This window comes from Pseudorca crassidens, chromosome 7, assembly GCF_039906515.1.
Source record: "Pseudorca crassidens isolate mPseCra1 chromosome 7, mPseCra1.hap1, whole genome shotgun sequence".
NCBI lineage: Eukaryota > Metazoa > Chordata > Mammalia > Artiodactyla > Delphinidae > Pseudorca > Pseudorca crassidens.
The window spans coordinates 91447748-91519836 of record NC_090302.1 but is presented as its reverse complement, the minus strand read 5'-3'; the positions used below and the strand labels follow the sequence as shown (position 1 = coordinate 91519836).

Genomic DNA, 72089 nt, shown 5'->3' with positions numbered 1-72089 from the left:
TGAGGAAAAATAAATAAACAAGATAACACTACACACCCACCAGGTCGCTACAATTAACAGGATTGACAATAAAATATATCACTGACGGAACTACAATGTGGCAGGTAAAAATGGAAAACTGGCACTATCTATTGTTGACACCCATGCACCAACAATTTTATCCAATTATATGTACCAAATAGAAATGCAGAATATCAATATTTTCATCAAGAGACAAAACAAAAATACACATGGGAGCTTTATCTGTACTTGTTCTAAACTGGAAGCAAATCAAATATCTATCAACAATGTAATGAATAAATCAATTGTAATATATTCCTGTAACATGAAATTATAAATCAAAGTAAATTAATGAACTGTTGCTATAAGCAACATCCCTAATGAATCTCATCAACCCATAAGTGGGCTAAAGGAGACCCTCACATACTTGCATGCACATACATACATACACAGCAACCCCCACCATGCACAATGCATACACACACACACAACCAGACAAAACTATCTAAGCTATTAGAAATAAAGGTAATGGTTATTTAGAAGGAGAGGCGGGAGAACATTTTTGAAGTACTGTTCTATGACCTGTGTAGGTGTTACTTAAGTGTTCTCCCTATGTGCAAATTAATTGAACTATATACTTATAATTTGTGCATTTTTGTATATACATTATATTTCGATTAACACATTTTAAGATAGTGCTATATGGAAGACGTATACATTGTACATGGGTACATTTTTTTCTAATTTAGAATGATATTATACATCCCCCAGAGGCAAAGATAAAGCTAGCCAAGAATCTCTGCACACATAAAAGGAAAGGCTTGGTGCAGATGGATCTAGGAATATCTATTGTTTATCTAATGGAGTTGGTATAAAATCATTTTCACACTGAAAAATCATTACTAGATTCTTTAAAATTCAATTTGAGCAGGAAATTTTCAAAGAAAACTTTGAAATACAAAATTGTCATTTTAAAAAGAATTTAATCATATAATATTTCAAACATGCATAAAAGTACATAAAATATAGAGCACCATTTATCTAGATTTGTCAGGTGTAAATACTTCACAATAGTTGCTGCAAGTGTCGTTTTTGTTTAGAAATAAATGTGGAAGGTGTAACAGGCTCATACGACAAGCCCTTCCTTTCTTTATATAGCCAGTGAAAAACTATTGTTCTAATTTTGATATTTATCTTTTCTTTGTTAAGTCAACATTCATTTTTACTTTTGTTCATTTTCATTTAAGTAACTCTCATTGTTTCTAGTGTATGACTGCATCAAAATGTAATAGTGCATTCCCTTACTGATGGACAGTAAACTTATTTTTAGTGCTATATATCACATACATACAACTTTAAAAATCACCTAGTACCTAACCAATTAAAATGATAGGTAACAAAAATGCTGTGAAATTAAGGCAAACAATTTGTTCTTTTTAAAAATATCAAAGACAATAGAATGATTGATATGAAATTATCACCTGATTTCTATTTATCTGAAATCAGAATGCTGTGATAAGCAATGTATTCATATATGTTTTTAATCATCGTAGATTCTATGGCCATCTACCTTATGGTAATGGATTTTTAAGATATAAACTATCAAGGAATATACATATCTACCTTTCTGTTTTATTTCTTGCTTATTTCACATATATCTGAGAGAATATTGGATCTATTTACTCTTTATCATCATTCGCAATCTTATACTATAAGATAACTTCCCAGTAAAATGAAATGTTTTTATTTCTCACAGAAAGTAGCAGGGCTTTGAAAGTGACTAATGTCAACCTCAAAAAGTAACATAGCCAGTTACTTTACCAGCAAAATGGGTGTAATCTGGAAAGCAGGGAATTGCAGTTCTGGGGCAGGCAAGCTATAGTGAATCATTGGCAAGTGTGAAGAGACAAAAGAAAGGTCAATTTCTACTAGGTTTTAGGAGGAAATTGGGGAAGGTTGTTTTGAATAAAATTTCACTGGAGAAGAACAGGAGTTCGAGGTTGTGGCAGTTTCTTACTGGTGGTTAGCGCATTGTTGCTAGGGCAGGGAGGGATCTTCCTTTTCTGCTTCTTTTTTTAATAGATCTTTATTAGAATATAATTGATTCACAATAGTGTGTTAGCTTCTGTTGGACAACAAAGTGAATCAGCCATATGCATACATATATCCCCATAGCCCCTCCCTCTTGAGCCTCCCTCCCACCCTCCCTATCCCACCCCTCTAGGTCACAAAGCACAATCTCCCTGTGCTATGCAGCTGCTTCCCACTAGCTATTTTACATTTGGTAGTGTATATATATCAATGCTACTCTCACTTTGCCCCAGCTTCCCCACTCACCCTGTGTCCTCAAGTCCATTCTTTATGTCTACATCTTTATTCCTGCCCTGCCACTAAATTCATCAGTACCATTTTTCTTTTTAGATTCCATATATATGCGTTAGCATACGGTGTTTGTTTTTCTCTTTCTGACTTACTTCACTCTGTATGACAGACTCTAGGTCCATCCACCTCACTATAAATAACTCAATTTCGTTTCTTTTTATGGCTGAGTAATATTCCTCGTATATATGTGCCACATCTTCTTTATCCATCCATCTGTTGGTGGACATTTAGGTTGCTTCCATGTCCTGGTTATTGTAAATAGAGCTGCAATGAACATTGTGGTACATGTCTCTTTTTGAATTATGGTTTTCTCAGGGTATATGCCCAGTAGTGGGATTGCTGGTCATATGGTAGTTCTATTTTTAGTTTTTTAAGGAACCTCCATACTGTTCTCCATAGTGGCTGTATCAATTTCCATTCCCACCACCAATACAGGAGTGTACCCTTTTCACCACACCCTTTGCAGCATTTATTGTTTCTAGAGTTTTTGATAATAGCCATTCTGACTGGTGTGAGGTAATACCTCATTGTAGTTTTGACTTGCATTTCTGTAATAATTAGTGATTTTTAGCATCTTTTCATGTGTCTCTTGGCCATTTGTATGTCTTCTTTTGTGAAATATCTATTTAGGTCTTCCGCTTGCAGGATACAAAATTAATGCACAGAAATTTCTGGCATTCCTATACACTAACAACAAAAAATCAGAAAGAGAAATTAAGGAAACAATCCCATTTACCATCGCAACAAAAAGAATAAAATACCTAGGAATAAACCTACCTAAGGAGGCAAAAGACTTGTACTCAAACTATAAAACATTGATGAAAGAAATCAAAGATGACATAAACAGATGGAGAAATATACCATGTTCTTGGATTGGAAGAATCAATATTGTGAAAATGACTATATTACCCAAAGCAAGCTACAGATTCAATGCAATCCCTATCAAACTACCACTGGCATTCTTCACAGAATTAGAACAAAAAATTTTACAATTCGTATGGAAACACAAAAGACACTGAATAGTCAAAGTAATCTTGAGAAAGAAAAGCAGGCCAGAGGAATAAGGCTTCCCAACTTCAAACTATACTACAAAGCTACAGTAATCAAGACAGTATGGTACTGGCACAAAAACAGAAATATAGATCAATAGTACAGGATAGAAAGCCCAGAGACAAACCCATGCACATATGGTCACATAATTTATGACAAAGGAGGCAAGAACATACAGTGGAGACAAGACAGCCTCTTCAATAAGTGGTGCTGGGGAAACTGGACAGCTACATATAAGAGAATGAAATGAGAACACTCCCTAACACCATACACAAAAATACACTCCAAATGGATTAAAGACCTAAATGGAAGATCAGACACTATAAAACTCTTAGAGGAAAACACAGGAAAAACACTCTTTGACATAAACTACAGCAAGATCTTTTTTGACCCACCTCCTAGAGTAATGAAAATAAAAACAAAAATAAACAAATGGGACCTATTGAAACTTAAAAGCTTTTGCACAGCAAAGGAAACCATAAACAAGATGAAAAGACAACCTTCAGGATGGGAGAAAATATTTGCAAATGAAACAATGGACAAAGGATTAATCTCCAATATCTACAAAGAGCTCATGGAGCTCAATACCATAAAAACAATCAATCCAGTTAAAAAATGGCCAGAAGACCTAAATAGACATTCCTTCCTTTTCTTAAAAGCAGGAGATGAAATTCCCATGTAAAAAATGTCCTCCCTCATACCAGAAGAAAAACAACATTCTTGACATCATGGATAAAAAGTTGAAACCCAGAGAATGTTACACAAAGAATTCTATACAAAAAGACCCTTTAAAAATCGCTTCTCTTCCTTCTGATTATTCAGGCTGGTATGTGCATGAGAGCTCTCCCTTCTAAACTTCCTGATAATGTTTTAAATGAAGTTGTCTTTTATTTATTTTCACACCTTATAAAATTTAGTGTAGTATAGTATAGAGTAGATTAAAATATTAGAATAAAGGAATGTAAAATAAATAATTCTTTTCCCTGTTTTTTTCACAATGTCTATTTTAGACTGTTCCTAGTCTAGTCTTGCTTTTATTCAAGACAGAGTCAGCTTTAGATAATTCCACTGACATACCACATATTTGTTTACTTCTTGAACGTAAGCTCTCCCATGTTTCTGCTTTTTTGGGGTATTCACTTTTCTTCTGTAATGCTCTTGTGCATGTGATATTAAAAATTAATAAACTTATGTATCTTTTCCCCTGTTAGTCTGCCTCTTATCAGTTTATTTCATAGAGACAGCTGTTGAACCTAGGAGGGTAGAAAGAAAGTCTTTCTTCCCCTACATCAGCTAGGGCTGCCATAACAAAATACCACAGAATGGTAGCTTAAACAACAGGAATTTATTTTCTCAGAGTTCAGAAAGCTGAAAGACCACAGTCAAGGTGCTGGCAGCATTGGTGTCTCTCCTTGGCGTGAAGACAGCCACCTCCTTGCTGTGTCCTCACATAGCCTTTTCTTTGTGTGCCTGTACCCCTGGAGTCTCTTCCTCTTCTAATAAGGACATAGTATTATTAGATTAGGGCCCCACCCTTATGATCTCTTTTAACCTTAATTACCTCTTTAAAGACAATATTCCAAATAGTCTCACATTCTAAGGTACTAGGAATTAGGGTTTCAACATATGAATTTGGGAGGGGGGGGGACATAATTCAGATCATAACAATACATTATAAAGAAATGGACAAAGAAGGATAGTAATGAACTTGGAAAGTTAGGGAGTGATAATTCATATAAAATGGGAAAGATGTATAGGAATATAAGAATGATATTATTTTACACAGTTTGGTTATAATGTTTTCTGTTTTGCCAAGGTGTGTATGTGCGTGTAAACATCTTCCAATGAAAATATATTTATCAAGAGGAGATTTAAGAAGGGAGAAAACCATCCTTTACCTCTAAAGTGATACAATGCAGGTGTTTTAAGGAAAAATAGATTTTCCTTATCCATACATATATGCAGAGAAGCTTGATTCTCAATCTAAGTTTTAATCCTCATTACAACTCACAACTAATATTTTGTTTATTAAGATGCTATCATAAGCTGTACTAGCAGCCCTTCTCGAAAACAACACTTACATCATCACCAGTGGTGGTATCTTATTTTTTAATGTCACTGGTAGATTACAGACTAGGAATTAGATGTGTTTTTTTATAACCATTTACTTAGTGCCAAGTATTCATATGTTCATGCAGTCTGAGCTTGAGAATGTTGGGAATGACAGTTTCTATTTTCAGGCTAATCTTTTCTCTCTGTTGACCAAGTAACCTTTCCAGTCTTCACTTCCTCTTTATTCAGAATAAGTCCCCATCCCCCATTCCTGACAAAAGAGAGCCTCGATATTCTGGAATAATCTTCCTCACCCTAATTTAGATGTGTCAAACCATGTCTGAATACTAGAGTGAGCGTGATTCAGCCACAAGCTGGTAACTCCACTAAGACTAGTGAAGTCAATATTAGACCCCTAAGAAATAAAGCACTTAGGGCTAGCAAAGAAGAGATTTTTAAAAAAGAAAAATACTAATATCTATTGCTGACTAGTGAATTTTTATTCATTTTATTTATAATAAACAACTTAGATCTTATTATGCCAATTGATCTTATTAAGCCAATTAATAACGCTGGTACAATATTTATAGGTGTTTCTAACAGAATTCATTTTATGTATAAATGGCCAGTCACTATTCTTGTTCTCATTATTGCTACTGTTATGCCCATCCTCACTGAACACAAATAACTTACAGTAATCTGTGATCTCTCTAGAAAAGGAAATGGCATTAAGGGAAATGGCATTAAGGAAATGGCATTAAGGGAAATCACAGATCGGCAGAGAGGAAATTAATTAAATATTAAATTAAATCTTGACAGCAAGCTTTCAGAGGCAGCAAAAAATCTCCATTGATGATACAAAGCAAATACACTTAACATCTTTCCTCATCTGTAGTATCTCAATAGATACTCTACAGATCTAATACAGACCTAGATAACAGATCTAATGATCTGTCACATGAAACACCTGCTCCAAAGTTTCTTTTCTCCCAACTCCTAAAAACATGAGTTCTACAACCCAAGCTAGTAGGTAGATTTTTGCCCCTTTTTTCTTCTCTCACATTGCTTAAGAGGCTTTCTACGTCAGTTGTCTGTAACTCCAGAGTAGTTTAAGTTATTCAACTTTTTCTGAATTTCATTTTAGTGCATCTCAAGAGGCTGACATTGATCAGACTCAGAGAATCTATCTTTTAATTCAAAGACTGGGTAAAAATCTGTAAATGCCTGTGCGTGAATGCATAGTTAGGGTCAATATTACTTTTTCAGTACCCGTACCTTTACACTGCACCTGACGTGTTGCACTGATTAAACACTATCAGGTATTCTAGTTTGCAAAAACTGTAAGGACCACTTCAAGTGCATCTCTGGGAAACTAGCTATTGGAACTGTCCTCAAATTTATCCTGCTGAGGCTAAAGTTTTCTTATCTATAAAATACTCTTCAGGGACTTACTTGGGGATCCAGTGGTGAAGACTCCATGCTTCTACTTCAGGGAGCACAGGTTCAATCCTTGGTCAGGGAGAAAAGATCATGTATGCCATGCCATGCAGCCAAAAATAATAATAATAATAAAATACTATTCATTACTTAATTAAAAAAAATAATGGGGGAAACAGTAAAAGCCCTCAATTCCAGAGGGTGAGAAAGCTTGGGGATAGAGAGCTGTGAAGTTCTTTTAATTAGTCCAGCACAGAAAGACTGATTTACCTAGAAATACCATTTGCTTAGTTTTCATGAAGTGCTTACTTCTGCGTCTATGACCCTTTCTTCCAACCCCAGGCCCTCTTTGCCCCGCTTTGACAGCTGAGTCCTCTTCACTTGGTTCTGGATTCCAAGGCCAGGCCAATCTAGATGGGATCTCTCTCACCTGAATATGAAAGTGATGATGATTCATATTGGACCTAACTCAGTATACATGAAGACACCGCTGGTAGAATCTATGTTTGGCCATAGTTTGGCACTTCCGGTAGAACAATACTCAGTAGCTATCCAGATTGCACTGGCCATTGTGCAGGATTTTTGTTCCAGAAAGTTGGAAAACTTACAGCAACAGTAGGCTGCTGGCCATCTTCTTCAGATTTACCAGTCAAAGTAACTATGTGCAAATCAACTGGGACAGAGTTGAAAAAAGATATAAAGAAAGCAGGAAGACCTGATTCAGAAATGAGCAAATAAAGCAGCACCTGAAATCAGCAATATAATTGAAGCAGCAACAGAATTTATCAAACAGGACATTGTGATGTTCAGTGGATTTGTGAGAGGCTATTTGCTAGGCCTTGCCTCTTAAGGACATGAGTGTTCTGTCACAGTGGATTCAACCTGAGAGGAGAAGGGGTGGTAACATGATGATGTCTCTACAGTTCCAGACACCAGATCCTCCAGGGTGTGAAGAAAAAAGTAGTTGGGCAAAATGGAACTCACAACTTACTGTTTGTCTTCTGACAAATCCTGCAGCGCAGACAAAAAATAAATAAAGTGAATCCACTTAAAAAAATATATATGTTTGCAATAAACTAAAAGGATTGTAATGCCCTTTTGTGGAAGGTCTTAGAAATAATAGAATTATTGAATATATTAAATAGATTCTACTGATATAAAATAATAATAATGGGGGGAAAATCACTGCTGTTCTAGTCTCTGTGACATAATTAATGCAGCTTGTATCTCCCAAATCTTACCATTCTGTTTCTCTTGCAGGACCAGAATATGGTGCTGCCCTTTGCATTCTCTGCTTCCCAGCACAGAAAACACTGGCAAAGAACAGGCAAGGAAGCTGGACATTTAAGCCACTCTAAACTACAGATTATTCTTGAAGGAGAATCTTTTAAGGAACTGAGTTTTTGGTTTTACATGTATAGTAATGAATATATACAACTGAATTTTACAGTTATTTTTAAACAGTTGTATAAATGTTTTCTTAACTGAGAGATGACTGATTTTACTTTTTCTGTTTTCACTTGTATTCATTATGACGTTTTTAAAATTATAAGCCTGGAATCAATATACTTATGTGAGTGTTGATAAGAGTAATCATTTCTAAGCTTGTTTGTCTCATGCCATAATATATACACATATTTCAAGATATTGAATTTATAAAAACTATATAGAAAAATATATGGAAGTGAATATTTAGAGAAAAAATCACTACTGATCACACCTCGTCAAATTATAAGATATGACAATTTCCCCTAACTATTGTCAATACAAATGCTATTAATGCATTTGTATATGCAATGAAACTTTTGAAAATTCATGTGGGAAAATTATATCAGACAGCTCACAGATTAGATTGTACAAATATTGAGTACATTAACGATTATTCATTAAAAACAATCCTAAGTAAAAACAGTAATAAGATGTCGGTATTAAGCCAATCCTTTGAAGTAAAAAGTAATGGCATATAGGGTGTTAATAGATATTAGAGACATAAATTAAAGTGATTGGGCTAACTAAGGCTACAATGCCACACTAGCAATTCAGATTATTATGAGTGTTTTGTAGTGTCAGCCTGGGAATGCTCAAGGAAGTATATTCCAAACTTCCTTAATGATAAATGTCACCAGACGAGATAGCTAAACGTAATGATTATCAGACCTCTGCCCCAAGAGATTCTCATTCAGTAGATTGTATTGTGACATTGTTATCTATAGTGTACCTGTAGTCCTCCTGGGGACTCTTCAGGCAAGCTTGAAAATCACCAAGGCTAAGAGGTCTGTGACCTTAGCACACTCTGAGCCTTTTAATCTTCCTCATTTGTACTTAAAGTTTGTGAAGTAGGTTATAATTGTCAGATTATATAAACTATTTGTTTTATTTTACAGCATTTGCTCACCTGGTCTTATTTGTGACTAACAACTCTGTGAACTACTTGATATATATTTCATATATTCTTTACTTGGATTTAAGGATGCACATGCGTTCTCAAACTTAATGTGCATGAGGATCACTTGGACAAATCATTAAAATGCAAATGCATGCTCTGCCACCTAGATTTTGATTCATTTGGTCTCTGATGGGACCTAGGAATTCACATTTGAAATAAGCACACCTGCTGATTCTGATGAAAGTGCTGTACAGATTATATATTCAGAAATCCCACTGTAGAGGACTGATGAATTAAAATCACAGTAACTGTTGGAAATCCACCTAAATCTAAACAAACCCTGTGGAAATACTTCTGTGTTTGGAGCTTCCTACCAGCTGCCAACGTATTACCTGAATTTTACTATAAATGGTGCACTTGAATGTCATAAGACATTATCTTTATTCATTGGAATTATTTTGAGATTCATTCTATTTAAAGGACACTACAAGGAGGGCTTCCCTGGTGGCGCAGTGGTTGAGAGTCCGCTTGCCAATGCAGGCGACACGAGCTCGTGCCCCGGTCCGGGAAGATCCCACATGCCGCGGGGCGGCTAGGCCCGTGAGCCATGGCCGCTGCGCCTGCGTGTCCGGAGCCTGTGACCCGCAACAGGAGAGGCCACAACAGTGAGAGGCCTGCGTACCACAAAAAAAAAAAAAAAAAAAGACACTACAAGGACAGAACTTCTAGGTGATTTAATTAAGACAAAACTCTTATTATTTGCTATTTAGGTAAACTATTTTATTTTTAATGTCCAAGCAAAATAATTGTTTGCAGTTATACTCTTTACCAATGTATCAAAAACTCCACAGAGAAACTGGTATTATATTTTCCTACAGGAAATCTTGCAATTTTGCAGTTCACATTCTTAGTTAGGTAAAATACAACTTTCATTACTATGCACAATGAGAATTTAAATGTTTCTGATCCTTTCTGCAATAAAATGTTATGTACATGCTTTAAGACAGTTGAATTACTATGCTTCTCACTAATGATGGAGTAAAATTTTACGTGAATGTGTTATAATATTTCTGAATCTCATTAAATATTACATTCATAGAATTTTATTTTAGAACAATAGCTATCATCTCTTAATTGTTATGATCCTGAAACACACCAAATGCATTTCACTTGGTCAAATTTGCATTGTAACTTATTTTAAATGTTTAATCTTAGACATCTGAGTTATTAGAAGGGTTGATTCAAAAATCGAATGTGTCTGGCTTGCAGAAGAATGAAACTGTCAATGCTATAATGATTAAAATAATGGATTAACAAATGTGCTAACCATATAAACAGTGGCTTTTTATATTGGTGTATCAGTGTTTTAAATTAGGTAAAATTTGTCAATGTGATCAGCTTTGTCTTTTTTACTTTCAGATGATATAGTCCAATTTAATGAGGAATAATAACACTGGCTTTCTCACAGAGTTATTACCACAATGCAATCAGCAAAGTATGTTAACAATTTGGATAAACAGTCCTTGTGTGTGTGTGTGTGTGTGTGTGTGTGTGTGTATGAAAGTGCACATATGCCTGTGTGCACACAGAGTACATGTTTAATTATAATATTGATATTTTAAAATACAGTTATATTTATCTGTGTGAACACATTTTATTTCTATTTTGAACAGAGTGTTATTAATTCAACCATGCTATTGACCATCTATTTCTGATTTCCTAAATAATTATTTTAAACAGAAGTCATGTTCCTTTATCCAGGTTGGTTTTCCTCATCGAAATTGTGTGTAGAAGAATAATATCTTGATGAGAAAAAGAAGAAAGACTGCACAGTCTAACCCTAATTTTAGAGGGATAGCTTTTTATCTTCATCCCTGACATCATAACATTTTAAAGCTTGAGCATTTTATTTGACCAAGATTAGAAAATAAGGAACTCTGGATTTTGTACTTGTTTACCTGAAAACATCAAATTTAATACAACTCAAAAGATATATTATATTCTAGTTTACTTTTCGTATGTCATTGTTATAGTCAAATGTTCTCTTTTTTCCAAGAAGATAAAGTTTTCCTTTGTGAATAAATTTTTTTTAACTTTTCATTTTATATTGGAGTATAGTTGTTTTGTTTTGTTTTGTTTTGTTGCCACACCATGCGGCTTGTGGGATTTTAGTTCCCTGACAAGGGATCGAACCCAGGCCCTAGTCAGTGAAAGTGCAGAGCCCTAACCACTGGACCATGAGGGAATTCCCTGGAGTATAGTTGATTAAAAATGTTGTGTTAGTTGCAGGTGTACAGCAAAGTGGTTCAGTTATACATATACATGTATCTATTCTTTTTCAAATTCTTTTCCCTTTTAGGTTGTTACATAATATTGAGCAGATTTTCCTGTGCTATACAGTAGGTCCTTGTTGGTTATCCATTTTAAATACAGCAGTGTGTACATGTCAATCCCACACTCCCTAACCATTCCTTCTCCCCACCCTTCCCCCCTGGTAACCATAAGTTTGCTCTCTAAGTCTGTGAGTCTGTTTCTATTTTGTAAATAAGTTCATTTGTCTCATTTGTTTTTAGATTTCGCATATAAGGTATATAATACATATTTCTCTTTCTCTGTCTGACTTACTTCACTCAGTATGACAATCTCTAGGTCCATCCATGTTGTTGCAAATGGCATGATTTCATTCTTTTTAATGGCTGAGTAATATTCCATTGTATATACGTACAACATCTTCTTTATCCATTCCTCTGTCGATGGACATTTAGGTTGTTTCCATGTCTTGGCTATTGCAAACAGTGCTGCAATGAACATTAGGGTGCATATATCTTTTCAGACCATGTTCTTCTCTGCATATATGCCCAGGAGTGAGATTGCAGGATCATATGGTAGCTTTATTTTTAGTTTTTTAAGGAAACTTCATACTGTTTTCCATAGTGGCTGTACCAATTCATATTCCCACCAAAAGTGTAGGAGGGTTCCCTTCTCTCCACACCCTCTCCAGCATTTATTGTTTGTGGATTTTAAAATTTGTATGGAGACACAAAAGACCCTGAATAGCCAAAGCAATCTAGAGAAAGAAAAACGGTGTTGGAGGAATCAGGCTCCCTGACTTCAGATTATACTACAAATCTATAGTCATCAAAACAGTATGGTACTGGCACAAAAATAGAAATATAGGACAATGGAATAGGATAGAAAGCCCAGAAATAAACCCACACACCTATGGTCAATTAATCTATGACAAAGGAGGCAAGACTATACAATGGGGGAAAGACAGTGTCTTCAATAAATGGTGCTAGGAAAACTGGACAGCTACATGTAAAAAAATGAAATTAGAACATTCTTTAATGCCATACACAAAAATAAGGTCAAAATAGATTAAAGACCTAAATGTGAGACCATAAACTGTAAAACTCTTAAAGGAAAACATAGGCAGAACACTCTCTGACATAAATTGCAACAATATCTTTTTCGATCCGTCTCCCAGAGTAATGGAAATAAAAACAAAAATAAAGAAATGGGACCTAATTAAATTCAAACGTTTTTGCACAGCAAAGGAAACCATAAACAAAATGAAAAGACAACCCACAGAATGGGAGAAAATATTTGCAAATGATGTGACCAACAAGGGATTAGTCTGCAAAATTTACAAACAGCTCATGTGGTTTAATATCATCAAAACAAACAACCCAAACAAAAAATGCACAGAAGACCTAAATAGATATTTATCCAAAGAAGATATACAGATGGCCAAGAGGCACATGAAAAGATATTCAACATTGCTAATTATTAGAGAAATGCAGATCAAAACTATCGATACAATGAGATATTACCTCACACCAGTCAAAATAGCTATCATCAAAAAATCCACAAACAATAAATACTGGTAAATATTATTTTTAGTTTATATTATAAGTAATTGTTTTTAATAGCTAAGAATTAATACATTTATAACAATGTCTTAAAAACAGAGAAAATCACAATTTGTGAGAATTTAAAGCCAAAATAGATCTATTTATTTCTAAAACATAAAGTTGAAAAATGATTATTATTACAAGTATTCAAGTGCGGCATGAGCAGTGTTTAAAAAGATTTATAGACTTGTATTTCATCTAATATAGGAAATCATTCTAGATACTTATTTGTCCAGGGGATTAGTTAAACAAATGTCCCTAACCTATTTAAATTTGTCATCTCAATTGAAGACAGGTCTCAAGAAGTGAATTGGTGGACTCTGAAACACATGGACACACTTTGTGACCGTCCTATTATTAGAAGCTAAAAGGTAATTACAAATCACAGAGGTGGCAGCGGCTCGAAGGGGTCAGGTTAGAAAGACGAGGAGAAAAATTATGGTCTAATTTTTTTAAAAAAGGATGTGTGTTTAAACCCAATTGAGTTATTTAATGAGTAGATTTAGAGAAAGGATGGTACCCTGTCACACCACTTTAGCATACTGAATAGCTCAAGGGGAAAACGTTGCTAGGAAGCTTTAATTAATTTCCTTCATCTAATCCTCTGTTAACACTAAACAAGCCACTGTCACATGCATCATATGAATTCCAAGGACAAAGTAAAAGCCATTTAAAAGTATTCATATCCCAATAAGGTTATTAAGAGACCATTTCTAAGTTCCTCATTGAAGTTAATGCATTTAACACTAATACTGTTCAAAATCCATATTACAGTCCAGCAATTTCATAAAATATTGATTGCTTTGGTATGTCCTTATATACTAATGTATTATATTTTTAAGTAACTTAGTGAGGCAAAAGTCCAGGTTATTTAGTTTCAGCTTGTTGTGAGAGATTGCAACTCCTGTAATAGCTTTAAATTGCAATAGCTCAAGCCTTTGGGTATATCAGTTTCTGTCTCTAAAATTGAGTGCCAGCATCACAGCCTCTGTATTTTGTCTAGAGCTTTTCTCTCTCAGGGTTATACAAAACAACAGGAGATTAATGGGGTAACATATTTAAAAGTTTTATGAATGATAAATATTATCCCTATTTTTCTGTAGGAGAAATGGAGTCATATGTAGGTTAAGTAACCATTAAAAGTGTTATAGAAAAGGATCCATTTATGCTGCATTTAACTGCATTCCAAGCACTTATTCTTTGCTAATCTCCTTAACTGTCACTTTGAGTGCCAAAGGTGAGGTACCTATCCTGTATAAACATATGCAAATTTTGAATCATTTAAGCTGTCTTTTCAAATATTGATCAATATATCAAGTTTGATGATCAAAAACCAGAATTTTCCTTACTCTTTGCCAAAAAGCCCCTTTTAGTGAGATTTTCTTTAATGTAATGAGGCGGGGCTGGGGGGAGGCATAGGTTTGCATATAAATGTATTTCCCATCAGTAAACTTACTTCCCCAAACATCTAGTACTATCTAGTACTGAAAAGCTGGTGTAGAAAGAATGTCAAAGTCCATGCTGGAGAATAAAATCCTTCCCCACTGAAAACTGTAGAGCAGGTCTGAAGGGAATGACATCTCTCACTATCTTAAGGAAATTCTTTTTCTTTTATTTTTTCCTGTCAAAATGCAGCTTAATTCAGTATGAAGACTACGTATAGTGGCTTGTTGCTTAAGGTCCTACAATGTTTTTTGCATAATGGTAATAAAGTGTTTTATGATACATTTTTCCATTAAGACTTTGGAAGAATATATTGTTGGCATAATGGGTAGAATGAGAGAGTATCTTACAGTGTACGGCAAGAGGAGGTGGGAAAGTTAAAGTAAAAGAAATAAAAATATCATTCTATGTTATTTTACATGAAATAAAATTTAATTAATAACAATAATTTGTAAAGTGATGAGCATAGCCAAACATAAACGTGAGTGAAATGAAACTAATATCAGAGACTAAAGAGAACTCTTCATAGATTCACTCTTCTGTAGAAATTGAAGACAGATAAAGGGAAAAGGGCATGGAGAGAATCAAGTTTTTAATTTTCATACAAAACATTAAAAATCCATTGATATCAGATAAGTTCTTTGTATTTAGACCTCCAATGTGCGTGGTGGGGGCTATTTCAATGTCCCTAAATTCTTTCTCAATGAATTTCAGATTTCCTCTACATATATTGAAGAGAAATGTCATGAATTTTTTAAAGAAATTAGTTCAAATGGAAAATAAGAAGAAATGGAGAAGAAAGAGAAGACAGAGGAGGTGAAGGATGAAGAGAAGAAGAACAAGGGAAAGCACATCATTAACATCTATGAAAACATATGGTCAAGAGAAAAATACACTCCCCCTACAAAGAACTGGGGAGATCAGTGTTCGGCCCTCTTTCTGCCAGTTTACTTTGTAATTGTTTTGTCCAATTTACCTTAGGCTAGCCATGTATTTCCTCCCTACTTTACATACACATGGAAATTGCACATTTTCTAGGACTGGGCTGAAACAAGTTGTGTCTTGAACATGTGGCAAATTTCCTACTCTCTTCTAAGCAAAGTCAAAACATGCCAAGAAAATATACCACATGGAGGTATAACACAACACAGGGTAAGGTGCATTTGGAAGCAAGCAAAGACATTCCTAACAGATGAAAAACTTTCTAGAGCCCAGGCCTCCTGAAAAAGAAAGTTCAACATGAATATAAAGAGAGGAAGAGGCTGCTATGGAATGAGCTTAAAAGAGTAGGAAGGGATCATATCAAGAAAAAAAAAAAAACCTGAAATTATTCTTAGTTTGCAGTTTTATTAAGTAGAAAAGAGAAACTGTGGAAATACCTTACATGTGATAACAGTAGGATGAATTCGTGTTTCTGTAAACTGTTTCCTTTGCAGTCTGAATACTGGATTGGAAAGCAAGGAAAAAAAAAAAGGAATTCAGATCAACAAGTCAAGGGTCATTTCAGCAGTTAACAGAAAGATAGTGGCAGCTGGAAAGAGGTGACAGTAGAAATGGAGAAAATAAATAATGTAGGAGGGAGAATAAAGAATTTTTGGTGCTTTGTGACAGGTGGGCAAAGGTGTCTTGCGTGATAACTGTATTAATGGAATGTCAATCCATTTACTAAGAAAGAGATTCAGGAATAGGAGAGATTTTGATGGAATAATATCACAAGTTAAGTTTGGGACAAGTAAAATTTGAGTGGAGCTGTCCAATTGTCTGCAAGATATTACCAAGTAGAAAAAATAAGATTTCTGGGCTATAAAGAAAGTATGTGAGTACAATGGGCTTATAGACAAGCAGAGGTACTGGATAAATTGGGTTTAAAAGCTTGACCATTTACAAACAATTTTCCTAATCAAAGGATTATACCTCAGTTTCTTCACCTGCAAAAGTGGGATTGCAGTGGCACCTCTTGATTTTAGAGGATTATTGTGGAAATTCAATGAGATATTATATGCAAGACACTTGTCATACGTCTAGAGTTTTATACATATTCACGAATGTTAGCTATTATTGCCGTCACTATCATCACCATTTAAACATCTGGGAATGTATGACTTTCTTAAGAAGAAGAGACGTCTCGAGATTAAATGAGCAACCTCAGCATTGGAATACAGTTAGGGGAGGAGAATCCAGAACACAAAACTGAGTAATATGGGCAGCATTGGAAGTACATGTATAACTATGAAAATGTTATGGAATAGATATGAAATATTTTCAGAGTCCAAAGAAAATGAGGGTTGAAAAATGTCCACTTTATTTAACAATAAGGACATATTGAATACACTTGCAAAGCAAATTAAAAAAATATATAAATGTATCATTGGCATGGCTTAGGCATGAAATTTTTGGAGAGTAGCTATGCATAAGTAGCCACCAGTAGTAGATAGCTAATATGAGCAAAATTTTTTGTGCATAGCAGATGGCACAGTTTTGGGAATTGAAGAGAACAAAAGGAGAAGAAAAAGAGAGAAGCTGACAAATTTATCAATTAGTTAACTGGAGAAATAATCTTGCCATTTTTTGGAAGAGAGCAAGCTTAGGGTTATAAGAGAGGCATATGGTCACATAATCCTTTAGATATGCAAATATTGGCAATGGCTTTCTTCAGTGGAGTAGAGATGAGTAATATGATCTCTATGAACTGGTAGGACTAAGAAAAATTTCTGTTTAAAGTTGGAACAACTTATTTGGTCAATGATCCATACTGTTCCATACATGGAAATGTTGTAAAATATCAGTCAGATATCAATCATATAGATCCAACATCATTCCTTAAAGAGAGACATTTTACAATGACTCAATCTTGGAATATTTATTCCTCCATATTTCAGAAATTCCTCCATATTTCTCCTTCAAAAAAAATCGTCCTCATCAGCAGTTGTTCATGTTTGTCTCATCAAATTAACCAAAATCCTGCTTATTAGCAAACCTCACATGAATTATCATACTATTTCTCGCCTTTTCTTCATTAACAAACATCTTGAGAAAACTTCCTACTTTAAATTTCTTCTACTCTTTCTTTTTCACCTTTGTTAATTTTTCTCCATTTGCCTCTTAAATGTGAACATTCCAGTAGATTTTTTTTTTCTAGCTTATAGTCTCTCCTCATTCTACATATTCTCATGCAGCAATTTGATCTTCAGACATGTTTTCAGTCTGGATGATATGCAGACACGTTCAGCTCAGACTCAAATCCAACTGCTAACATTTTTACTTCCAAACCAGGAGGTAGGAGGCTGACAGTGAAAATAAGTGGAAAGTCAGACAAGTAAACTGCCCCTGAAACCAAGGCTTCCCTGAAGGCCTATGATGGTATATTTATCCCAGATCCCAAGGTTGAATAGCCTTAGAGGGAATAGGAGACAGTATTTTGTACTGACACAAGATGGTCAGCTGGAATCGATATTTTGGATGAAACTGGGACTTTGAAAGTGTTATACCTTTATGGAAAAATCAGCAGGAAATAAAAAGTACACGTGTTTACATGACAGAAATCTTCGCAAATGGCCTGAATGCTAGATGGAGAATGCAAGGCAAGCTCTCGTGAAAAATCATATACGGTAATTCTGCTCTTTTGTAGGATTTGGGTTTTAAATTTACGTTACTCATAGAGTCAAGGAAATACAAACTCAAAAAGTTAAAGATATGACTAATTGGTATCACTCCAGAAACTTAATAGAAACAAAAGAAAATATTTTCCAGATTAGCCATTCTGATTGGTATAAAGTGTTATTTTGCCTTTTCCCCAACATCTAGGGAAGTTAAGCACCTTTTCATATATGTATTGGTTATTTGGATATCTTTGTTTGTAAAAGCCCTGTTCAAGTGTTTTGTTCATTTTTTCTATGATTTATTCATAGAAATTTATTTGAATAAATTCAAATTTATTCAATTTCTTAGTAAATATTTATGTGTATCTTACAAATATATGAATTGCAAATATAGTTTCCCATGCTGAAGCTTGCCTTTTTAGACTCTTAAAGGTGTCTCTTGATAAGTAGAACATCTTTATTTTATGTAGGTAAACTTGTATTTTTTTTTCCTCTATGCTTAGTGGTTTCTGAATTTAAGAAATCTTTCACACTCAACAGAATAGGTAAAATGAAAAGAAAAACAGTATCAAGTGTTGGCAATTTTATGGAACAACTGAACATCTAGTGTTCATTGACCCAACTATTTTGGAAAACTGTCAGTATTGTACTAAAACTGAACAATATTATTCCATATTACCCAACAATTCCACTGTTAGATAAGTAACCTATTTATAGAAATTGCTATACATATTTACCTAAAACTTTGAACAAAACTATGGTATCAACACTACATATAATGTAGCCAAAAAATGGAAACAACCCTAATGTCCATCAGTAATAGAATGAATACACAGATTTTGCTACAGTCACACAATGGAATGATAAGGAATAACCTGGGTACACACACATAGTAGTTCAATAAATTATTATTATTTTGTCTTGAGTATGCTAAGACTCTTTCTTTATTCAAAAGGTCTAATAATTTCACTTTGGATATATCTTGGCATTGATTATGACTACATTTACTAGGCAGCTTTAGATATTTCTTTATTTCAATAAATAGTTAAAGGAGTACACAGGTTTGAGAATATTTTTGTTGTTGTTGTTGATTTATTTTTTAACCACTATGGGAAATACTTAAGTATTTTTATACCTACAGAGAAAAGAGCAACTGATAAGAGAACTAAAAATGTAGAAGAGAGAAAGTCCTAAATATAGGGCAATATTTCAGTACTGAAACAGATGGAAGAAGATAGAATCCAATGCAGAGACAGTTGATATAACCTTGCAAAAGAAATGAGCACCCAGCCTTTGGAACTGAGGAAAAGGAAGCAGTAGTTGAGTTTCTGAATAAAAAATACTATGTGGTTGACAAAGAAAATACCTATCTTATGTCTTCTGACCCTAATAATTCTAGTGAAGGCAAGGTCAAGAGCTGAGAAAGAGGATAGAAGTGACATAGAGATTACTCTATATTAATGACATCTTTCAATAGCTAATTCATGGGAAGCTTTAAGGTATGAGCAATTTGAACAGAAGGGTAGTTCAAATGATTGGTGAGGGTTTAATAGAGAGCTGTGATCAAAAAACAAGTATCGAATCAGAATGAATGGGTTTGAAACCCACTTCTACCACTTCCGTATTTTGTGACTTTGAGTGTCAGCTTATTCATCTGTAAAATGAGAGTAAAAAAAATGATATTCCTATAGGATTACTATGAAGATACAAAGAAATAATAAGAGGTAAAATGATAGACACACTATCTTAATTAGTTACTTGCATGTTTTTTTTTTTTTTTTGGTTGGTCAGTGGATCTATAGTGACAGGATAAGAAAGTAGAGAGATTAATAGAGTAAGAAAATGGCAATGGGTCAAGCCTCATGATATATTCACTTTTATTTTTTTAGATCAAAAGTCAGTGAAGTAAGGAGTGAAGGAGATAAAAGGGTAAATGGTTTTAGTAAAACAAAAAAGAAGTAGATTAGCAGTCATCATTTAAGATATGGCAAAATTATGCTTGATGGCAATGTAAAAACAAATTGCTAGAAAATGGAAAATTGTTTGTAAAGATTCTTAGTGGATTCAGGATGCCTTCACCTCCATACCTACTCACTTTTTAACCAACCTCTATGTGTGCTTTGCACCTAACACTCAAATGACTTCGCTTTGCTAAGATCTGATATCTAATTTTATTTGATCTAGCAACAACATTCAATACAGTTGAACTCTTTTTCCTTTTTAAAATACTCACATTTCTTGACTGGCCTCCAAGTTTGTACATTTTTTTCACAGTCCTCCTACATCCTTGTCTGCTCCATCACTATCTTCTATGAAAATACGGCCACCTTTCCAATGATCCCAAATACTGAATTTGGGGGTCTTCAGTGTATAGGTGGTATAGTTTACTTAGTTCTTGGAAAAAAGCGTGAATTGAGGACAGGAGAGCCCAAATCTATATCCAGAGCAAATTTAATATTCAGAATTGCTTAGAATGGAAGATTCTATCTTTCTCTACTATAATGCTGGCTGCTTGAATCAGTAAGAATAGCCATCCATCTCCATGGCTTCCTCTTTCCCATGGTAGGGAGAATAATCATGATTTACTCTTTCTGTAGTCTCCAACCCAGCCCTTACTAAAGTGTTCTAAATAATCCATATGTATTTTCCCTAGAAGTCCTTAGCCCTAAGCTTCTTGCATTATTCTTTTCAGGCCATTGACCTCATGGCAGAGTTCTCTACCACAGCACAGAATTTAGAGTATTTCCACACATCAGACATACATGTTGGATAACTAAGTGTATTGCTTGTATCTTTGCCTATTAGGAGTATTTCCCATCACCAAAACCCTGGTCATCCCAGGGAGAGAGGGGGCACTGCAATGAGATAGTAGTTAATTTTCCATAGTGGCGCTAGACCATGCCAAACTTTCAACCAGGCCTTTGTCTTTTCCACCTCTATCTATACAACTTCTGGTTGTAGAGAATCCCTTAAAACTCTGCCTAGCATCCTTACCTACCTCAGATATATTTATTACCATCAGATCTGCTGGATTATATACCTAAGTGGTAGGCTGCAATATCATGTAGCACCCTCTCTATGCTTCACTCAAATCAAGTTATCTTCTAAAATACCACATAAAAACACCAGAACAGTAACCACAAGCCCTCTAAAATTCAAGTGGTCCACTAAAAACCACACCTCATTTTTTATAGGCTGGAAGTTCAAAGTATAACAAGTATTATAAATTAGGAGAATTTCCTCTAATGTCACAGAGCACTAGACTCACAAAAACATCACAAATAACTGCAGATGGATGAATCTTTGAAATTTTCTCTCTCACCCTCTGGTTTGCCTGTGTCTTAGTAGATAAGACTACATGCTACTTACTGCTTCCCTGGTCTAATGAGTATATCACTAATATAGTGAATCAGCATGTTGTTTTCTGGAACATCAAAATGGTCTAGGTCCTAGTGAACTACAGAGCAAGAGACTTAACAGGGTCTGGTGAAAGTTAAAGGTTTGAAAACTGAGTGGAAGAAGTAGGAAAATTCTTATCAACAGTCTTATGCCTCAAGAGATGAAATTCTCATCACTCCATCAGACAAATGAGTGAGAATAAAAATGTTGTCCAAAGGTGACTGAAATCTAGATTGAATGGTAAAGGAAGTATAAGATAAATGTCAACTTTGATTCTAGGATCACCTGTAACATCAAGGAATATATTGAAGGATATTGACATTGACCTCTACTCTGAGGGATTGTAGTTGCTCCTTCTTTCTTGAGATAGAATTCAGGGCTTCTTTTACTAATAACAGATTTGTATATCATAAGAGTATATGCTATTTAATTGGCATGAAGGGTAAACTGTTACAGACCGAGTCAATACACCACTCATAGTTACTTGGGTCTCATTCATTTCCCTCACTTCCAGAGTGAAGGCAATGATTTTAAAATCCTGGCTCCAGTGACTGCCTCTCATCTCTGAACACCGTAAGTTGTCCCAGGGTGCCAAAGGACCAGGGATGGATATTAGACATGACCACCTGTGTGCCCTCCAAGGCATGAGCTACAGCAGCTCCAGCATCCAGTCCACCTGAGCTGGACTCATGTCCAACTGAAAATTCCTGCCTTCCTAGTGGCCCAGTTTAGGTGAATTAATGCCTCACAAAGATTTTGATTACAAGAGACAGGAGGTGGAAAGCAACTAACAGAAATGTCTTTCCTTTCTTCCTTCAAGGAACTGCTCTATGTGGTGCTGTGTAATCTCATGGAGATGTTCCATAACTGAGCAATCGTACTTGTTTTTTTGAAACTATGTTCAGTTTGATAAAACATGACATTTTGTTTCCTATCCCTCTTTTTCTACACTTTTGCTTTCAGTTGATTACCACTCCTCCAACAATAATTGAATATGTAAGATTTTCCTCATGTTCTGATTTCTAGGAAACCAAGGCTAAGACATGATGCTTATCAGACAGGTAGGTAAGATAAAATTGAGGGCAAAGTAGAAACTATTTAAGCATTTTATATTCCTATGATTATCTGAGGCACAGAATTTGTGCCTTTAGTTACACTTGCATTCCAAGCCCCACAATAGTATTGAGACTATAGGCTATACCTAAAACAGCAGAACTATGAGTCTTTACTACAGGATAGACTTTTACAATTATGTTTTCCAAAAACAGTTTTTCTAGTGTGAACAGATGCAACAAATTAATTTTTCTTCTTGTAAGTCTATAAAAATATTGCAAATAACCTGTCAGTTATGACCTTTAGAATGATATTGACCTTTTAATCTCATAATGGTGAAAAAGTGATAAAGTATAGCTGCACATAAATGGTATTTCAACCCTACCCACCCGTGAGAATTGATAAAACAATAAGCAGAAGAATACAGAGTTGTTCAGTACAATCACATACCAGGAGTAATGGACACTGAGAGTGTTTAACAGACAATTAATTATTTTTCACATCCAGAAAAGAAACATGTGTGTGAGAATCTTGCTGCTCTCGTCTGTATATAAACTAGGTTTTTACACAATGTTCGGCAACATGCAGACCTAAGTTCAAGAGGCCTGTACTACTGTTAGAATGAATGCGAAGAAGACAGTGTTATAATGAAAAATATATGAAACAGTGAAAAGTTCATGCCTACTTAAAGGCAACCTTATATTACATTGAAGTTTATGTACCAGTACTAATGAAAAGGGGTAATAAAAGAGGTTCTTTTATGCTAAGTTAAAGAATAGATGTATATCAGAGACTCCTTCTTGTTAATGCTTTAGCAGAGGATCACCAAAATGATCTCTCTTTCAAGAGAATACCTGCATTACACAGAGTCAGCAACTGGATACCTGTATATCTATGCTAAAACTCCAGACATGTTTCCCTCAAGTTCTCTGACAAGGATAGAGGCTCCAAAGCCACCTGTTTGAGCTACTAAACCTCCTTTATGTCGCACCAGCTTCAAGGCTCTTGATCAAGTAGCCAGTTACTTCTGGAAGGTAAAGGAATTCTGCAACGATGTAAAGGGTGCTTATACCTTTCTGCTCCCAGCCTCTTAAACTTCAGAATTTGTTTTTTTTTTTGCCACACCGCGTAGCATATGGGATCTTCCCCAACCAGGAATCAAACTCGTGCCCCCTGTAGTAGAAGTGTGGCGTCTCAACCACTAGACAACCAGGGAAGTCCCCAATTTCAGAATTAAAATCTTGTTCCAACCCACAGTCCTGTCTCTAGCATAGTTGACTCAATTCATAGATATTTTAACCAGTGAGTCAGGGACTTTTTAAGAAATAGCCTTATAGACTTTGGGGTAAAAGACTTGGAATCAATGAGATATGTGGTGTTAAGTCTTTTCTGGTTGGAAAGGTAGGTAGGGGTGACTCAGTTTGAAGTCTTGGCCATGTTAGAGTGTGATACGGAAATAGATGAGCCAGACAACATTCAGGGGTTACCAACTAGTAAGGAGCCCTGTAATATAAATAAAATAATCAAATGTGATATCAGTGAACTGCTTTACTCTTATAAAAATGACAAACTGTAACTTAGGCCCACTCTAACCTAAACAGAGCACGTCATTAAAGACAATTAATGTTCTTTGCTAACTCCTATTTCTTCTGTTGGCCTTTCACATTTCCCAGTCTCAATCTGCATAGTCATGCAGAGCCTGATTCCTACACCAGCCACTAACAGAAAAGAGGAGCCAATGGGCACAGTCATTTTTAATTCCCAAACATGTTTAACAAGAATGAATGGTATATTTAATTATTTACATTTAAACCATTACTATGTTTTTTGAGAAAAATGTATCAAATAAAATGCAAAGAAAAATTAAGAGAATATGGAAACTGCAGTCAAGTTTAAAACATTTTCCTACTGAGGTAAGTCCAATTACAATTACAAAAGAAAAGAAAAATGGCAAAAGCAAAGTTTCAAACTTACCAGTAGAATAAAATTTGGAACCCTGCCTATGTACGTTACCTCTAACTTTAATGAGTATGGGTGTTTTCTAACTCATGCGTTCCATGTATTAATAATGGATAAATGCAAAATTATAAGCAGTACCAAATAAGCAAAATGCTAGGATACACTTAAATCTCTTAAGTATTTATAAAGGAATTGTTATAGTAATTTCATTAATTGAAAGTCAATTTATCCATACTCCCACCAAATGAATTTTCAACACTATCAAAAGACTATGAGTTTGAATTAGGATTTTTAAACTATTGTGCTATGACAAAGTTAACTCATAGTATGTAATCCAGGAAGCTCATTGTTTCTATGAAATACTTCTTGCCTATAGCTCCCACATTATAATGAGAACTACAATTGCAATATTCCTCTTACTTATCCCTTTTCATCTATACATGCTTATTTTTTCCCTACGAAAGTGATGACTTCTTCTGCTGGCCTAAACTTTTAGTTTGTTTAATTTGATATGAATGTATCTTTCCTTATTAGATTGCTCTAAAAGACGATATTTTATGTTACATTTCCAAATTGTGTGTGTGTGTGTGTATGTCCTCAATTATCCACATAATTTCTAAGGCCAGCAAACAAACCCTTGAGTCATCATCTGACCCAAATTCTAGAAACACCTCATTGTCATTTGATGGATCCTAATATTTTATACCAATGACTATAGGTTGTTTTGTTGTATATGTTTTATTTGTTATATACATCATGTGAAGTATGATAATGATTATAAGAAGGCATGATAATTTTTTTATTAAATGGACTTTTCCAAATGTCATCATTAATAAATCAATCTATAGATTTAACACAATCTAAATTAATACTGCAGAAAAATATTTATTATTTTTGTAGCAATTGACAAGTGATTTTAAATATTTTATGAAAATGCAGAGGGCACGGAAAAGCCCAAATGACTTTCAAAGAGAAAAAAAAGTTGGAACACATGTACTACCTGATTCCGAGATTTACTCTAAACATACTTTATCACATTGGTATGGTATTGGTGTAAGTATAGAAATATAGATTAATGTAACAGAATATCAAGAAATAGATACACTCATACATGGTTAATTAATTTTCAACAAAAATGCCAGTGGAGAAAGGGATGCTTTTAGAACAAATCCTTTTGGAACAAGTAGATATCCATATGAAACAATAGGTAAATAACCTCAACTTTTACCTTAATCAAACAGAAAATTAGTTCAGAATGGATCATAGACCTAAACAGTAAACACTAGGAATAACAAGTAACTTTCTAAACTGGACAAGCTACTGCTAATATTTTATGTAATGGTGAAATTATAAAATTTACTCTTATGTTTGGGCACAAGAAGGTTTTTCCACTCTCACTAATTCTATTCAAAAATAAACTAGAAATACTAGTTGGTGGAATTAGGCAAGGGAAAGAAAGAAAGACTGTGTAGATTGGATAGAAAGAAATACAACTCTCTTCATTCACAGCTGACCTGTTTGTGTACATTGACTATCTTAAGGAATCTATTTAAAAAGCTACTAGAGCTTGCAAATTTGTTTAGCAAGGAAACAGAGTACAATATTAATATACAAAAGTCAATTGTTTTTCTATATACTAGCAAGGAAAAATGGGAAATTGAACATTTTAAAAATACCATTTAGAGTAGCATCAGCAAACATGAATACTTTGTGATACATTTGATAAAATATATGTAAGTGCTGAGGACTAGAAATTATAAAACATTGCTGAGATAAACTAGAGAAAACTAAAATAAATGGAGAAACAATATTATGAAGTTATCTCCAAGTTGCTCTATAGACTTAATGTAGTCTTTTTACAAAGAAATAATCAAACTGATTCTAAAATGTATATATAAATACAAAAGATCTAAGTTAGCTAAAACCATTTTGGAAGAGAACATATCCTACATAATTTCAAGATTTATTATAAAGCTACTATAATTAAAATAGTGTAGTATTAGCATAAGGATAAACAAACAGAATAGGGAGTCTAGATATAAACTCATACATATATGGTCAAAAATGCTGAGATTGTTCAGGGAGCAAAAGATGATGCTCTAGCACATGTGATGATGGAAGATAGGAAAATGCAAAACACACATAAAATAGGAACTACTTTGAAGCTGGTAAGATATTAACATACATTTTCGGGAGTGAGCTTTCCAGATCTTTATGTAGGTGTCAATGCGGCAGGCTGGAGGGATTTGTAGGAGGAGAAGCACATGAAGGACATGGAGTAACAGAAGAGTTAGAATAAGCTGCCTTTCAAAAAGGAACAATACTCTGTGTCAGACCAAAGGCACTAAAGGCATGGTTTGATTATTTCACAACTTTGCGTAGGATTGATACTCTGTAAAGGTTAAAATCTTTAGGAAGAAATCAGATAAGCAGCGTTGCAAATACCACACCAATCTACAATTTACTGACTACAAGCTCTGTGTTTGTGGAAGCGTGTGTGTGTGTGTGTGTGTGTGTGTGTGTGTGATTGAGAGAGAGAGGCTATCTCTGATATTCCCTTCTAGCTACTTAGAAGACATCTTAGAAACTTTGGGTTATCTCTTAGGAGTATATATACCGTGGCATTGGCAGCTAGAGGGTAATGTGAAAAAGAGGTCTGAAAGATGAAGCTTTCTCCTGAGAGCTAACATTTTCAGAACAAATTGGGCAGCTGAGAAATATTCACTCTCCAGACCTCAGAAGATAGTTAAAATCAGTGATCTCAGGGTGGTCAAAGAAAACAAATACCAAAGGCTGACTCAGAACCCAAACATTTGTGTGACTCTCTTCAAAGAACTCTTGGGTGATATTTTTATTTAAATCAATGTTTACAGATTTTGTCAAGTTTTCTGAATTTGTCTGCCAAGTACACTCATGTACTTTTTCAATAAATAATTGGAAAATTATTTATTTTCAATGTAAATGAACAAAAATAGTCCAAGATAAAAATAGAAAGAATAAAGCATGATTTGAATCAAATCCATATATTCTTTAGTCCCTGGCATGTATAGTATATATAGTTCAGATTGTTTATTCTTATTCATATATTTTGTTTTATTTTATTTCACTGAATTCTTGCAACATCCACTCTGCTCTTTATCAATAATTATTTTCCATTTAATAGGAGAAAGAATGATGAATTTCTAAATATAATCTTATTTATCTGCATGTTCCCTACTCTTCAAAGAAAGGAGTTTGTCATTTTTCCACTCATGTTACATATTCAGGTTTAAGAACACAACAGAGAGGGTACTGAGAATAAATATTTAAGAATATTTATAAGATTTCTAGTAAGTATGATACTCTTGGAAAAATAAATTTTTACACCAAATGGCATAGCTTGAATTCATAAGTGGAAGAACAATGAGAATTTGAAGTGTTGTTATATTTGTTCAAGGACATTGCTCTTAAAAATTTGAGAAAGAGTATTTAGTGTAATTGTTAAGAGCACAGATTTGAGGTCAGATTATTTGGGTAAAATAAATACATCTGCCTTTTATTGGCTGTGTTTACTTGAGCAAGCTATTTAATGTCTCTGGGTCTTTGTTCCTCATCTGTAAAATGGAGATAATATATTCATATCTGTTGTCAAGAATAAATAAATACACGAGAAACACTTCGAATGCAGCCTTATCTACATTAAAGTACTGTGTGTTAGTGATTATAGTCTATTTTCCTATCCAGTGATAAAAATTTTCATTTCACATTTAATTTCCTAGGGGCATTTTATAACAACTAGAAATCACAATAAAAACAAAAAAGTTCTCAACACAATTATTTTCACTTCTGCAACATGCTTTCCGTATGTATGTGTTTCCCCCTTGATTGATCTACATTCTATAGTTGTTTAACCTACTTTACTGAAATTTCTCCCTGATGATATTGTCCTCTCAAATTTCATTTCAGACATTCCCTCCTTCATCTTAAAGCCCAACTAAATCCCCTGATATAAATGATCATCTCTCCATCTTAAGTCCCATAATAATTATCACCTCGGTTGTAGCAAAGATTGCATTCTGCTTTGACTTTTTTTCATCCTCATCCAGATCTTAAATAACTTATCTATGAGCTTTGAATTGAATCATTCTCCATCACATGTATAACTTGAGCTTTTTCTTTGTTATTTCATAAGTAATTTTTAAGTTATAAAACTAATGACTTTAGAATATTCAATGTAACTTAATACTTTATATGTATATGTAATACCTTATGTAATGTATAGTTAGAATTAAGATTCAATTATTTTCCAAATATTTTTATTTGTGGGTATCTATATAAACATTTGCCTTTGCTCTGTTTTCTAATTTTAACTTTAAGAAAAGGTAGTACTTTTCCTCTGTATTTACTAGTGGTTTTACAATATTTTAAAATGTATTTTTCTCACATAGTGCTCATCCATAATATTACAAACATTGGGTATTGCATTAATACGACTAAGTTGCTGTAACTTAGTTTGTTAACAAGAATGTATTTCAAGAAGTATATTGTCCAATTAGTTTTCTATTTGAATAATTTACAAACCTTCTGAAAATGGATAATAGTGAATAATAAAAATGTCATACAAATTAGTAAGACCTCTCTAATTATATAACTATATGATATATTCTAAATCTTTGGGCCTTAAACACAAGATAAATCTAAAAAACCTTATAATTTAGATAAAATACGTAATAACAAAAACAATAGCAAAGACAAACATTCCTATAGTTCCTACGATTTATCACACAATTTAAGAACTTTACTAATGCATCTATTTGACGGCAAACAAAAGCTTAACACTGACTCTTTCTAGTGTTATTACATGTGATTATTTCTCCTTATACTTTTTTGTTTTGTGCAATAATTTTGTTAACAAATATGTTACTTTGGGGCTGAAAATTTTTGCCTTTTATGCCTTTTTTCTTTATTTTATTTTTAAGAAGTTACTTTCTGTTTTTCCAAATAATTGTACCAGAGTGGGTTTTTCATACATTCTGATATTCAGTGGAGGAGATTCTCATAGACAAATGTTTTTTAATGATTTTATCTTAAAAAATCTTATAGGATTTTTTAAAATTTGAAATATAGTTATTTATTTCTAAGTTAATCTCAAGAGAAAGTCAAAATAACTGCAACTATAAGATGTAAGAAATAGGTATACATGAAATGAAAGAGAAAAAGAAATTCTTAAAATCAGCAACTATCAAAAAATCTTATATATTTACTTATACCATTTTCAACATACATATAATCATATGCCTCATTTTATGGAAAAAGTTGGCAAATTATATATAGTAAAAATGTAAAAGCAGCAGCAAGTTCAATGTGAGCCTTCTTTATTTATAGAAAAATTTCAATGAAATGATTTCAATCTCATGATCTATCCCTTTAAAGAGGTTCTCTGGTACCACCTTATCCCCACCCGCATCTGTATATGTGTGTGTATTTGAAAAAGTTTTAGATTTTTATTTGGAAAAAATTAAAATGGTGTGATGTGTCTCTCTAATATGGGTCTCGTTTTTCAGACTTTTGTATACTTCAGTCTGAATGCAAGAATTAAGGTCACTGGTGTTATACTTTAAGGGTTTGGGGGCTTATTTTTGGATAACTGTGAGACTGGGCCCATTTTCACATTAGCAGTGACTTGAAAATTATTCCACTGGGTAACAGACATATTCAAAAACCACAATCAATAAAATTAATATTTTAGATACGATCATAATAAAATCTTATTAATAAGTGATTAGGTGTGGGGGGAAATATTTTATGTGCATTTTGTTAATAAACAAAATATAACATGCATTCACTTTTAAGTGAATAGCCGATAGCTCAAAGTACTGCCAGTATTGCAGTTTTGAAAGAAGAATTTCCCTTCACCAAATAAATGTTAGTCCTGATATATTTCCTGAAACAATCTAACTTTTTATTTTCCAAGTTAGGTTTTTAGCCTATGAACTTCAGCATATTTTTGAATGTTTCTTTCTTTTTTTAAAAAAAATTTATTTATTTAATTTATTTATTTTTGGCTGCATTGGGTCTTCGTTACTGTGCGCGGGCTTTCTCCAGTTGTGAGGAGCGGGGACTACTCTTCCTTGTGGTGCGAGGGCTTCTCATCGTGATGGCTTCTCTTGTTGCGGAGCATGGGCTCTAGGCACGCGAGCTTCAGTAGTTGTGGCTCGCGGTCTCTAGAGCGCAGGCTCAGTAGTTGTGGTCACGGGCTTAGTTCCTCCACGGCATGTGGGATCTTCCCGGACCAGGGCATGAACCCGTGTCCCCTGCATTGGCAGGAAGATTCTTAACCACTGCGCCACCAGGGAAGCCCAAATGTTTCTAATAATGGTGTACCGTGAACTAATTCAACACCAATCATTTTCACATCCTGGATTTTGTTGTTTCAAGCAATGAAAGCCACTTAACCACAAGGACATCCTTTATTGAGAAACAGGATACCACTTAGAAATGCATCACAATAGTTGCAGAATATATATTACCTAATATTCACTGGGCTCACTGTGAAACAGACTTGAGCTAGCAATAAAACAACCTATTTTATTAATTTTCATTTACTTAAGGGTCATTTAGTCCAAACTAAATATAAATTATCATTAATTCATTCAACAATATTTATGGAGCACTGATTTAGGGGCAGGTCCTTCTCCAAGCTATGGAATTTCTGTAAGTTTCCAAAAGACATGAGTCCTAAACTCATGGAGCTCAGTCCTATAAATCTTAATTACATTAAAAAGTCTTTTGTAAAGAACTTTTGTTGTTGTTTCTAAAACAGACTCAATTCAAAGAATTAAAGATAAATTATATACTCATATAAAATTTCAGGTTGATTTAAGTTAAGAAAAAAAACAAGAGAGAGAAAGTATATCTTTCAAATTTCAAAAACAAAATTATCCATTTCTCATCAAAGCATTTACCTTGTGTAAAATAAGGATGCTTCAGCTTTTTCTCTCACTTCCATAGGAAGGGATATTTCTTCTTTTAAGAGAGAATTTCCTGGCATTTTCCTTTTTTTACTAAAAAGAAACTATTCTTATATGTTTTACCGGATTTTCACAGCACCAGGACCCGGGGTAATCAAAGTCATTCACCAGAATGACCGTGCATTGTAACAAGGCCTTCTACTGCTGCCGTCTGTCAAGAATGGAATCTTTTTTTTAATGTAGAGAAGCCAGGAAGAAATAAAATGAAATGTCTGCCCTTTAACATTTCAGAACTGGGAAACTGATTCACTCTGCCCTATTCCAGTTAACTGTAATAGATGTACTTGTTCAAACCACAGAGCTTCTGATGGGCATTCTTTTAAAATACTCCTATAGAGAGAATATATTCTTCCTCTCTGTTTATTTTCTTTGGAATGGCAGCTGCCTCAACTTAATGAGATTGAGACCATTGCTCTGAGGATCAGGTGCTAGTTCAGTGAGATTAATGAACAGTATGAAAGCTTAGTTTGATATTTGAAAAACTTATTTGTTTACTTATTTATGACCACTACTCATGGAATTCTGCTCCATAACCAGTGAATTCTAGTTCCTCAGGCCTGATTCAGGGTAACGTGTAGACTTTAAAATATGACCGATACTATCCTGATGATATTTTGACATCCTTGACTCTCTAGTAGAATCAGTAGATTTTTAGCAACATTTATTATTTGTTCAGAGGTTTAGAGTTCATTCATTTGCATTATCTGTCTTATCACAGTGCCTGAGTGAAGAATGATGGTGATGGTTTCTATAAATACACATTCTCAGTTGAAGGAAACATTTTTCTAATCCTTTCCTATGGTCATTAAAAATATTTTGAAAGTAAATATTAAATATTTCCAATACCAGTTAAAATTAAAGTATTATATCTCTGTGTATCTATTAATATTGTAATTGCATCGTAGTAAGCTGAAAAATGTCTTCCCCCAAAATATTCACAACCTAATCCCTGGAACCTGTGAATGTTACCTTATATTGCAAAAAAACAGGGGTATTTGCAGATGTGATTAAATTGAGATCTTAAGATAGAAAATTATGTTGGATTATCCTAAATGCCATCACATGTATCCCTATAAAAGGGACTCAGATTTTACACAGATGGGGGAGAAGGCAACGTGAAGATGGAGCAGAGAGATACTTAAAGACACTGGAATGATGGGGCCACATTTGACGGGATGCCTGCAGCCACCAGAAACTGGAAAAGTCAAGGAAAAAATTCTCCTATAGAGCCTCTAGGGGGCCATGGCCCTGCCGCCACTATGACTCAGATTAAGTAATACTGACAGAATTGTGAGAGAATAAATGGAACACATTTTGCTTGTTTTAAGCCAAGTATCTGCTGAATTGTTACAGAAACTTTTTATGACTTGGAAAAATTATTCTTATGTTATCTTCTTGATTGAGGGCTTAGCTAATTTATTTCTTGGTTTTTAGTTAATTCTTGAAACATCAATGTCTTTCTGAGAACTATTTTTATCATATTATATATTCATCAGCCCATAATCCATATGGTTGCCATTTAAGCAAATTTAGTGAGATTTTTCTTAGTGCCCATATTCTATGTCTGTAAAACATTATAGATGTTTGAATCGATTGAATGTTATTCATATCGTAGACACATATATTATAGGTTAATATATAGAGGGGTATGATAGATACTTTTTAATATCAAGTAAAACCAAGTTTTATTATGATATAATTCCTTCTTTGTTTTCTCCTCTTAGTTTTTTGCTTGCTTTGCTATATTTGAACAAAACTGTTTTCTATTGACTTATTACTTACACATGTCATACAGTTTGTAATGATTTCCTGTGAATTTAAAATATACATTGTTATATCTTTAATTAATAGACCTTTAGTTAACCAGTTTCTACCCATAGGTGATATGTTGTTTCACCTGTCATATAAGGTCTTTAAAACTGGCCTTAAAATGCCCTAAGGCCAACATTGTCACTGTTTTTTTAGCTAAAGACTTTTGTCTTGTGGTGGAAATAAAGGGGAAGCATCAGGATGCATATACTTGTCCCACCCACATGGCTGTGTTCCCCTCTCCAGTCTGCATCACTAATAAGCATTCCTAGTTGATCTTTCAGACCTTTACTGCGAGAGACCAATGGATTTAAGGAAGAAAGAGTCCTCCAGGGCGAGCAGACTCCCCCAGTTTCTTCAGTGCAGGGTTGTTTCACATGGCATTCCCAGCCTGCAATTAACCTTCCTCAAATGTCTGTCCTTCTAACTAAATTCTTCTTACCAGCTTCCTGCTGTGTCTACCAATTTTGTTTACTTTTGTGTTGTTTTAAGAACTTGTTCTATCTGTATGTAACAGTACTATTGTAACAGTGAAGAGCTAAATTGGACTCCAGGTTAGATCTGTTTCTTTGAATTTAACCTTTGCTTTTCGTTGCTTTTCTTATTATATCATACATAATGGCCTGCCTCAAGGAACACTGCCCCTCTGCCTGAATGTTAAACTAAACTGCCTTTGTTCAGCTCCCAGGGAGCCGATCTGACCCTGCCCGCTTGTGAATGGCTGCAGTTAAGAAGAAATTAACACATCTCCTCCTATTTTGCAAGATAAATGGCCTTTTTTACTTTACTTCTTCACCTTCTCTCCCTCTCTGTTCTGTAAAAGAAACTGGCATCCAGACCCCGATAAGTTGTTTTTTTGGGAACCCCAATCCGACATTTTCTCGGTCTGCCGGCTTTCTGAATGAAATCGCTCTTCCTTGCCTCACCACTTCCTGTCCCGATTTATTGGCCTGCCGTGCGGCGAGCCGAGCGAGCTTGGACCCGGCAACACTATTGCATTATTTGGAACATTAGTTACCTCTTAGATGTCATTTTCTAAGAAAGACAGCGTCACATCTGACTCTAACAAATTGTAAATTCTTAAGTATGTCTTAACTGCTAGAATTTTCTATTTCTTATTCCACTTTTTAGAGTATTTCCCTCATTCACATGCGTGTTATATTGTGCAAGTTTTACACACTTATGATGTTTCTCTGTTCTTGTTTATCATAATTTTTACTGATATAAAGCAAACCCCTTGATTTTTAAAGCATTTTTACTGTAAATTCTATTTTGACTGAGATTTACATTGAAAATCTTGTTTTAATCTTGCTTAAAATTTCCAGGTCTATAAATGGAGATACTTTTAAATGTCTTAAATTTTGCTTTTGATTTGTCTACTATAAATAATATAGTGATAGAATTTTAAGGAGTCAGTCTAGGAAAATTTGTCTTTTAATGCAAGCTTTATATCAATTCACAATTATTATGATCCATAATATACTTCATCTTATATCTGGTTTTCATTGAAATTCTTTTGCTTTTTCCCTTGTTTCTGCATTTTCTTGTATTCCAATTTAAAAACTTTTCTAGAAATAGTTTGTATTTTATATTTATGGTTCTTATTTTTCTCTAATACTTAAAAATGTCTATCCTCTCTTTATAAATGGTACATGTGAAACCGAGCAGGGCCCTTTTGAGGCTCCCGGGCACGGAGGTCTCTTTTTTGTCCCCTATTTCTTGTCGGCGAGACTCCAGCCTCCTTGACCTTCCCTGAGTTCCAAAGGGCAGATTCAAACAGTTGCTAATCAAGGGAGGAGGAGCCAAAAAACCACTTGAGGCAAGATTAAAGGGAGCAGAGAAGCTCATCTAGATTAGGAGACCCGCCACTGAGACCCTGCACACACCCTAATCTTGTCAGCAACCCCACCCTTGGGAAGCATTGTTATAAAACTCCTTATCAAATCCTCCTGGGTGGGGACACACAGTTTTTTGAGGCAGAAGCCCCCTGTGTCCCCCTTTGCCTGGCAAAGTTATAAGCTATCCTCTTCTATCTCATCCAAAGCTCTGTCTCTGAGGTTCGATTCAGCACTGGTGTACGGAGAAGCTGAGCTTTCGACATCACAGGTAACTGAAATGACCGTACCTAAATGTAAAACAACTTTAACTGCAGCATAAACATCTATGTATATATCCCTGGTAAAACAAACAAATAACAAAAATATCACTATGCATAACTTCTCCTATAACATAGCAATACATTTTGCATGGAATTTCTTGATCCTTCTCTCCTCCCTACCTCTAAACCCAAGGGTTGGTCCTGCCATCTAAAATATCTCTTCTTGTTTATAAGTTTTTATATATACAAACAAAAACAGTAAACAACATGAACGTTCTTAAATGGTAAAAATGCTGAATAAATGATAGTACATATAAATACAGAAATATTACCATTTTTATATGTGACTTTATGTCCGTCCTCACATGATATCTTGATTGATGTTTAAGTGGGAAATGCGGGTTTCAGAGTACTGTCCATAGTTTGCTTCCATTCTTTATAGAAGTAAACAGCAAACACATCTACATACGTGTTTGTGTGTATGTATGTTTTTGTATGGGTGCGTGGTATTGAAGCCGGATCCAGCCTCTGTACCCTGACACCGAATTGAATCTCAGAGACAGAGTTTTGGGTGAAGTAGAAAAGAATAGCTTTATTACTTTGCCAGGCAAAGGGGGACACAGCGGTATAATGTCCTCAAAACTGTGTGTCCAAAAAGGGAGGGGGGGTTGTGAAGAGCCTTATAGTCAAGGGGGCAGGGTTGCTGATAAGGATCGGGCTGTGCATTCCTTCAATCCAAATATCATCTGGCATCAGGTGGTGATGGGCAAACTGTTACCTTATCTGGAATGAAGAGTGCTTCATCAAGTAGTTAACATCTTCCATTTGGTGAGGGGTTTAGTTCTGCAGAAGAGCTCAAAGATATTGTTATGAATATCCTTTGCGGGGGGTGGGGGTGGGGGGGGGGACCAGGACCCTGCCCTCAAGGCTGTACTATTGTTTCTAGACTGCTCCTCCCTTGTCTCTGCATCCCCCCGTCTCCTGATTAGCAACTGTTTGAACCTGGCCTTTGGAACTCAGAGAAGGGGATACAGAAAGGCTTTTGTGCCCAGGAGCCCCATAGGGTCCTGCTGGGTTTCAGTATCTTTTTAAATTCATGAGGAAAGATGTAATAAGTTATACATTAAAAAAAAAAAACTCATTGCTTGAAGGAGCTAGAAAATGTTTTATTTCTGTGATTGCATTGAACTTGTATTATTTTGCAATACAAATATTTAGTACTTAAATTGCATTACATTCCAAAGTAGTGTTGTCAAAAAGTATTTATGTTTTAGTCAGTTTTCTCCAGAAAAACAGAGCCTGCAGCAGATATAAAGATATGCAGAGAGAATTTTTTTATGAAGGTGACGTGATTATGGAGGCTGAGAAGTTCTGCGATCTGCAGTTGGCTTGCTGGAGGCCCGGAACACTGGTGACACAGTTCTTCTTCAAACCCAAAGGCTAAGTGGAGGGGAGCCAGTGGCGTAGGTCCCAGTCTGAGTCTGAAGGCCTGAGAACCGAAATCATTGATATCTAAGGGCAGAAGAGGGACCTCCTGGCTCCAACAGAGAGTAAATTCACCCTTTCTCTGCCTTCTTGTTCTATTCAGGCCCTCAGTGGATTGCGTGATGCCCCCCTCCATTGGTGAGGGCCATCTTCTTGACTCAGTCTACTGATTCAGATGCTAATCTCTTCCAGAAACACCCTCACAGACATACCCAGAAATAATGTTTCACAAGGTATCTGGGCATCCCTCAGCCCAGTCAAGCAAGTTGATGCATAAAATTATCTATCACAATTTAGCATAAGCTGTGTTTTGCTATTTACATATATATGTACATACATATATAGTTTTTTATATATAAATTTATTATCAGTTTTACTGACCTTTTCTATGTGATTAATTTTCTTTTTCTGAAAAAAATATGTATGTACTTTATTTTTTAATTTTTATATTTCTTCAATATATTTGTTTTTTTATACTTGGATAATTAGTTACAGAGTTGTTTTTGCAATATCTTTTTTTTTGACCACACTTGCACATGTCGCTATATTGTTTTGGAGAATGGGGTCATCTCTCAATACATGTTTTATTACCTCATCAGATAATAAAGAAAATGTGACTGTTTTAAAGTGTAAATATTCCTTTTCTCTAGGAGTTTGTAGCAATTTATTATTATTTTGTTTGTTCATTAATTTTGTCTGAATGTTTCAGATGAAAGCATCATCAATCTTAACAGGGTTTTGGGGGGTTGTTTTTAATTCAGTGATATGTTGTACTATTTATTTATCTAAATACCTTTTTCTCTTATATTCTCTCTATCCCTTAGTAGGATATATGTTACTGAGGTTGCATATGCATTTATTTTAAATTCCTAAGCTCCCTTAAAGAAAAGTTTCATATTCATATTTTACAGGAATGCTATCTTCTCAAACATTACTAAGCATATTTATGAAGTTATTTGTCTTTATTTTTCCATTAATTTCTTTCCTTAATAGATAGTTCTTTCATTAGCTCCAGCCAGTGTTCCTCTTCTATGTTCCACTCAGATATTTGGTCATTATGGATTTTTCTGTGTAAATTTATAACAGTAGTTAGCATTGATCAATAGTAGTTGTTTAAGTGGCTTCTTTTTATTCACTCAGCACAACACTAAATATTTTTCTTTTCCAAACAGCAGATGCACTTTTACTTTATGTGATTTCTAGCTGTGATTGTAATTATGAACTTGAGTCTGGTCTGGTTTTTCTGCTGAACAGGAAGAAATAGCCTTTTCTATGGTGATGACCAGAAGTTTTCCTCAGCACACCTCTCAGCTTCTCCTTCCAGCTTCAACACTCTGGGAACCTGCCATACTTGATCTCTTTGGAGAGGTATTCTGGGACAAATCCTCTAGATACAGAAAATGTTAAGAGGTAACTGGCACAGAATTAACAGCTTTCATACTTGGCTACAAGACAGTCTTCTCTAGTTTCCCATATATTTCTTGACCTGATGCATTTAAGGACGTTTGAAATCACATTATTTTGAAGTGTCTTAATTTTGCTTATATTGGGTTGTGGAAGTTTCAGATTAGGTTTATCCTCTCAAGGCAATCTGATCTTATTGGCTCTGTATCCTTCAGAAATAACTGAATAATTGATTTACTAGGGACTTCTCTTGGTTTTTTAGGACCTCCAAGTCTTTAACTGTTTATTTACTATATTTTGTGATTTCTATAATCTCAATGGGATTTTTGAAGGAAGAAGAGATTAAAACATGCCCTTAGTCAGCCATTTTGAAACCCCAAGTCTCTTTTTTTTAGGTAATATTATCACAGTGAGGGAGCAGAAAAAACAGTTAATACCAATCAGAGTTTAATACAGAGTACGGTTCTATGAGTTATACATGGACATATAAACAGCAGTTGAAATCTAAGCCCTATTAGAAGGAAATGCACATTCTTAAATGTGATTATTTTAACTTCATTATGATTAATTTTAATAAAATTACATACAGTTTTCTGGAATCCAGTTTATCATTAATTAAAATGAAAGGTACGATTAATACATCCACATTAAAAGTGTTTTTAAAAATTAAGCAAGAAAAAAATACACTAATAAAGTAAATGTGAATTTTATTACTAACTAAGGAAAGTTAATTGGTTTGAAATAATTAGAAATAGACATATCCTAGATTTAAATTGGGTGTAGAATAGAATGTATCCCACAGAGAATGTAACTTTAATTCAAAAGGTAATACAGTGAATTTTACAAATCATAACTTGAGTGTGGGTGGAAAATCACTTCAGTTTCTTTTTTTGTTTTTGTTCTTTTTTTGCGGTACACGGGCCTCTTACTGTTGTGGCCTCTCCCGTTGCGGAGCACAGGCTCTGGACGCGCAGGCTCGGCGGCCATGGCTCACGGGCCCAGCCGCTCCGCGGCATGTGGGATCTTCCTGGACCGGGGCACGAACCTGTGTCCCCTGCATCGGCAGGCGGGCTCTCAACCACTGCGCCACCAGGGAAGCTCTCGGTTTCTTTTTAAAGTGTGCATTCCTGGTCCTCATTTCCAAATATCCTAATGAGATTCACAAGAAACTAAATTCCTAACAAGAATCCCCAGGTAATTCTAATGAGAGACACTGTTCCAAGAGAGTACGTACTCATTTTACCACTCAATAAAAGAGCTCAACAGAAATAGTTAATCAGATTTGATAATGCTGCAGCAATGCTAACTATGAGAGTAATAGTAATAATTACAATTACAAGAGCAAACAAATTAATAGCTTTATAGTTGTCAGTCTGCTATGAACTTTCTTTTAATGGTTTCTACCAATCCTTATAAAAATCTGAGTTCCTACAAATTAAGTTTATACTTCTGATAAAGAATTTAGTCTAAGAAAAGAGAAGCTATTTGTCTATGTCCTGTAAGTAGCAAGCATCAGCACTCTCTCACAGCAGAGACTTCTCCCATACTCCTCCCTGCTAGGCACTTCTATTTAAAATCATAATTTTAATAGTGCAAGTTGAAAACAACATGTATTTATATAATTACTATGTACCATGTTAATGTATCACATGACTAATAGAAAGACACCTTTCTGATGTTGATTCTTCCCATACAAGAACAAGGTATTTACTTCCATTAGTCATATCTTTTTTGAAGACTCTCCATAATGCTTCACTATTTTATCTGTTGAATTTCTAAAATGTATTGAATGAGTTATTTCTAAATATGTAAATTTTTGTTCTATTGCAACAGAGTTTTTTTTTTCTTTCTATGATGTTTCTTATCAATTTTTATTAGGAGAAGTAATTTTGGTATATGATTAGATCACCAATTTAACACATTGCTTATTTTAATTTTTTGTTACATTACTAAAATTTTCTAGGTAATGTATCTGTAAATTGTTAAAATTTTATACCACTTATGCCTCTCATATAATCATATGATAATTGAAAAAATGCTTATTAATCAAGAACTGTGTCAAGCACTGCATTGAGTGTTGGAGTGAAAAAAACAAAAAGCAAAACCTTGCCTCATTAAACTTACAATTTACTGGTAATCTCAGGCATTTGCCAAATAATCATACAGAAATATAATTCCAAATTGGATAGGTTCCATTAAGAAAATACAGAAAGTTTTTTTTTCAATAAATTTATTATTTTATTTATTTAGTTTTGGCTGCATTGGGTATTCGTTGCTGCACACAGGCTTTCTCTAGTTGCACGCAGGCTTTCTGTAGTTGTGGCGAGCGGGGACTACTCTTTGTTGCGGTGCAAGGGCTTCTCATTGCAGCGGCTTCTCTTGTTGTGGAGCACTGGCTCTAGGAACGCGGGCTTCAGTAGTTGTGGCTTGCGGGCTCTAGAACGCAGGCTCAGTAGTTGTGGTCCACAGGTTTATTTGCTCCGCATGTGGGATCTTCCCGAACCAGGGCTCAAACCTATGTCCCCTGTATTGGCAGGCAGACTCTTAACCACTGCGCCACCAGGGAAGCCCAAGAAAATACAGAAAGCTTTTAATGTATGCCACGGGGCATGTGATTAGCAGTTCAGATTTTAGAGAAATGCTGCAGTTAACTAGAAGTGTTATACGGAATATTATTTTACATGGGTGGCACTATTTGAAAGGTCCAGACATGAGGGAAAACAGGGCACAATGGAGAGCCTAGGGCCTGGTGACTGAGGCAGAGACCACAAAGGGGAATGAGATAGGAGAGTGTATTATCTACTGCTGTGTAAGAAATTACCTAATTTTAATGGTTTCTAACAATAAAAATGTATTTTCTAACAGTTTTTGGGAGTCAGGGATCAGAGTGTGACTTAGTTAAGTGCCTTTGTCTAACATCAATACTGAAATTATAGTCTGTAGGCCACCTGGGGCTCTGGTCACACCTATAGACTCAAAGTGAGGAGGGATAAATCCAGTTACAAGTCCATTCATGTGGTTGTTGGCAAGTCTCTGTCCCTCGACACATGAGCCTCCTACAGGGCTGCTCGACAAGGTGGCCTAACATGGTGATCAAATCCAAGAAAGCATGAGAGAAAGCAGCCAAGATGGAAGCCAGTCTTTTTACAGCCTAATCTTGGAAATGACAAGTCACCCCTTCTGCTATTCTATGTTACAAAGGACTCCATAAGTCCAGCCTCCACCACCCACAGCCCCTCCCTCCGTGACCCATACCACCACACACACACATGCACACTCCATCCTTCCAATCTTCTCCATCTCACTGTCTATTGTTTCTGTTCCCAGGGTGACCATAAGCTGTGGCTGAACCATAAAAATCTTCACGTACGCACAAGCTGACAGTGCTTTGCAAAACGCCCATACTGTGCCCCTCTTACTCCCTGTCTGACGACTTCTTTGTTTGAGCCATTACAGGACCTCTTTTGGCACGTTCCTTTGCACAACCTGAAAGTATGTGGGAGTTAATCTCCCAAGGGATAAACTTTGAACAGTAGGATTCAGTAATTTGTTGGTAAATTCAGTCCTATTTATCCCTTGCAATAGAAGGACCCCAAATGAAGCTAGTATGGATTTTTGAGAGTAATCATGGTATTCTGTAATTTGTCTTACTTAGTGGTAGGCAGTTCAATAATCTATACTTGTGTCATCTCTCCCTTCCTCCTTGCCACTTTGTCTTTCACTTCTCCCTAGAAATGAACATAACTCCTCTGCCTCAGGCTCAGCTTTCTGGAAAGACTAAGCTACCAGTTTGTACTTAGAATGCTAATCTTCAAGGTGGAATTTCGGAACTGAATTTTACCCTCAACTGAAAGCAATAAGAACACCATGTAACAGCACAATCACTAAAGATTTTATGTGTCATTTGGATGAGGTATAGGTGGAAGGTGAAGAGTTCAGATTTATAATGGCTAAGGCACTTGAGCAGTATGACAGCAAAAAATAATGATAAGAACTGTGAAGTGGGTTGGCTTTTTATAAACTGCTAACCATAAGAATGTACTGTAAACCGTTGTTATTTTTAACCCAAATTTTAGTATAAAAATATGTGACTTTCAAAAATTAGAAGTTTGCATTCCTATATCCCTTACCTAGAGTTTCCAGGTTTCATTATTTGCTATATATCTTTTATCTCTCACCCTCGGTCTACCTAAACATACACTCACAACAATACACATTTTGATTACATATTTATCAATTATTTAAAACTAAGTTTCTGATACTTCACACAAATATTTTAGCTTGTATTTCATTTTTTTTAAAAGATATTTTATCTAATTGTAATTATCACATCCAGAAAATTTAAGCCTGATATACAAAATGTTCTTTAATATTTATGTCATGTGTTCAATATAACAATTTTCCCCAAATATGCCACTGAATATTTTTCTAGTTGTTTTTATTTCTTAGTTCTGATCCAAGATCTAATAAAAGATCACATATTGAATTTTCTGGTCATCTAGAACAACCCATATTCCTTTTATTTTTATAACGACGTTTTCACAGTTGTGACTGAGAATTTTCTTCACTTACTTCCAAATACCAGGAATGAACTTGACTAAGGGCTCCAAATCCACCACTCTGAAATCCAACTCTGTGATAACACTGAGGTCACAGGCTATGTACGGGACTCCTCTTAGAACCGATGTTGCCAGTAACAATGTCCCTTTATTTTCCATTCTTGATATTGAAATTTTTCATTCTTATAGGAAGCTCTTCTCCCTTTTTTCTTGGTCACTGTAACTAGAAGTTTGTCAATTTTATTGAACTTTTCAAAGAATATGCTTTTATTTGCATTGATTTTTTTTTATTTTTCTATTTTCAATTTCATTAATTTCTTCTCCATTCTTTATTACTTCTTTCTACTTGCTTTGGGTTTAGTTTGCTCTATTTTTCTTTAAAAATTTCTTAAGATGGGGCTTCCCTCGTGGCGCAGTGGTTGAGAGTCTGCCTGCCGATGCAGGGGACACGGGTTCGTGCCCTGGTCCGGGAAGATCCCACATGCTGCGGAGCGGCTGGTCCCGTGACCCATGGCCACTGAGCCTGCGTGTCCAGAGCCTGTGCTCCGCAACGGGAGAGGCCACAACAGTGAGAGGGCCGCGTACCACAAAAAAAAAAAAAAAAAAAAAATTTCTTAAGATGAAAAATTAAATTATTGATCTGAGTCATTTCTTCTTTCCTAATATAAGTATTCAATACTATAAATGACCCTGAAAGCACTGCTATAGCTGTATCCCTCATATTTTGATGTGTTGTATTTTTATCTGTATTTCATACAGACTATTTTTTCATTGGTTTTAGACTTCCCCTTTAACCCTGGGTTATTTAGAAATGGGATGTTTAATATCTAAAGATTTGAGAATTTTTTAGATTTATTCCTGTTTGACTTATAGCTAAATTCTATTATGCTATTAAAATGTAGCTATGATTTCTACTCTTTTAAATTGTTTGAGATATTTTTATTGGCTTATTATATGGTCTATCTTGTTGAATATTCATATGTCTTTGAAAATAATGTGTATTCTACTGTTGGGTGAATTGTTCTATATGTCAATTAGGACTATTTGGTTGATAGTGTTCAAATCTTCTATACTCTTACTGTCTTTCTGCCTATTTGTTCTATCAATTACTGTTAAAGGATTTTTGATGTCTCAATTATAATTTTAGAACTGCCAACTTGTTTTACTAACTTCCATTTTTGTCTCATTTATTTTGATGCTCTGTTATCAGTAATATATATATATATATATATGTATTTATGGTCATTATGTCTTATTGGAGAATTGACCCTTAATGATGATATACTGTCCCATTTTATTCTGGATAGTATTCCTTGTTCCGAAGCTGGCTTTTTCTGATATTAACATAGCTATTCAAGGTTTTGGGGGATATTTTCATGGCATATCTTTCTCCATCTTTTTACTTTTAACTTATCTTTATCAGTATATATTAACTGCATTTCTAATAGACACAGTAGAATTGGATCTTGCTGTCTGATCCAATCTGACAATTGCATTCTTAAGAAAGTTATATTTAAGCCATTCATAAGTAACGTGATTATGGATGTCGTTGGATAAAAACTTTACTAAATTGCTAGCTGTTTTGTATTTATTTATTATATACTCTTGCTCTGCCTTCTTTTGCATTAAATAAACATTATATAGTATATCATTTTACCTCCACTATTGACTTATTACTTATACATCTCTTATAAAGTTTGTAGTAATTTCCTGCTAATTTAAAATATACATTGTTATATTTTTAATGAATATACCTTTAATCAGGTTCTACCCTCAAATGATTGTTTCACCTATCATATAAGCTTGTTAAAACTGGCCTTAATATACCCTAAGGCCAGTAGTGTCACTGTTCTTTCTGATTAAAGCTTTTGTCTTGTGGTGGAAATAAAGAGGAAGCATCAGGATGCATATACTTGTCCCACCCACATGACTGTGTTCCCCTCTCCAGTCTGTATCACCATAGGCACTTCGTAGTTGATTTTTCAGACCCTTTGCTGTGAGAGGCCAATGGGGTTCATGAAGAAAGAGTCCTTCAGGGCATGCAGACTCCTCCAGTTTCTTCAGTGCAGTGTTGTTTCACATGGCATTGCCAGCCTGCAATCATCCTTCTTCAAGTATCTGCTCTTCTAGCATCCTACCAATTTTGTTTTGTTGTGTGTTGTTTTAAGCACGTGGTTTTTTCTGTATATAGCAGTACTATTGTATTATTTGGAACATTAGTCTTCTCTTAGATGTCACTTTCTAAGAAAGACAACTTCACATCTGACTCTGACAAACTGTAAATTCTTAAGTATGTATTGCCTGCTTGAATTGTCACATAATAGTAAATGTTACACTGAAAATATTTTATGATGAAAGACCTTTGGAATAAAATACCCTTGGAATATTGTAAACACAGTTTTAACATATTAAACAGGGAACTTTTTAAACAGAAGTACTTAGTAAGTTTCTCACAACTTGACATAACCTTAAATACATACCTTCCTTAGAATGATTGCTTCTATCATAGAACAGTCCTATGCTGAGATCTATACCATTATTGAAATAGCTGAAAATCAATGTGTTATTGGGAGATATATAGCCAGGTGTATATTCACATTGTCAGTATGCTTTATAATAAATGCTCAAGGACTTAAAATTATTATAGCTAAGTGATTTGCCCTTGAAATTCAGGGATTACTGTTATGTATTTTGATTCTTGCATTTTATATAGTAGTAAGTTCATTTGGTTCAGAGCCCTAAATGTTTCCAAATGACTACAATTTTTTCAATGCCAGCAGTTTGGAAAATAATTGCTTTGAATCTCATTTTTTTTTTATTACCCATCATCTACACTATGCCACCCAGACAAGAGAACAGTGAAGTAAAAAAACATTGTTGATTTTTTTGTTACATTACAAAGTCTTCCCATTAACGTATATTGATATGGAGTTTTTTTAAGTGCAAGGACTAAGATCACTGAAAGTACAAAATAACATGCCTTAAATTTTGTTGTTTCTGGTAGATAGGCTCTGCTATAGAAATGCTGATTTGAAGGATAGTCACAAAAAGTCACAAAACCAGATATGTAAATTTTACATGGATTAGAATATATTAGCTCAAATTTAACTTAATCCTAATTTTAGAAAAGCTACAGAACTTAACAGATAGTCAAGTTAAAAGCTTATTTATTATAATTTGTGATAAGACAAAAGATCATATATTCATACCATTCCGCACTTCACAATATATAGGGCATGGAATTTCTAACACTCTTGATATCTTTGGCTTAATCCCATAAAGTTAACATTAAAAACTTCAATATTTTTTGAGAAAGATTAACAATTTAAACAAATATTACATATGGTTTAGGATTTACTAAATGAAAATTGAAATTCCATTCTGAAATTTAGTGATTATTGATTTCTTCAATCCACATAAAATTAATTTCAGGACACCAAGGCACAGTTCAGTCAGATGAGCACAAATTTCCTTATTTTCTCTGTTCAATGTTAGACAAGAAATATTCAAATATAAACCATGCTATCTTCTGTCTGATGATAGTGTGTCAGATACAGTGGTGTTCATCAACCCAATCTATTCAGCCCCACTGTTTTCCTAGTCTTCTTTCATCTAAGGAAAGCAATGTAGCATGGTTCCAACAATTAGATGGAAACAAGTCACTGAGTTGAGCTTTTGGGAATGTTTTGAAGAATGGTGAGGCTCCATAGGCTGGCAGTTATGCTTTTGCCCTTAGGCACTATGTTTTTTCAACCCTTTCTTCTTATTTATGCTTGGAATAATGGCAGGTTGTTAGAAGATTATCAACCATACTATGAATGGGAGAATGGAATCCACATGCTAAAAATGGCGAAGCAGGAAGATAGAATGTACCTGGGCCTTCAATGGCATTGGTCAGAAGCTGCATGTTTAAGAAAAACTTATAACAGCAACAAAACAACTAAGAGAGAAGAGGAGGTTGAGAGAGAATGAGAGAGAGAGAGAGACTTAGAATGAAGAATGTTCTTTTATGTTTTTCTCCCTTGTTTGTACTCTTTCTTTGAAAAAGAAAACCATCATAGGATAAAGTGCTAAAAAAATGCTCAATATTTACTTAGTTAACTTATTCAATATGCTTTCCAGAAGAAAAAAAAAATCATTACATGAAGTGGTTGACAGAATTGTAAAAATATCTCCCCAAGATTTTTTGTTTCCTAGCTGTTCAGTAAAGCACTGATACGGGTACTGCTGAGAAGAGTCTTTCACATGGAATTAAATTAAGGTTACTAATCAATTGCTTTATATTAGGAAGGTTATCCTGGATTACCTGAGTGAACCTAATGTAATCATATGAGCCCTTAAAAGCTAAAGAGGAAGACAGAATCATCAGTCAAAGAGATGAAGCTTAAGGGACTTGACCCACTCTTGTTGGTTTGAAGATGGAGGAATGGGGCCAGGAGCCAAGGAAGGCTAGCAGCCTCTAGAAGCTGAGAAAGATCCCTGATGTCTAGCCAACTGGTAATACCAGCAAGAAAACAGGGACCTTAGCCCTACAACCACAAGGAAGTGAATCCTTCCAATCACTCACACAAGCCAGGATGTGGATTCTGCCTTAAAGCATCAAGAAAGGAACACAGCCATGTAGACACCTTGATTTTAGCCTTCTGAGACCCAAGAAAGCTAGACTTCAGACTGTGAAGGCACTGTGAGATAATGCCTGTGTTAAGTCTCTGAATTTGTGGCAATTTGTTATGGCAACATAATGAAACTAATAATCATAGTAATACAAGAGAACCTGTTTAGGACATTTGCAAAAAATGTCCTGACATATTAACCTTTCAAAAATTACTTTCATCAAATTATAAGGCACAGATCAGAGATCAAAACCCTGAAAAATTACTACTAAGAACTCAGTGTTTGAGTGGAGGCAGGGAAGTAAGGATCATGAGATGCAATCAGGGTAGATAGTGTGTGGCTCTGTGGATGGGCCTTTGTGATTGAGTTTCCAATTGGAAGTTTGAAAAATAAATGCCAAAAAACTACACTACTTCAGAGTTTTCACTAGTGTCAGTTTCTAAAAAATCTTACATGAATTACTATAATTTCAACAAAACTTTGATTTTACTAACATTTTATATTGTTGTAACTCTAAGGTTTGAACAATAATGTTTACTGTGAAATATAGGAAATTTATAATTATGTGTTTTTAAATTTTTTGCATGTAAAACGTAGGTTGATTGAGACTATGCAATCCCATCTATTCACTCTTTGTGATTATACTGAAGTGCCATTCTCTTCAAAAAAGAAGAAAATATAGAGAGCTCAACTGAAATGAAAGGATTATAGTAGTATGAATTACTCATTCATATTAGTGATATATTCAATCAATCCAAAATATTAATTGAATAACCATTATATCCAATGATTTTTATACATAAATTTACCTATATTCCCACAACACCATGCATATTTTGAATGCATTTAAATTATTTTACACACATATACAAAATAAGACTGCTGATGATTAAATTTCACCTCGAAGTATCTTATTAGGTGATTAAATAGTAGGTGGCACAGAGTACAGTGAATAGTACCAACTATTATTTCATCACTCACTTATAATAAGAAAACATTGAATAAAGAGTCAGTGTTGTATTTATCTGAGTTTCCCAAGCAAACAACAAAATACCTAATACGTAGGAACATAAAAATGCTGTTGGAGTGAACTGTATGTTAATAGTTACACGATTTAAGCAAGGACATGACCAAGGATAAATGTATAACTGAATAGTTATGTTCTGTCATTTTGATAAAAAATTTCAAAATAACACTAAAAAGTCAAGTTTTGTTCTCAATTATTTGCTATCTTTCATTCTCTAAACAAATATTACATGAGTACTTGCCATGTAGCAAGTATCCAAGACATTTAGGGAATGGAAACGAACAAAGAGAGTCTCCGGCTTTAAGAATTTCCTGGACATGTTAGAATGTCTGCCACATGCAATACCTGAAGATGTTTATTAGAGCTTTATTCGGCATGCAGCAAAGGGCAGAGGAGGAAGTGTTTAACTCAAGGTAAGTTGTTTATCTGCTGGGGGAAAATCAGTGAAATCAGCTGAGAAAAACTGTCATGTGATATTATGGTTTAGTTATTCTGAAATGGGAAATAAAAGAATATTTTATACAGAAATATTAAATTATTTTATGGTGTGCAAATTAAATTTTTTGCATTGAGGTTTTTTAAAATGGCAATGTTAATCATGAACTTAAGAAAAAATATAGGTGAAAAAAGAGAAATGAGTTATATTTTTCAGGATTGGGCTGAGGGGAATATACTCCAGGCAGTGGCAACGGAAGATGCAACTTGCAGGGCTGTGAAAACTCATGGAACTTTTGAATGATGACAGGGAGTTCAGAGCCAGAGCAGAGAGGTTTTGTAGGCAGACAGGGATGAGTCTGAGAAGCAAGCAGGAGTAAGATCAAAAAAGTTCTCAAATATATTGCCAACAAGTATTTGACTTCAAGCTAGGCTCTGGGAACTCAATGACAGATGTGAATTGCAGAGGAATGACCATATTTCCATTTCAGAACAATCACACTAGCAACAATGTGGAGAGTCAGAAGGGAGGCGAGAATGTGAGCACTCAAATGAAGAAAAAATGAGCATGAGCCCAATGCCAGCAGAAATAGGGTGGAGGAGAGGGCTTCAAGAAAGGTTTAGGACATAGAGTGTGTAAGACTTTCTGATTGATTTGAAATGAAGGGGAGGAACTGCCAAAGGAAGATTCAAGGACCACCCCAATTTACTGGTTAGCAAAACTTAACTTATCACACATACTTGTGATAACTATAAACTGAGATTTAAAAAAATCTTATTTATACTTGAATTTCAGAGTTAACCTAAACATTTCCTAATAAAACTTGCCTATAATTATGATTCCTTCTATTTTTTCCCTAATACTCAAAAGCAGTGATTTTACATTTCATGTAATCATGGTATAAGTGGCATGAGAAATACTAATTGCAGAATATTTACTTCAATAAGCCTTTTTTCTCATGTGTTTGAATATTTCAAAACATAGTTTGTGACATTAAAGAAAAAATAAAAAAGATATAGTTAATTCTAAAAGGCACCATGAAATGCAAAAGTGCAACCTATACTTAAAAAAACATTAAAACATTGAGTATTTGTCCACATACATTGCCCGCTGATTTGCAGCAGCAGTAATTCATGTAAAAGCTATCATGTAATATACATGAGATTGCTTTTCTACAATCTTGCAGAAAGGATACTTGGAAGTATCCTTTTGTACCAAAACTGGAATCATTTTTCTGATGATAGGGTAAAGTAAGGTGAAGCTTTGCATTTCATGAGTAGTCAGTAAACGTAGGTGGGTGAAATCATTTATTCCTTTCAAACAGATCACAAAATGTGTTATTCTTGATGATTTCCAACAATATTATAAGTCCTTGAAGTAGCACATGTATTTGCAGAAAAAAAAAAAATACACATAAGCAAAGCAGGGTGAAAGAAACAAAAATTTACCCATGATCCCAATAGCGATTATATATATATATTTGAAAGAGAGAGAGAGAGAGGATGCTAGCTAACTGACTAGGTAATCAGACTCCCTAAGCAAAGTCTACCATTACAGGGATTCTAGGAATCTAGGGGTGGGCAGGAATATAGTGATTCTAGTACGTCATAGTGCTTAGTCACTGGGGAAGCAGTCTGGCAAGAACACATTGGCCAATCTTGGGGCAGCTGGAGGCTGTCAACCAGCTATCCTTCCTGCAGAAGTCTTCCTTGAATAGAGATGTAAGCAAGACACCTCCCATCCATCCCTTGCTTCATACAGATTCTCTTCTCTGTGCATGAGGTTTGGAAAACAGCTCCTTCATCATTTTTTTTTTTTAAGCTTTGTATATGCATTTTTCTTTTGAACCAGAATCATTTTTTTAATTTAATTTTTTAAAAAATTTTTGGCCGTGTCCAGTCTTTGTTGCTGTGTGCAGGCTTTCTCTAGATGCGGCGAGTGGGGGCTGCTCTTCATTGTGATGAGCGGGCTTCTCATTGCAGTGGCTTCTCTTGTTGTGGAGCACAGATTCTAGGCACGCGGGCTTCAGTAGTTGAGGCATGAGGGCTCAGTAGCTGTCGCTCACGGGCTCTAGAGTGCAGGCTCAGTAGTTGTGGCACACGGGCTTAGTTGCTCCGCGGCATGTGGGATCTTTCCGGACCAGGGCTCAAACTCGTGTACCCTGCATTGGTTGGCGGATTCTTAACCACTGTGCCACCAGGGAAGTCCCTCCTCCGTAGTTCTTGTCCGTGTTTCTGAGGGGAAACTTATGAGAGGTTAGTGGGAAGAGGTACAGACACCATTGCTGCAGGTAGGTTCAGGATACCATTAATACTCATCCTCTCCCTCCTCAAACACCTATACTAATTTCCTCCTACCCTTAATTATTACCACAGGATTTGGTAGCTTACCTGGCTTTATGACCCAGGATTAGCTATATAATTTTCTGTGTTCAGTGCAAAATGAAATGTAGGACTCCTTGTTCAAAAACTAGTAAGAATTTCAAAACAGTGACAGCAGAGCAATAGACCAAGCATGAGGTTCTTTTAAGTATGGGGCCCTTCATTTGACCTGTGGGACTGCCCAGGTCAAATGCCCATGAATCTGGCCCTGTTGTGGCCCACACTTAAATTTCTAAAGGGACTGAGACCGTGGTAATCACCCCTCTGTCTGGCTGGGGTTGCTGCATCCATCCACTCACAGGTACAACTGGGTAAGTTCCAAATTTCATAATGAGAATGCATAATCATTACTGAACTGAGCATGAGGAATTGGATTAATATCATGATTTTAGGTGTGGAAATGGTAAATAGGAGCTTAGAATTCACTAAATTATAAAACTGAAGAATGTTTCAATGTTTATGCCAGTTGAATGGTATTCTTTTAACAATGTTACTTTATTTTCATATGTGATGGGAACCTCCTAATTCCCGAAAAGACCTGTGACTTCTGAAAAAATAAACAATATCTTGAAGTTTTGTGACTTCACACCTACTTCATAAACTAATTGAGCTGAAGATTGGTGTTTAAAATTCTTGTGTTCTCGAGTGGACAGCTTGTGAAAAAAAATTGAGGAAAAAATAATACTTACTGGAAAATAAGAAATTTATTTGGTAAAGTATAAAAATATTCTATTGGAGAAGTGAATATGGCCTGTGCATTGCTTATTAATAATAATAAATATTTACAAAGCACCTTCTAGGCACTAGGAAAAGTTCTAATTGCTTTACATTTTTTTTATTATATGATAAATGCCCCCATTTTATGGATAAGGAAACAGAATAAGTAAATATAGGTAAAAATTTAAGAGTTACAGTCTTAATCAGTTTTTAAAATTAATTACAAATTAATAAAATTCATGTTCTGGTATAAATTAAATTGTGTTTTGAATCATTTACTTTTAAAAATTTTGTTTTAATTTTACTCAAAGAGAAAAAATATACTCCTGAGTTTGATTAGAGAGAAAAGTGGTCACATTTCAGGAACTAGGTAATATATGATCTTTATATACAATGCCAGCACCCAGGAAGAGACTGCCTATCATAAGCTGTTTTTTCTCAAAATAACAGCTTTATGGAAATATAGTTTACTTACCATACATTTTACCACTTTAAAGTGTGCAATGTTTAGCATTAGTGGTTAAGTGTTCATTGTTTGGTGCATTCACAGAGTTCTGCAAGCATCACCACTATCTCATTTTGGAATATTTGCATCACCCCAGGAGGAAATCCTTTAGCAATCTCTCCCCTGTCCTTCCTCTTCTTAACTCCTATTAAACTCATAAGTTTTTCAAAATTGAAAAAAGTCACATTGAATCCTAACCTGAGGCCCCATTTTTTGTTTGTTTGTTTTTAAGCTGTGAGAGACTTATTTGTTTGAAGTTTATGATAATTTTGTGTTTAAGAGATTTACAATGCCAAATTACTGAGTGATAGTAATGTTAATTTAAATGTGTTACACTAGGTATAACAAAATTCAGATTTTTCCTTATGTAGTATGTTTAAGATGGGTTGCTTGTATATTTTAACCCCTTAACATGACTCTACATTGAATTTCTATGGTAACAGCATTTCTGCAAAAACATAAAAACGTTCAGAGGCTGTGCCCTCTCTCTCCTTTTCCTGTTGCCTTTCAGATCAGGAGAACATGTCTCTCCAGAAGTCACTGGAATGCCCTACATACATTTATTATTATTGCTATTTCCATCCACCAAATTAATATCAAAACTACCATGATAGATTTGTAAAGAAACCATTTAGGACTACTCATGAGAAAGAAAATTATCTTGGATAATGACAGAAAAGAAAAAAAAAATACAGTTAGAAGATAGGAAGTCAAATTCAAACTGTTTGGCCTAATCCTGAATGTATCATTTTCATTATACAGTCAACTTCTGCTGTGCCCACTTGACTTTATGGCTTAACGATATGATTATGCCCAGTTGATGATGAGTAGCTCTGGTCATAGGATCACCCGAAATCCTAGTCATGTTTAAATAGAACATAGTGGTATGTGAGAAGCTCTTACTCAAACTAAGAGTAATTTACTGTCACAGCAACCAAGACTTTGTCCCCCAACTTCAATTAGGCTATGATGTTTTATCATAATATTTCATTCCTCTCAGATTTCCTATCTTTGGTTATAGGACCAGATGGTTTCACTGGTGAATTCTACCAAATATTATCAGAAGTCATACCATTCCCTCTCAAACTTCTCCAAAACATAGATGAGGAAAGAACACTTTGAAATTCATCTTACAAGGCCATCATTACCTGATACAAAAGCCAGACAAGGATATACAAAAAAATTAAATTACAGGTCAATATATGTGATGAACATAAATGCAAAATTACCCAATAAAATATTAGTAAATCAAATTCAACAGTACATTAAAAGGATCATACACCATGATCAAGTGGGCTTTGCTTCTGGGATGCAAGGATGGGTCAACACTTGCAAATTAATCAATGTGATTCACCACATTACAAAATAAAGGATAAAATCCTGTGATTATCTTAATAGATGCAGGAAAAGCATTTGACAAATTCAACATCTTTTCCTAATAAAAAACTCTTAACAAAGTGGATATAGAAGAAATTTATCTCAACATAATAAAGGCCCTATATAACAAGCCCACAGCTAACATCATAATCAGTGATGAAAAGCTGAAAGCTATTGCTCTAAGATCAGGAACATGACAAGAATGCCTGTTCTCACTATTATTTAACACAGTACTGGCAGTCCTAGTCAGAGCAATTAGTCAAGAAAAAGAAATAAAAAGCATTCAAATCAGAAAATAATAATTTAAATTGTCTCTGCTTGCAGATGATATGATATAATATTTATAATAGACTTCACCAAAAGACTGTTATAACTAATAAACAGTTTCAGTAAAGTTGCAAGATACAAAATCAATATACAAAGGTCAGTTGTGTTTCTATACACTAATAATACCTATCAGAAAGAGAAATTAAGAAAATGATCTCATTTACAATTGCATTAAAAAGAATAAAATACTTGGTAATAAGTTTGATCAAGGAGGTGAAGGATTTGTACACTCAAGAATTGTTCCAGATTGAATGTTGAGCATCTTTTCATGTACCTGTTGGCCACTTGAGTGTCTTCTTAGGAAAATGTCTACTTAGTTCTTCTACCCATTTTTTTAGTTGGCTTATTTTGTATTGAGTTGTATGAGTTCCTTATATATTTTGGACATTAACCCTTTACTCTGTATATGGTTTGCAAAATTTTTCTCCCATTCTGTAGGTAGCCTTTTCATTTTGTTGATTGTTTCTTTAGCTGTGAAGAAGCTTTTTAGTTTGATATAGTCCCACTTGTTGATTTCTGCTTTTGTTGCTTGTGTTTTTGGTGTCAAATCCAAAAAATCATTGCCAAGATCAATGTTAAGGAGCTTTCCCTACATGTTTTCTTCCAGACGTTTTATAGTATCAGGTCATACGTTGAAGTGTTTAATCCATTTTGAGTTAATTTTTATGAGGAGTATAAGATAGAGGTACAATTTCATTTTTCTCCATGTGGTTATCCAGTTTTCCAGACACCATTTGTCGAAGAGAGTATTCTTTTCCCAGCAAAATAAGGTATCAAAGAGGTATCAGCACTTCTGTCATTATTGCAACTTTACTCAGAATAACCAAGATATGAAAAAACTGAAGTGTCCATCAATGGATGAATAAATAAGATGTAAAATATATATGTATGTATATATATATTTATATTATAATATTATATATATATATATATATAATTCAGCCATGAAAAAAATGAAATTCTGCCATTTACAACAACATGGATGGACCCTGATTTATTATGCTAAATGAGCTAAGTCAGACAGAGGAAGATTAAATGCTGTATGATATTACTTATTTGTGGATTCTAACAAAGATAAACTTGTAAAAACAGAGTAGAATAGTGATTACCAGGGGCTGAAGGTTGGGGGATTGGGGAGATGTTATTTAAGGATACAAACTTAAAACTAGTAGATAAATAAATCCTGAAGTTCTAATGTAGAGCATAGTAATTATAGTCACCAATACTGTATTATGAACTTCAAATTTACCAAGAGACTAGATCTTAATTGTTCTCATCACAAAGAAAGAAGTGATAATTAACTGACACATTAAAGGTATTAGGTAACACTATGGTGGTAATCATATTGCAATATATAAATGCATCAAATCAACACATTGTACACCTTAAAATTACACAGTGTTATATGTCAATAGTATCTCAATTTAAAAAAGCAAAAAAAGTAATTGGTTGAATAATTTAGTTATCAGAATTGATGTATGTGTAACTTTACCACCTCAACGTGAAGCCCTGATTTCTGTCTAGTCTAAGCTTCAGAATTCAGTTTTACAGTTGTAAATTAGAAATGAGGATTTTGAAAAGTCCTACACATAAATCCATGTAGATACATATAGCACGTGCACACACACACACACATCATACTTTGTATATTTATTTTGAATAGAAAATGGAATAAGCAGGTGAGTAGTTTCAAAGTTGAAGATTTATTCATTTTTGGAAATTTTTAGGTAATTTTAGTCAGTTTGATATAAATATCAATATACTATATGTTGGCTGCCATTGGTCTAAAAATCTACCAGATCTTCCAGCTCCATGCTACTAATAATATCTAGTACTGTTGTGAGCTGAATTGTGTCCCCCCAAAAGATATATTGAAGTCCTGAACCCAGGCACCTGTGAATGTGACCTTATTTGGAAACGGGGTCTCTGTGATTTAACCAACTTAAGGTAAGGTCATATTGGATTGAGGTGGGCCCTAAGTCCAATGACTAGTGTCCTTATAAGGAGAAAGAGACACAGAGAGGTAGACACGCAGGGTAAAGGGCCATATGATGGTGGAGACAGAGGTTGGAGGGATGAAACTTCGAGTCAAGGCACGCCAAGTATTTGCCAATGATCATCAGAAGTTAGGGAGAGGCAATGAAGGATTCTTCCCAAGAGTCTCCAGAGGGAGCCTGGCACTGCTGACACATCAATTCCAGACTTCTAGCCACCAGAACTGTGAGAAAATAAATTTCTGTTGCTTTAAGTCATATACTTGTAGTATTTTGCTATAGCAGCACTAGGATATTAATACACATACTATATACAGTAGTAGATAGTAGATTGGCCAGTGATATTCCAACTGGGTAAACATTTCTTTGACATGTTCTTACACAGATGGGCATTCACCATACCTTAATGACTTGCAATTTATAATTTTGCTTCTGTGACAGACCCATGATATGAACTTTGGAACAACAACAACAAACAAAAAGTACTGGGTGGTGGGACTTCCGGGAAGATGGCGGAAGAGTAAGACGCGGAGATCACGTTCCTCCCCACAGATACACCAGAAATACATCTACGCATGGAACAACTCCTACAGAGCATCTACTGAACGCTGGCAGAAGACCTCAGACCTCCCAAAAGGCAAGAAACCCCCCACGTACCTGGGTAGGACAAAAGAAAAAACTAAACAGAGACAAAAGGATAGGGACGGGTCCTGCACCAGCGGGAGAGAGCTGTGAAGGAGGAAAAGTGTCCACACACTAGGAAGCCCCTTCGCGGGTGGAGGCTTCGGGAGGCGGAGTGGGGGAGCTTGGGAGCCGCGGAGGAGAGCACAGCAACAGGGGTGCGGAGGACAAAGCGGACAGATTCCAGCGCAGAGGATCGGGCCGACCGGAACTCGCCAGCCGAGAGGCTTGTCTGCTCACCCGCCGGGGCGGGCGGGACTGGGAGCTGAGGCTCCGGCTTTTGTCGGAGCGCCGGGAGAGGACTGAGGTTGGCGGCGTGAACACAGCCTGCAGGGCGTTAGTGCACCACGGCTGGCCGGGAGAGAGTCCGGGGAGAAGTCTGGAACTGCCGAAGAGGCAAGAGACTTTTACGTCCCTCTTTGTTTCCTGGTGCACGAGGAGAGGGGATTAAGAACGCTGCTTGAGAGAGCTCCAGGGACGGGCGCGAGCCGCGGCTAAAAGTGCGGAGCCCAGAGACAGACATGAGACGCTAGGGCCGCTGCTGCCGCCACCGGGAGGCCTGTGTGCGAACACAGGTCACTAGCCACACGCCCTTCCGGGGAGCCTGTGCAGCCCGCCACTGCCAGGGTCCCGGGATCCAGGGACAACTCCCCCGGGAGAACGCACAGGCGCGCCTCAGGCTGCAACGTCTCGCCGGCCTCTGCCGCCGCAGGCCCGCCCCACACTCCGTGCCCCTCCCTACCCCCGGGCCTGAGTGAGCCAGAGCCTCCGAATCAGTGGCTCCTTTAACCCCGTCCTGTCTGAGCAAAGAACAGACGCCCTCCGGCGACCTACACGCACAGGCGGGGCTAAATCCAAAGCTGAGCCCCTGGGAGCTGTGAGAACAAAGAAGAGAAAGGGAAATCTCTCCCAGCAGCATCAGAAGCAGCGGATTAAAGCTCCACAATCAACTTGATATACCCTGCATCTGTGGAATACCTGAATAGACAACCAATCATCCCAAATTAAGGAGCCGTGTGGATGAAAGGCTCTTGGTGCTGCAGCCAGGAGTCAGTGCTGTGCCTCTGAGGTGGGAGAGCCAACTTCAGGACACTGATCCACAAGAGACCTCCCAGCTGCACATAATATCAAACAGCAAAAATTTCCGAGAGATCTCCATCTCAACGCCAGCACCCAGCTTCACTCAACGACCAGCAAGCTACAGTGCTGGACATCCTATGCCAAACAACTAGCAAGACAGGAACACAACCCCACCCATTAGCAGAGAGGCTGCCCAAAATCATAATAAGTCTACAGACACCCCAAAACACACCACCAGACGTGGACCTGCCCACCAGAAAGACAAGATCTAGCCTCATCCACCAGAACACAGGCACTAGTACCCTCCACCAGGAAGCCTACACAACCCACTGAACCAACCTTAGCCACTGGGGACAGACACAAAAAACAACAGGAACTACGAACCTTCAGCCTGCAAAAAAGGAGACCCCAAACACAGTAAGATAAGCAAAATGAAAAGACAGAAAAACACACCGCAGATGAAGGAGCAAGATAAAAACCCATCAGACCTAACAAATGAAGAGGAAATAGGCAGTCTACCTGAAAAAGAATTCAAAATAATGATGGTAAGGTTGATCCGAAATCTTGGAGATAGAATGGACAATAGAATGGACAAAATGCAAGAATCAGTTAACAAGGACCTAGAAGAACTAAAGATGAAACAAGCAACGATGAACAACACAATAAATGAAATTAAAAGTACTCTAGATGGGATCAATAGCAGAATAACTGAGGCAGAAGAACGGATAAGTGACCTGGAAGATAAAATAGTGGAAATAACTACTGCAGAGCAGAATAAAGAAAAAAGAATGAAAAGAACTGAGGACAGTCTCAGAGACCTCTGGGACAACATTAAACGTACCAACATTCGAATTATAGGGGTTCCAGAAGAAGAAGAGAAAAAGAAAGGGACTGAGAAAATATTTGAAGAGATTATAGTTGAAAACTTCCCTAATATGGGAAAGGAAATAGTTAATCAAGTCCAGGAAGCACAGAGAGTCCCATACAGGATAAATCCAAGGAGAAATACGCCAAGACACATATTAATCAAACTGTCAAAAATTAAATACAAAGAAAACATATTAAAAGCAGCAAGGGAAAAACAACAAATAACACACAAGGGAATCCCCATAAGGTTAACAGCTGATCTTTCAGCAGAAACTCTGCAAGCCAGAAGGGAGTGGCAGGACATATTGAAAGTGTTGAAGGAGAAAAACCTGCAACCAAGATTACTCTACCCAGCAAGGATCTCATTCAGATTTGATGGAGAAATTAAAACCTTTAGAGACAAGCAAAAGCTGAGAGAGTTCAGCACCACCAAACCAGCTCTACAACAACTGCTAAAGGAACTTCTCTAGGCAAGAAACACAAAAGAAGGAAAAGACCTACAATAACAAACCCAAAACAATTAAGAAAATGGGAATGGGAACACACATATCGATAATTACCTTAAATGTAAATGGACTAAATGCTCCCACCAAAAGACACAGATTGGCTGAATGGATACAAAAACAAGACCCATATATTTGCTGTCTACAAGAGACCCGTATGCTAACACATATATATGGAATTTAAGAAAAAAAAAAATGTCATGAAAAACCTAGGGGTGAAACAGGAATAAAGACACAGACTTACTAGAGAATGGACTTGAGGCTATGGGGAGGGGGAAGGGTAAACGGTGACAAAGCAATAAAGAGGCATGGACATGTATACACTACCAAACATAAGGTAGATAGCTAGTGGGAAGCAGCCGCATAGCACAGGGAGATCAGCTCGGTGCTTTGTGACCGCCTGGAGGGGTGGGATAGGGAGGGTGGGAGGGAGGGTGACGCAAGCGGGAAGAGATATCGGAACATATGTATATATATAACTGATTCATTTTGTTGTGAAGCTGAAACTAACATACCATTGTAAAGCAATTATGCTCCAATAAAGATGTTTAAAAAAAAAAAAAAAAAAGTACTGGGTGAAAGAACAGTATTGTTTCTCCTGAGAGACAATTAGAAACTGGTTTCAGACAGGCTGGAAGTAGAGAATGCAAATTTTCTGTTAAAAATCAGTGGAATAAAAGCATTTTATTTCAATCTCATCTTTTCGACCCCTGGCAAATGACTAAAAGAACAAAAGAATAGTAGAGCTTTTCTGCCTCCGCTGCGGCGATGGCGCCAGTGAAAAAGCTTGTGGTGAAGGGGGGCAAAAAAAAAGCAGGTCCTGAAGTTTACTCTTGACTGTACCCATCCTGTAGAAGATGGAATCATGGATGCGGCCAATTTTGAGCAATTTCTTCAGGAAAGAATCAAAGTGAATGGAAAAGCTGGGAATCTCGGAGGAGGTGTTGTAACAATCGAAAGAAGCAAAAGCAAGATCACTGTAACTTCCGAGGTGCCTTTTTCCAAAAGGTATTTGAAATACCTCACCAAAAAATATTTGAAGAAGAATCATCTCCGTGATTGGTTACGCGTAGTTGCCAACAGCAAAGAAAGTTACGAATTACGTTACTTCCAGATTAACAAGATGAAGAAGAGGAGGAAGATGAGGATTGAAACTCAGTTATCTGGAGTATTTTGTATGAATTCTTAAATAAAATTTAGGAAACAAAATGGTGGCTTTCCTTGTATCTCTGCAGTGTGGATTGAACAGAAAATTGGAAATCATAGTAAAAGGGCTTCACTTGGGCTGCCACTCACCTACTTGTAATTAAACTTTTTTTCTGCTTGAAAATTTCAATTCTTTTGGTAGAAATACCAAAATGTGTAAGTCTCCTTCAAGGGAACTGACTACTGTTTGTCATTGAACAGGTGGATGAGGGCGTGGAGATGTGAGTTCAGTTAGTTACTATTTTACACAAAAAGGGGTGGGTCAGTTTCATCTGGTACTTTTCTCAAAGATTGAGGAATACAAATGTGGGAGCTCCTGATTCACTGAAAGCAGATCCAGTGACTTGTTTCTGAGGTTCTTGTTTTGGGAAAGTGGCAGTGTCGATAAAATGCAGGCTTCTGGGGCATTTGTCTTCATTTTCTGATTACAAATTACTCTTGATGGACACAGTTATTACTATGTATGTTAATCCTTTTTCTTCCTGTAGAAATAAAATGTCCTTTTGCTTCGCATATTCTACTACACCTCTGGAAAGGGTCTGGAGAGCGACTGTAAAGGTCACAGGTGTTCAATTAAGGAAAGGTCTACAAAATACGAATTTGTAAATAAGCATTGTTTCTACAAGTCCTTGCACCAAACTGTCACTTTGAACCCCACCAGGGGGAGCTGGAGATGAGGAATAGTGGAGCTTCCAAAGGTGGGTGTCGGTGAGGTTGCCTGGGGTCAGGCTCAGAATCCCAGAGTTCTGGAGTCTTACCCCGGGGGCAGGTGTGGAAGAGAGGGGCCTGGGAGACAGCTCAGACTGAAGAGAAGTCTTGAGATGCCCAGGGAGTAGTCCCTTTCACACCATTTAGGCCACGGCTGGGCTTAAAAGTCATTCTACAAACACGTTAAGCAGGGCCAAACTGAAAGGGCTTCCCACGATATTGGGGGTTCTGCTGTACGTGTACAGGCTAGAGATCTGTGAAAGGTCATTAATGAGATCATAAAGATGTGATTGTTGCTGACAATATCAAGAGTGACTTTGAGAAGAGATCCTGATGCCTTATGGTGCCCTCTAAAATTTAAATTTTACAGGAATGTCTGCATTGATTTAAGGTTACGTTGTATCAAATTCATGTCTTTCAAGAGCGCACTGCCTAGGGTGCCTTTCCACACCTGAAATTCTTGTGATCTTGCTAGTTGCATAGCTGGAAATTAAATGTTTTGAGTCATACCTTGGCTCCAATTTAACATTTGGTGCTCCTTGGGTTGAATTTAACATGTTGAGGCTTTGTAATTTCATTTGTGGTAAAGGCTCTAGCATTTTCTATTTCTATGCAAATTTCTTGAAGCAGAATTGTTTGCATGTTTCTCTGCCCTAGAGAAGGCATTGTTTCTTTCAAATTTAACTGAGGCATCAGTTGCTCTTTGGTGCTGTCCATTACCATGATTATTAACTTTGATAGCAAGTTTGTGACTTGGGTTTGCAAATTTTACTTCTTTGTTGCATTGATGTTCCCTTGTAGTAATTCTTAGTTTGGTTGTAAAAAAATTAGCCCTGGGCTGAAATTAGCATATAAGTTTTTTTTTTAAAACTATTTCCAGAATCTAAAACTTGTAATAAAACTGAAAATTTTTGGTTTTTCTATGCCTTTTGAACTCTTGTATTTTGACTTTTGATCACATTTTATATTAAAGTGGCTAACGCATGGCTACTATTATTGTACAAGGCTTTTTTTTTTTTTTAAAGGATTGGCATGTTAATGTGTTTAGCAACAATAAATTGGTTGTTTGTCCTCACTGATGAATTGCTGTACCAACAATGACCTTGGACTTCATTAAAAAAAAAAAAAAAAAGAATAGTAGAAAATTCAAGATTTAATATAATAGAAAAAAAAACTTCAATATACAAATAGAATTATACTAGCCAAAAAATGTGAAATATTAACCTAAACAAGAGTGCATGATATTTATTTTCACAAACTTCCTCAGTCTCCAAGATATTTGTACATTTCCAAAAAAAATATTGTTAGACCTGCGCGGTCTCCTAGGAGTTTCGACTCGCCCAGGAAACAACAAGAGTCGGAAGTCGATGCAAAACGCAAGAGGTTTATTGAAAGCCGGTGCACCGGGGTTCCTTGGTCCTCACGCAGGAGGTCGAAGAAGGAACCCTTTTGGGCGCGAATATGTCAGTTTTATAGGTTCCCACTTCCCCGTATGTAAATTATAGATTTGGTTGTGTTCTCCTGCTGATTGGTCCCGGCTTAGGCTCGGACCAGAGAGGGAACTTGTCCCCAGCTGCCTGATTGGTCTTTGACAGACACCTTTTTTACATTTTGTTATCTCCCTCCTTCTCGGAAGGGGGCCGGACATCCTGGAAATTCACCCATTGTCTAAGAAGCCCCTATTGTCTGGAGAGTTCTTAATCATTAGCTGGAACAATGTCCCTCGAGTCCCACATTTCCACCTGTTAATATATTTTTTGTTAGGCAAATTTTATGTTAGGCTGTCTCCCTGCATAGGATGAATGCGCCTTGAAAATGGAAATCATATCCCTCTACATCGGCTCCCAGGTGGTCCCAGCATCCCGACCCCGACCCCGGCCGCGACACACTTTCCACAAACTGACACACACGGAGCCCGCGCGAGGGCCGGGTCGCGCGGGCCTCCCCGCCGGGTCGCCTGGAGGCCGGTCCCCCGCAAGCCGAGCGCACGAAAGGGCGCCCCAAAGGCGCCGGCCCAAGGCGCCCGCTGCGCTTTCCCTTCGGAAGGTGGGCTGCGGGGCCCAAGCGTAAACCCTGACACAAGGAACACGCGCACCACACCGCCACGGGGGACGAGAGGCCGGGCGCCCACCTAGCCGGACACGCTGCATTTCTGGAATCACCGGACGCCTGTGTACATTTCCGTCTGGCCTGTCATTTTCCAAAGGCCACTCAAGATCAGGGGACAGAACGCCTCCTCTCCAAGTGTCCTGCCAGCCCACCCACTCAAGATCAGAGGGACAAAATGCCTAACTAAAACAAAACAAAACAGAAACACAATAAAACTGGAGAGAGGGAGGAAAGGGTGACCTGAAAAAAAAAAACAACAAAAAAAAACTAAGCACGTTGACAGCGCTAAGAATAAACTACCAGGAAAAAGAAACCCTACATGTCAGATCCTAAAGTACAGAAGGGCAAGCCCGCCGACATTCCAGGCCCGGGGGGACCGGGGTCCCCAGCCCTGCAGAGCCAACCGCAGACCGGCTCGGGCGCCCCGCAGAAGCGCGGGGTCCCCGCGGCCGAGTCTGTGCCCCCCGGCCGGCGCCGGCTCCCCTCTGCCCACCCTGCGCGCGGGGGCTGGAAACTGCCGCGGAGAACCACGGCGGGGCGGGAAGGGGGGCTCCAAAGAGGGTCTGGCGACTCGAGTCGCTCCGTTTCTCAGTGGGCTCAGCGCGCGCCGTTGGGGAAGAGGAGCTGGGTTCCGGGAGGAGGGGACGGGCGGCACTTACGTAGACCGGCAGCGGCCACGGGCAGACGGCGGGCTCGGTCCCCAAGAGCGACTCCAGCCTCAGCTCCAGCTTCTCCCCCATGTCTTCGCGCGCGGCCCATATAGCAACTTTGAATTTTAATAATAAATACATATATGTATCAAACATTAATAAAAGAATAAAATGATCCAATATGAGTACATTTGCTCTTGTTTTGCAATTAGTTCCAGGATTCTATTTTAGATTACTACTTCATATCTGCGAGAGTTGGGTGTGTGTTTGTGTCTTTGGTTTTGTGGAAGCTGCATTGTGCTAAATTTTACATTTCTTTCTTGAATTAAATGGCTTTTGTTATCCCTTGGGAATACAGCAACAGCAGATTACTGAAGACAGCGACAGCAGATGACTACCTACCAGTGGAAAAGTGTAAATAGCAATTTTAGCCGCTAGTGATTCTGAAATTGCCTTAACTTTGTCCTTATAAAAGTGCTCCAAGAATTACACAAATCCACCGATTTGCTATCCATATTCAAGTCATTTATGTAGACAAAGAATGTAGCCAGCCTTATCGGTAACACAGGATGTTATAGACATCAAGCCATCAGCCACTGAAGCCACACCCAAAGCCGCACCCTGAGGGGATTCAGGATGGAGAAAACAGGATACTGGCCCTAGATAATTAAAGTGAACATCAAGGGACTGATTTCCAGGAGACCAGATTCTTGCATCTCACCATATATAGAAAAGTGCTACATTTATTAACTTAAGATGTCTAGTTTCTTTAATTAACAGTAATCTTTTGATGTTCCAACTACCTGGTTTGTTTTTTTGGAAGAAACTCTAAATACCCTGCGCCCTCCCTTACCGCTTCACAGCTATCTGAGAGGCTGTCTCCTGATTTCAGTCCTCAGTATGTCCTCCACATAAAACATAATTCTCAATTTCTAGGTTGTGCATTGAAGTCAACACACGAAAATACAAGGATAAAACACATTTTCTACCATATTAAATTTTTTCGTTCATTAATTCATCCCTAAGTCATTCAACACGCATCTTCTTATTGAATACTGATGAGGGGTCAAATGCTATGCTAAACACTCAGTATATAACTGCAAACGAGATGGATAGGCCCTGATTTTGATGTCACTACTATCTTTTGTCCTGCCATATAATGGGACAGCTTCATTATTCCCTTTACCCCAAGTTTTTATCACAAATTGCTAATGAAAATAAAGCTGTTAGTGGAGTTTCAACATGCATAGGTCAATGAGAACACAGAACTCCCCTTTCGCATGCCCCATTCTCCTCCTTCTAACTCCCTATGTGAACTCACTTTGTGCCAAGACCAAGAAGCTGTGCCCCAATAAGAACCAAGCTGATTTCCTCACACTGACTGGGGCTATTGCTCACTTAGAAGACTTGATGCTTAATTTTGATAAGCAACTAGAAGACCATGGAGACAACCTATAAAAATGATTTGTCTTGGGAGAAAATACTAAAGTGGGTTAATGTGCTGTTCCACATGTCTAACCTCCTGGGATTCAACCACAGGCACCAAGATCACCAAGTGTACTTGGCAACAATGAGCTAAAAATTAAAAAAAAAAAGCATCATACTGTTATTGTATTCATTTTCCCCCAAGGCACTCTCTGATAAGCACCACAACCTCTAAGGGAATTGAGAACAGCTTCCTTGTGGGGTAGGTTATATAATATATATGCATCTTTTTCCAAGCAGTTAAATCATATCCAGCTATCAGCACACCTTACTTAAGGTGATCGTAATGTATGAGATTAAATGTTCCTACCTGATTGGAAACCTTCTTGTCCTCAATTCATTGGCTGTACTGGATTTGTTTTTCTTGGGTCAGACCTTCAGACTTCTACCAGAAATCGTTCCTTTGGGGAAACCAGGCCTTCCCAGAAACTCAGGAAACTGAAATGGAGACAGCAAGAGAGAAGGAAATTATTTGGACATATAGACCTCAATGGTTTGGTTTTAAGTAAACGTCCAAGCAAACATCTTCTAAATGGTATAATAACTTTAGGGAAATTCACGGTTTATAAGTTTGTGTACTCATGAACTGAACATATTATGATAAGAGTACAGGTTGCATTTTGTGTCTTCAACTCAAGCAAAGGCTTCAAAAAAGGCCCAGTTATCCTTTGTTCATTAAGACACAAAGAGAGGGCAAAAAGGGCAAGTTTCAAAGTCTTTTTCTTTACAATTTACTTCCTTTCTTCAGTCTTCAACAAGATCTTCAGGAAATTAACTTTACTAAAGTTAATTATTCATAAAATAAACATAGGAACCTGCAGAAGACTATTTCACACAGACGTGTAATGTACAATATCCATTGCATACATGCACCATGAGCTTGTCTTTTCTAGCACTGGCATACACAAAACTCTGTGTGTGTGTGTGTGTGTGTGTGTGTGTGCACGTGTGTGTCTTTTTTTGTGATGGAGCCATAGGGAGAAAATAAATCTACTGGCTGCAATTCAGTGATGTAGAAAGATTTAAGGGTAAAGGAGAAGGTTACATCAAGTGAAACAATAAAGTCATGAGGTTGTGGTTCCATAATAATAACAATAGCAGTCTTCTGTAACCAAGGGAGCAGGCTCCTCAAATTATAGTCACACCTGTTAGACCATCTGCCCATACATTTCACACCATCATTAATGGAAAACAAATGGCACTGTCTCTCCTTCCCTTTATCCATTGGCCGTCCTCATATAAACTCTTTTTCTCTTCAAGGTCATGCTCTTTCCTATCTGTTTAAAAATAATAGGATTTAGGAGGAGTGATACGTAATGTGCCGTGCCTTGGTACTTGTACCAGTGACGGCTCTGTAAGCAGCACTGGGTTGTTAGGAGGCTATCAATTGAATTCCCCTAGAAGCAGAACTTGAGGCAATAATTTGAGTGCAAACTGCTCATCTGGGAGGTGCTTCCAGAAAACTCAGAAGTGGAGTGGGAATTGAGAATGGAGGCATGGAAGGCAGCCAACAGAGGTGCATTACCGAATAAAAATTACTCCTGCAGGGAACTGCTGCCAGTACTTCAGGGGAGTTCTGTGAAACTCTACAGAACATGTCTCAGAGTTATCCCAAGAATCGGTGAGAAACTTGAAGTACTAATCTTCCAGTCCCCTCTGTCCTTGGTTGAAAGCTACACCCAGATACATTAACTCCTGTACACTTCTGGCCTGCCCTAAGGTGGATAATTGCAGGTGGCAGCATGATTCTATCAGCATATACTGGAAGGATGAGTGCTGGGGAGATATGAGTGGAGCATCGAAACCATCTAATACAGTCGGGGCAGGAGATATCAATTATTGGCTTGAAAGTCCAAATGGATAACCTTACATTCCTGGGTTTATGGTTTTACTTTGAGGTATTTAAGCATGATGTATTAGTAAAAATTTCCTCTGTTAAATCAAGTTTAAGGTCCTAAATCCCTAATCTTCTGGAAAACGGTGGTATCTTTTAACAGATTTTGGAAAGGTAACATGATTAAGATTTCAAATTGACCATTCATTCATTCACTCATTCAACAAACATTTATTGAACACCTAAAGTATGTCACGGGTTAAACTAGGCAGCAGTGTTACTGCTACTAAAATCATTAGAGTGCCACCTAGAATTCAATGTACTGTGACACTCAAATAAGAAAATCCATAGTTACCGTAAAAGATATTACAGAGTGCTATAGGAAGACACGGTAAGACGTTAATCCATGCTGTGGACAGTAGTATATGGTTGATATCAGTAGGGCTTCCTGTAGAAGGCAATTGAAATGGATATGTAACATGAAGGAAGGGTGAAGTTTTGATGAAAAGAGAAGATAAATTCATGGTTGCCAGAAAAATGAATGGTTAAGGATCAGTCCAGAAAGGAGTTCCACTCATAATCAGTATAAGAAATGCTCACTGGGGCTTCCCTGGTGGCGCAGTGGTTGAGAGTCCGCCTGCCGATGCAGGGGACACGCGTTCGTGTCCCGGTCCGGGAAGATCCCACATGCTGCGCAGCGGCTAGGCCCCGTGACCCATGGACACTGAGCCTGCGCGTCCGGAGCCCGTGCTCTGCAACGGGAGAGGCCACAACAGTGAGAGGCCCGCGTACCGCAAAAAAAAAAAGAGAGAAATGCTCACTGGAGTGTAGGAAAAGAAGACAATGGAGAGTGCGGTAGAAGCCAGATCATGCATGGTCCATGTATGTATAGTAAGTGCTATGGTCTAGTCTTTGTGTTCCCCTCCAAATTCATACATTGAAATCTTAATTTCCGTAGCTGATAGTATTAGTAGGTGGGGCCTTTGGGAAATGATTATGGTATTAGTGCTCTTATAAAAGAGACCCCACAGAGCTCCCTAAGCTCTTCTGCCATGTGAGGATACAATGAGAAGTCTGTGATTCAGAAGAGGGCCCTCATCTGACCATACTGGCACCCTATTCTTGAACTTGCAGCCTCCGGAACTGTGAGAAAAAAAAATTCCTGTTGTTTAGGAGCCACCCAACCTGCAGGATAATCTTACAGCAGCCCAAAAGGACAAAGAGAGTTTGGATGGGAGCTTTTACTCCAAGAAAGATGGGAATCCGTTGAAGGGTTTTACCTGGTAACTTAGAAGAGAGAAAAGTTTCATAACACAGTCAGGTATTTTTATAAGAAAAATCTGCTTCTTTTTCAGAAAGATCACTCTGGAAATACTGTGACTAGATTTTTGGAGAAGTGTGATGGCAGACCTGGATATAGAAAGATGAGTTAGTAGTCCATTAATATAAGTCAAACAAGAAAGTGGACATAAAAAGTGTGAATTTGTGGCTGAGAGTTCTTTTCTTTTACTACTTGAAAAATGTTATGTCAATGCTTCTGACTCCATAATTTTAGACACGAAATATGCTGTCATTGGAATTGGTTTCTCAATAAGTGATGCATCGTTTCTGCCTGTCCACTTTCGAGATTTTTTTTGTCTCTACTTTTCAGAAGTTTAATTATGACGCGTCTTGACAAGGATACCTTTGTGTTTTTCCTCTCTGGATTTGCTCAGATTCTTGAATGTGTGCTTATGTCTTCTAAAAAATTGGGAACGTTTTAGTCATTATTTCTTTGAATACTTTGTCAGTCCTACGTGCTCTCTTTTTTCATTCTGGAACTTTGATGATATGAATGTTAGTGCTCTTGTCAACTGTTTACAAGTTCTAGAGATCCTGTTCTTTCTCCCATCTCTACCCCTCAGCCTATTTTTCTCTGTACATTTGGTACACTGTATTGATCTCTTCGAAGTTCATGATTCCATGCTTCGTAATCTCCAGTCTACTCTTGAGCACAGTTTTTTGATTGTTGTATTTTTCAGTTCTACTGTTCTCATTTGTTTTTATTCTTATAACTTCTAGTTCTTTGTTTACATTTTCTATTTTTCCCATTTCCGTCAAGGAACACATAATTGCTAACTGAAGCATTTATGTGACAGCTTATTTAAAATCCCTGTCTGATAATTTCAATAGATGTTTTAACTCAGTTCTGGTGTAGGTTTATTGTCTTTTCTCATTTATTCTGTGATTTCCTGGCTCTTGGTGCCATGAGTATTTTTCAATTGGATTCTAAACATTGTGAGTTATTACATGACTCTGTATCCCATTTAATTTTATTATTACTTTTTAGAAGGAAGTCATCCTATTGGAGGTGTAGTATGAGGACTGGGGGGTTACGTACAGATTTCCATTGGGCCCTACTGTCAATACCCCAGCAAAAGTGGGCACTTACATTCTCTCACTGCAGACAGATCAAGTAGAAGTTCAGCTATCCTATTGGCCCTCCTGACACCTTCCCCCCAAAAGTGGGAACATTAATATCATTGTGTTGCCTTTTAGTAGGAGTGGAAGTTCATCTCCCCAGTAGATTTCTTGACACCAGGGGAGGGGAGAAGTGAAGTGTTTGCTGTCCTTCCTCCCACTTCATTCCTTCTTGTTGATGCCGGGTGTGGGTAGAGGGTCAGCTACCTGCTGGCCCCACTGACACCAGGGTAAGAGGAAGAGAACTGCCAACTAGCCCTGCTTGTGCCATCTCATTCTGTCTTACTGCCTCAGGACGGTTATGGGGATTCAGCACCCCATTGGGTCTCACTGGCACCATGTGTTGGGGGTTAGTGGGGTGCCTACTCCCTCCAACCTGTAACATCCTATTCTTATCGATGTCAGGGAGAGACGGAGGCTAGGTCCCACCATTGGACCCCACGACTGTGTGGGGGCAGTCCAGTGTTAACTAGCCTGTCAGGCACCACCTTTGAAAGTCTCTTTGCTAATGCAAAGGGGTGGAGGCGCAGCACACCACTGCACCACACTGAAACAGCCCTGGTGGCGAATCAGAGCGCTGCCTCTTCTGGAGGGCAGGAGTGGGGTGGTGTGGAAGATCAAATCCTAGCTTGGCCCAACTGAAACCACAGGACATAGGGGACGGGTGCAATATTCCACTGGCACTTGGCTCGAGTAGCGTGTATATTATTGCCCAAACGCTTTTCTGTCTTTGGCAACCCCTTTCCTCACACCTTGGCTAGGGGGAACGGGGGTTTTGTGTTTTCTTTTTTGAAGCTTTTTCGTCTGTTGTTCTGTTGGTGGTTATTGATTGGGGGTTCCTGTATACCCTCTCCAGGATGTATGGGAAGCAACAGGAAACACAGGGGACGCATCACCATGTTATTCCTCAAGTCCCAAAGTCCCTAGTTAAGTCTGCCTTCTCATTTCCACCTTTCAGTGTCTTCCTATGTTTGTCTGTTGTTATGTTCAGGGTTTTAGTTTTAAGTGGAAGAACCTGGGAGAAATGGGCTACTTCATCTTCTTGGAAGCAGAGGTCTGGAGGCCTATGGATGTTACAAAGTGCTGCTGACTGTAAATTAAAATTTGATGATATACACCTTGCCCTTTCAGAATTATTCTGCTAGATGATGTGGCTTCCCAAAGTAGCTACAATTTGATTTCCATACTTCTAAAAGTCAAGTGTTTTGCTGGAGTTGAAATTTAAAGATAAGCAAGAGATGAGGCTAAGATGGTCTATGTGGTAACAGATTAAAGTTGGAAACATCAATATACATTCATGTTTAGCTTAATATTGCTTCATATTACCTTAATACACATGGTTATGTAGAGAGATACTTATAGACGTGTGCATATACATGGGTAATGTACACACATGTTATCTCTTTGCTCTGTCAGCTGAGAAGATCTAGAAACAATGACATCCGGGCAGCAATCAGCACACCCCACACCCAGATCCTGCTGTCTAATACTGTGCTCCACTAAAAAGACCTGGTTATCCTTGAAGAAGTAGCTGATTCTAGGACTGGGGCAGTAAATATACAAGATTTATATACAAGACCATCTTATAGTGTCAGAAAGTAAGGAAGTTCCAAAAAAATATATAGGATGGGGATACCTCAGAGTGGCACACGAGCCACTGAACTGAAAAGAGTTCACAAGGGTCAGGACTAGAGCAATTTGAGGAACAAAGTAACTAACGTAGAATTAGATTATAACCCAAAGTATAAAATAAAAATCCATGAGTTCTTCTGATATAAATAAATGATTGGATATGTAAATAAATGCGGGAGAATAGATAAATCTCCAGTGCAAAAGAATTCCAAATAGTTTATGTAGTACTCCATCTTAAGCATAACTCTCCATTCCTTAGTTGTGGGCTGAGCATATTGACTTCCTTCCAAAAAGTACAATATGGAGAAGGGAAAACAGTAATTTTACAATGGAGAAACCTGAAAAACACTACCTCAGCCTGGTGATCAAGGTCGACCTCAGCATTCATAATGCATATTGATACTTTGTACACTTGATGTGATCTGACAAAATAACCCTTCTACTCTTGTGCTCTTCC

At 36.6% G+C, this 72089-nt stretch overlaps 1 long non-coding RNA gene and 2 pseudogenes across 1 annotated transcript; 2 read left to right on the top strand and 1 right to left on the bottom strand.

The window, feature by feature from the left end:
• The first annotated feature begins 7335 nt into the window (after positions 1–7335).
• Positions 7336–7771, top strand: LOC137227112 (FUN14 domain-containing protein 1 pseudogene; annotated as a pseudogene).
• Positions 7772–50406: 42635 nt separating this feature from the next.
• Positions 50407–64311, bottom strand: LOC137228068 (uncharacterized). Its single transcript, XR_010945129.1, has 2 exons — positions 64231–64311; positions 50407–51350 (listed from the first exon to the last, which is right to left on the bottom strand). It is a non-coding gene; the product is annotated as an uncharacterized lncRNA (long non-coding RNA).
• LOC137228063 (large ribosomal subunit protein eL22 pseudogene) lies at positions 60317–60757 on the top strand (annotated as a pseudogene).
• Positions 64312–72089: the final 7778 nt, after the last annotated feature.